At 44.0% G+C, this 72,089-nt stretch overlaps 1 protein-coding gene across 1 annotated transcript in view; it reads right to left on the reverse strand.

Annotated features, from left to right (window-relative positions):
• Nucleotides 1-71,348: 71,348 nt before the first annotated feature.
• Nucleotides 71,349-72,089, reverse strand: part of LOC140128811 (vomeronasal type-2 receptor 26-like) — a 13,606-nt gene continuing 12,865 nt past the window's right edge. Inside the window, exon 2 of the mRNA XM_072150550.1 lies at nt 71,349-72,084. Coding sequence (XP_072006651.1) covers nt 71,349-72,084 — 736 coding nt within the window. The remainder of the gene's footprint in view (nt 72,085-72,089) is intronic.

A 72,089-nucleotide genomic window follows, 5' to 3' on the forward strand; every position in this document is an offset into this window, starting at 1 on the left:
CATGTTGCCTATAGCCTCTGCGAGCACACAGACACACACTGCCTATAACCACTGCTAGCACACAAACACACTGCCTATAACCACTGCTAGCACAAAGACACACAATGCCTATAGCTACTGCTAGCACACAGACACACACTGCCTATAACCACTGCTAGGACAAAGACACACACTGCCTATAGCTAATACTAGCACACAGACACACACTCCCTTTAGCTACTGCTATCACACAGACACTCAATGCCTATAACTACTTCTAGCACACAGACACACACCGCCTATAGCTACTACTAGCACACAGACACACACTGCCTATAGCTACTAATAGCAAACAGACACTTACTGGAGATATAAAAAAAAAAATTTATACGGGGTGCACGAGCTTCTAGAATAGTAACTATAGCTACTGCTTGCACTCAGACATACACTGCCTATAGCTAAAACTAGCACACAGACACAAAATTCCTATAGATACTGCTAGCACACCGACATACACTGCCTATAGCTACTACTAGCACACAGACACACTTTGCCTATAGCTACTACTAGCACACAGACACACACTGCCTATCACTACTACTAGCACACAGACACTCACTGCCTATAGCTACTACTAGCACACAGACACACACTGACTATAGCTACGGCTAGCACACAGACACACACTGCCTATAGCTACTACTAGCACAGACACACTGACTATAGCTACTGCTAGCACACAGACACACACTGCCTATAGCTACTACTAGCACACAAACATACACAGCCTATAACCACTGCTAGCACACAGACACACTCTGCCTATAGCTACTGCTAGCACACAGACACACACTGCCTATAGCTACTACTAGCACACATACACACACTGCCTATAGCAACTACTAGCACATAGACACACCGCTTATAGCTACTACTAGCACACAGACACTCAATGCCTATAGCTACTACTAGCACACAGACACACACTGCCTATAGCTACTACTAGCACACCGACACACACCGCCTATAGCTACTACTAGCACACAGACACACACTGCCTATAGCTACTACTAGCACACAGACACACACCGCCTATAGCTACTACTAACACACAGACACACACTGCCTATAGCTACTGCTAGCACACAGACACACTTTGCCTATAGATACTGCTAGCACACAGACACACTCTGCCTTTAGCTACTGCTAGCAAACAGACACACACACACTGCCTATAGCTACTGCTAGCACACAGACACTCAATGCCTATAGCTACTACTAGCACACAGATATACACCACCTATAGCTACTGCTAGCACACAGACACACACTGCCAATAGCTACTGCTAGCAAACAGACACTTACTGAAAATATATACGGGAAAAACGAGCTACTAGAACAGTAACTATAGCTACTGCTTACACTCAGACACACACTGCCTATAGCTACTACTAGCACAAAGACACTCACTGCCTATAGCTAATATTAGCACACAGACACAAAATTCCTATAGATACTGCTAGCACACCGACATACACTGCCTATAGCTACTACTAGCACACAGACACACTTTGCCTATAGCTACTACTAGCACACAGACACACGCTGCCTATCACTACTACTAGCACACCGACATACACTGCCTATAGCTACTACTAGCACACAGACACACTTTGCCTATAGCTACTACTAGCACACAGACACACACTGCCTATCACTACTACTAGCACACAGACACTCACTGCCTATAGCTACTACTAGCACACAGACACACACTGACTATAGCTACGGCTAGCACACAGACACACACTGCCTATAGCTACTACTAGCACAGACACACTGACTATAGCTACTGCTAGCACACAGACACACACTGCCTATAGCTACTACTAGCACACAAACATACACAGCCTATAACCACTGCTAGCACACAGACACACTCTGCCTATAGCTACTGCTAGCACACAGACACACACTGCCTATAGCTACTAATAGCACACATACACACTGCCTATAGCAACTACTAGCACATAGACACACTGCCTATAGCTACTACTAGCACACAGACACTCAATGCCTATAGCTACTACTAGCACACAGACACACACTGCCTATAGCTACTACTAGCACACCGACACACACCGCCTATAGCTACTACTAGCACACAGACACACACTGCCTATAGCTACTACTAGCACACAGACACACACCGCCTATAGCTACTACTAACACACAGACACACACTGCCTATAGCTACTGCTAGCACACAGACACACTTTGCCTATAGATACTGCTAGCACACAGACACACTCTGCCTTTAGCTACTGCTAGCAAACAGACACACACACACTGCCTATAGCTACTGCTAGCACACAGACACTCAATGCCTATAGCTACTACTAGCACACAGATATACACCACCTATAGCTACTGCTAGCACACAGACACACACTGCCAATAGCTACTGCTAGCAAACAGACACTTACTGAAAATATATACGGGGAAAACGAGCTACTAGAACAGTAACTATAGCTACTGCTTACACTCAGACACACACTGCCTATAGCTACTACTAGCACAAAGACACTCACTGCCTATAGCTAATATTAGCACACAGACACAAAATTCCTATAGATACTGCTAGCACACCGACATACACTGCCTATAGCTACTACTAGCACACAGACACACTTTGCCTATAGCTACTACTAGCACACAGACACACGCTGCCTATCACTACTACTAGCACACAGACACTTACTGCCTATAGCTACTACTAGCACACAGACACACACTGACTATAGCTACGGCTAGCACACAGACACACACTGCCTATAGCTACTACTAGCACAGACACACTGACTATAGCTACTGCTAGCACACAGACACACACTGCCTATAGCTACTACTAGCACACAAACATACACAGCCTATAACCACTGCTAGCACACAGACACACTCTGCCTATAGCTACTGCTAGCACACAGACACACACTGCCTATAGCTACTACTAGCACACATACACACTGCCTATAGCAACTACTAGCACATAGACACACTGCCTATAGCTACTACTAGCACACAGACACTCAATGCCTATAGCTACTACTAGCACACAGACACACACTGCCTATAGCTACTACTAGCACACCGACACACACCGCCAATAGCTACTACTAGCACACAGACACACACTGCCTATAGCTACTACTAGCACACAGACACACACCGCCTATAGCTACTACTAACACACAGACACACACTGCCTATAGCTACTGCTAGCACACAGACACACTTTGCCTATAGATACTGCTAGCACACAGACACACTCTGCCTTTAGCTACTGCTAGCAAACAGACACACACACACTGCCTATAGCTACTGCTAGCACACAGACACTCAATGCCTATAGCTACTACTAGCACACAGATATACACCACCTATAGCTACTGCTAGCACACAGACACACACTGCCAATAGCTACTGCTAGCAAACAGACACTTACTGAAAATATATACGGGGAAAACGAGCTACTAGAACAGTAACTATAGCTACTGCTTACACTCAGACACACACTGCCTATAGCTACTACTAGCACAAAGACACTCACTGCCTATAGCTAATATTAGCACACAGACACAAAATTCCTATAGATACTGCTAGCACACCGGCATACACTACCTATAGCTACTGCTAGCACACAGACACACTTTGCCTATAGATACTGCTAGCACACAGACATACACTGCCTATAGCTACTACTAGCACACAGACACTCATTGCCTATAGCTATTGCAAGCACACAGACACTCACTGCCTATAGCTTCTACTAGCACACAGACATACACTGCCTATAGCTTCTACTAGCACACAGACACTCATTGCCTATAGCTATTGCTAGCACACAGACACTCACTGCCTATAGCTTCTACTAGCATACAGACACACACTGCCTAAATCTACTGCTAGCACACTTACATATACTGCCTATAGCTACTGCTAGCACACAGACACACACTGCCTATGGCTACTGCAAGCACACAGACATGCAGTGCCTATATTTACTACTAGCACACAGACACACACTGCCTATAGCTGCTACTAGCACACAGACACACACTGCCTATAGTTACTACTAGCACACAGACACACACTGCCTATAGCTACTGCAAACACACAGACTTGCACTGCCTATAGCTAATGCTAGCACACAGACACTCACTGCCTATAGCTACTACAAGCACACAGACACACACTGCCTATAGCTACTACTAGCACACAGACACTCACTGCCTATAGCTGCTACTAGCACACAGACACACACTGCCTATAGTTACTACTAGCACACAGACACACACTTCCTATAGCTACTACTAGCACACAGACACACACTGCTTATAGCTATTACTAGCACACAGGCACTCATTGCCTATAGCTACTGCTAACATAGACACACACTGCCTATAGCTACTACCAGCACAGACACATACTGCCTATAGCTACTACTAGCACAGACACACACTGACTATAGCTACTGCTAGCACACAGACTCACAATGCCTATAGCTACTGCAAACACACAGACATGCAATGCCTATAGTTACTACTAGCACACATACACTCACTGCCTATAGCCTCTGTGAGCACTCAGACACACATTGCCTATAGCTACTACTAGCACACAGACACACTGCCTATAGCTACTGCTAGCACACAGACACACACTGCCTATAGCTACTACTAGCACACAGACACACACTGCTTATAGCTATTACTAGCACACAGACACTTACTGCCTATAGCTACTGCTAGCATAGACACACACTTCCTATAGCTACTACCAGCACAGACACACACTGCCTATAGCTACTACTAGCACAGACACACACTGCCTATAGCTTCTACTAGCACAGACACATACTGACTATAGCTTCTACTAGCACAGACACACACTGACTATAGCTACTGCTAGCACACAGACACACAATGCCTATAGTTACTGCTAGCACACAGACACTCACTGCCTATAGCTACTACTATCACACAGACACTCACTGCCTATAACTACTGCTAGCACACAGACACACACTGCCTATAGCTGCTACTAGCACACAGACACACACTGCCTATAGTTACTACTAGCACACAGACACACACTGCCTATAGCCACTGCAAACACACAGACTTGCACTGCCTATAGTTACTTCTAGCACACAGACACTCACTGCCTATAGCTAATGCTAGCAAACAGACACACACTGCCTATAGCTACTACAAGCACACAGACACACACTGCCTATAGCTACTACTAGCACACAGACACTTACTGCCTATAGCTGCTACTAGCACACAGACACACACTGCCTATAGTTACTACTAGCACACAGACACACACTGCCTATAGCTACTACTAGCACACAGGCACTCACTGCCTATAGCTACTGCTAACATAGACACACACTGCCTATAGCTACTACCAGCACAGACACACACTGCCTATAGCTACTACTAGCACAGACACACACTGACTATAGCTACTGCTAGCACACAGACACACAATGCCTATAGCTACTGCAAACACACAGACATGCAATGCCTATAGTTACTACTAGCACACAGACACTCACTGCCTATAGCCTCTGTGAGCACTCAGACACACATTGCCTATAGCTACTACTAGCACACAGACACACTGCCTATAGCTACTGCTAGCACACAGACACACATTGCCTATAGCTACTACTAGCACACAGACACACACTGCTTGTAGCTATTACTAGCACACAGGCACTCACTGCCTATAGCTACTGCTAGCATAGACACACACTTCCTATAGCTACTACCAGCACAGACACACACTGCCTATAGCTACTACTAGCACAGACACACACTGCCTATAGCTACTACTAGCACAGACACACACTGACTATAGCTACTGCTAGCACACAGACACACAATGCCTATAGTTACTACTATCACACAGACACTCACTGCCTATTACTACTGCTAGCACACAGACACACACTGCCTATAGCTACTACTAACACAACAACACTCAATGCTTATAGCTACTACTAGCACACATACACTAACTGCCTATAGCCACTAATAGCACACAGACCCTCACTGCCAATAGCTAGTACTAGCACATAGACACAATCTTCCTATAGCTAGTACTAGGACACAGACGCACACTGCCTATATATCCTGCTAGCACGCAGACACCCACTGCCCATAACCAATACTAACACACAGATGCATACTGTCTATAGCTACTACTAGCACACAGACACACACTGCCTATAGCTACAGCTAGCACACAGACACTCAATGCCTATAGCTACTACTAGCACACAGACACACACTGCCAATAGCTACTGCTAGCACACAGACACACACTGCCTATAGCTACTGCTAGCACACAGACACTCACTGCCTATAGCTACTGCTAGCACACAGACACTCACTGCCTATAGCTACTGCTAGCACACAGACACTCACTGCCTATAGCTACTGCTAGCACACAGACATACACTACCTATAGCTACTACGTGCACAGACACACACTGTCTATAGCTACTGCTAGCTCACAGACATACACTGCCTATAGCTACTGTTGGCACACAGATACTCACTACCTATAGCTACTACTAGCACAGACACACACTGCCTATAGCTACTAGTAGCACACAGACACACACTGAATATAGTTACAGCTAGCTCACAGACACTCACTGCCTATAGCTGCTGCTAGCACACAGACACTCACTGCCTATAGCTTCTGCTAGCACACAGACATACACTGCCTATAGCTACTACTAGCAAACATATACTCACGACCTATATCTACTACTAGCACAGACACACACTGCCTATAGCTACTGCTAGAACACAGACATACACTGCCTATTACTACTGCTAGCACACAGACACTCACTGCCTATAGCTACTACTAGCACACAGACACTCACTGCCTATAGCTACTACTAGCACACAGACACTCACTGCCTATAGCTACTACTAGCACACAGACACTCATTGCCTATAGCTATTGCAAACACACAGACACTCACTGCCTATAGCTTCTACTAGCACACAGACATACACTGCCTATAGCTACTACTAGCACACAGACACTCATTGCCTATAGCTATTGCTAGCACACAGACACTCATTGCCTATAGCTATTGCTAGCACACAGACACACACTGCCTATATCTACTGCTAGCACACTTACACATACTGCCTATAGCTACTGCTAGCACACAGACACACACTGCCTATGGCTACTGCAAGCACACAGACATGCAGTGTCTATATTTACTACTAGCACACAGACACACACTGCCTATAGCTGCTACTAGCACACAGACACACACTGCCTATAGCTACTACTAGCACACAGACACACACTGCCTATAGCTACTGCAAACACACAGACTTGCACTGCCTATAGTTACTTCTAGCACACAGACACTCACTGCCTATTGCTAATGCTAGCACACAGACACACACTGCCTATAGCTACTACAAGCACACAGACACACACTACCTATAGTTACTACTAGCACACAGACACTCACTGCCTATAGCTGCTACTAGCACACAGACACACACTGCCTATAGTTACTACTAGCACACAGACACACACTTCCTATAGCTACTACTAGCACACAGACACACACTGCTTATAGCTATTACTAGCGCACAGGCACTCACTGCCTATAGCTACTGCTAACATAGACACACACTGCCTATAGCTACTACCAGCACAGACACACACTGCCTATAGCTACTACTAGCACAGACACTCACTGACTATAGCTACTGCTAGCACACAGACACACAATGCCTATAGCTACTGCAAACACACAGACATGCAATGCCTATAGTTACTACTAGCACACAGACACTCACTGCCTATAGCCTCTGTGAGCACTCAGACACACATTGCCTATAGCTACTACTAACACACAGACACACTGCCTATAGCTACTGCTAGCACACCGACACACACTGCCTATAGCTACTACTAGCACACAGACACACACTGCTTATAGCTATTACTAGCACACAGACACTCACTGCCTATAGCTACTGCTAGCATAGACACACACTTCCTATAGCTACTACCAGCACAGACGCACACTGCCTATAGCTACTACTAGCACAGACACACACTGCCTATAACTACTACTAGCACAGACACACACTGACTATAGCTACTGCTAGCACACAGACACACAATGCCTATAGTTACTACTATCACACAGACACTCACTGCCTATTACTACTGCTAGCACACAGACACACACTGCCTATAGCTGCTACTAGCACACAGACACACACTGCCTATAGTTACTACTAGCACACAGACACACACTGCCTATAGCTACTGCAAACACACAGACTTGCACTGCCTATAGTTACTTCCAGCACACAGACACTCACTGCCTATAGCTAATGCTAGCACACAGACACACACTGCCTATAGCTACTATAAGCACACAGACACACACTGCCTATAGCTACTACTAGCACACAGACACTCACTGCCTATAGCTGCTACTAGCACACAGACACACACTGCCTATAGTTACTACTAGCACACAGACACACACTGCCTATAGCTACTACTAGCACACAGACACACACTGCTTATAGCTATTACTAGCACACAGGCACTCACTGCCTATAGCTACTGCTAACATAGACACACACTGCCTATAGCTACTACTAGCACAGGCACACACTGACTATAGCTACTGCTAGCACACAGACACACAATGCCTATAGCTACTGCAAACACACAGACATGCAATGCCTATAGTTACTACTAGCACACAGACACTCACTGCCTATAGCCTCTGTGAGCACTCAGACACACATTGCCTATAGCTACTGCTAGCACACAGACACACACTGCCTATAGCTACTACCAGGGTCGGACTGGGGTACCTGGGGCCCACCTGTGAAATTGATTTTGGGGGCCCACCTACTACTACATAGAAATATTCTGGGATAAGGGAATTTCTAAGCACTAGCGGGGGCAGTGAAATAAAGGATAAGCTAATCCCTTTCTCCCTCCCTCTCTGCTAGTGCTCGGCTCTTGGTTTGTGTACAGGGGCTGCAATGGTGACGTTATCTCAGGGCGTTAGTGTTAGGGATAGTATAAGAGTTACCCCTGGTGTCCCGGGCTTTCTGCTGGTGGCTGGGCTGTGGTTAGGGATAGTATAAGAGTTACCCCTGGTTTCCAGTCCTTTCTGCTGGTGGCTGGGCTGTGGTTAGGGATAGTATAAGAGTTACCCCTGGTGTCCCGGGCTTTCTGCTGGTGGCTGGGCTGTGGTTAGGGATAGTATAAGAGTTACCCCTCGTTTTCCGGGCTTCTGCTGGTGGCTGGACTGTGGTTAGGGATAGTATAAGAGTTACCCCTGGTGTCCCGGGCTTTCTGCTGGTGGCTGGGCTGTGGTTAGGGATAGTATAAGAGTTACCCCTGGTTTCCTGGGACTTCTGCTGCTGGCTGTGCTGTGGTTAGGGATAGTATAAGAGTTACCCCTGGTGTCCCGGGCTTCTGCTGGTGGTTGTGCTGTGGTTAGGGATAGTATAAGAGTTACCCCTGGTTTCCAGGACTTCTGCTGGTGGCTGGGCTGTGGTTGGGGATAGTATAAGAGTTACCCCTGGTGTCCCGGGCTTTCTGCTGGTGGCTGGGCTGTGGTTAGGGATGTAAGTGTTTGGACTGTACACCAACCTTCCAATAAAACTGATGACAATAACCCTACTCCGGTGTCTCGCACCACATAGACAAGTCACACCTGGCTCTCTGACCCTATAGATATAACTGTACATAAGCTGAGAACCATCTCACACTAGAAGGTTATTCAGTGACTACAATACTGATCTGACACAGGAAGAAGTAGCATCTTGTACCTCACAGGTGACTTGTCTTCTCCTTCACATAAAAAATTGTCGTAAAATCTGGTTGCAGAATTTTCTGGCAGATGTGTTCAGCTCTGGGAAGCAGATCCCCCGCACTGCGCTCCTAAAAATACCACAGTTACTTACAGTATAATGTCACCTGGATAAAACAATGTCCCACACTGTACTTCTAAAGAATCTACATAAGAAACCCCATTGTGCCCCCAGCATATCAAAAATTACATTGTTACCCCCAAATATATTACTATACTACAGTCCATGAATAAATAATACTGTGACATTAAAAAGTATGTGTGTATTATATAGCCTGCCAGCCCCCTGTAGTATGTAGTCAGGCTATATACTTCTGGGGGCTAGCAGCCTATATACTACTGGGGGCTTGCAGGCTATATACTACTGGGGGCTTGCAGGCTATATACTACTGAAGGCTGGCAGGCTATATACTACTGAAGGCTGGCAGGCTGTATACTACAGGGGGCTGGCTGGCTATATACTACTGGGGGATTGCAGGCTATATACTACTGGGGGCTTGCAGGCTATATACTACTGAAGGCTGGCAGGCTATATACTACTGAAGGCTGGCAGGCTGTATACTACAGGGGGCTGGCAGGCTATATACTACTGGGGGCTGGCAGGCTGTATACTACTGAAGGCTGGCAGGCTATATACTACTGTGGGCTGGCAGGCTGTATACTACTGGGGGCTGGCAGGCTGTATACTACTGGGGGCTGGCATATATGCTATATATATGATGGAGTATGGAGGGGGGCAGTATATACAACCCCTTGTATACATGAAATGGAAGGGGTTGCTGTAATATAATTATATTACAGCAACCCCTTCCATTTCTTATACACTCGGGGTTGTATATACTGCCCCCCTGGGGCTCTTCGTCCTTTTAAAAAAATCCCCCCCCCCCTCCCCGAGGACCCCCTTTGCCCTCAATTCTTTTTCTATATTTTGCTCCTAGGGCCACCATTGCCCTCCATTATTTTTAGAAATTCTACCCCCTCCCCCGGGGGGCCCATTTTCCCCCCATTCTTTGGCGTGGGAGAAAAAAAAAACAACTTACCAAATCAAGGTCGGCGGCGCGTCCTCCTATCTTCAGCTCTTCAGGTCCGGAGTGAAGAGCGGGGATGACGCGATGCGCGGCTGCGTAATGACGTCATTACGCGCCGCACATCCGGGGTCTTGGAGACTGTAAGACGTGCGGTACTTGTAGTACCGCGAGTCTTACAGTGGTGACAGTCCCGGACCAGACATGTTATCTGCGTCTTAGATGACAGGTCTGGGGCCGGCTGTCAGCAGATGCCGCCGGCGTCGGCATCTGTATACTAGTGGCAGGGGCCTCCGTTTGCACCGTTTGCACTTTATGTCGACCGGTTGTCGGTGTCTGGGACCAGGGCCCACCGGGGAATTCCCCGGCCCCCCGGCAACCCAGTCCGACGCTGGCTACTACTAGCACACAGACACACACTGCTTATAGCTATTACTAGCACACAGACACTCACTGCCTATAGCTACTGCTAGCATAGACACACACTTCCTATAGCTACTACCAGCACAGACACACACTGCCTATAGCTACTACTAGCACAGACACACACTGCCTATAGCTACTACTAGCACAGACACACACTGACTATAGCTACTGCTAGCACACAGACACACAATGCCTATAGTTACTACTATCACACAGACACTCACTGCCTATTACTACTGCTAGCACACAGACACACACTGCCTATAGCTACTACTAACACAACGACACTCAATGCTAATAGCTACTACTAGCACACATACACTAACTGCCTATAGCCACTAATAGCACACAGACCCTCACTGCCAATAGCTACTACTAGCACATAGACACAATCTCCCTATAGCTAGTACTAGGACACAGACGCACACTGCCTATATATCCTGCTAGCACGCAGACACCCACTGCCCATAACCACTACTAACACACAGATGCATACTGTCTATAGCTACTACTAGCACACAGACACACACTGCCTATAGCTACTGCTAGCACACAGACACTCAATGCCAATAGCTACTACTAGCACACAGACACACACTGCCTATAGCTACTGCTAGCACACAGACACACACTGCCTATAGCTACTGCTAGCACACAGACACTCACTGCCTATAGCTACTGCTAGCACACAGACACTCACTGCCTATAGCTACTGCTAGCACACAGATACCCACTACCTATAGCTACTACTTGCACAGACACACACTGTCTATAGCTACTGCTAGCTCACAGACATACACTGCCTATAGCTACTGTTAGCACACAGATACTCACTACCTATAGCTACTACTAGCACAGACACACACTGCCTATAGCTACTAGTAGCACACAGACACACACTGCCTATAGTTACTGCTAGCTCACAGACACTCACTGCCTATAGCTACTGCTAGCACACAGACACTCACTGCCTATAGCTACTGCTAGCACACAGACATACACTGCCTATAGCTACTACTAGCAAACAGATACTCACGACCTATATCTACTACTAGCACAGACACACACTGCCTATAGCTACTGCTAGCACACAGACACACACTGCCTATAGTTACTACTAGCACACAGACATACACTGCCTATTACTACTGCTAGCACACAGACACTCACTGCCTATAGCTACTACTAGCACACAGACACTCACTGCCTATAGCTACTACTAGAACACAGACACTCACTGCCTATAGCTACTACGAGCACACAGACACTCACTGCCTATAGCTACTACTAGCACACAGACACACACTGCCTATAGCTACTACTATCACACAGACACTCACTGCCTATAGCTACTGCTAGCACACAAACACTCACTGCCTATAGCTACTACTAGCACACAGACACTCACTGCCTATAGCTACTGCTAGCACACAAACACTCACTGCCTATAGCTATTACTAGCACACAGACACTCACTGCCTATAGCTACTGCTAGCACACATACACTCACTGCCTATAGCTACTACTAGCACACAGACACACACTGCCTATAGCTACTACTAGCACACAGACACACAATGTCTATAGCTACTACTAGCACACAGACACACAATGGGGCAGATTTACTTACCCGGTCCGTTCGCGATCCAGCGGCGCGTTCTCTACACTGGATTCGGGTCCGGCCGGGATTCATCAAAGCAGTTCCTCCGACGTCCACCAGGTGGCGCTGCAGCGCTGAAGTCCGCTGGAATGCCTCGAAATACACCGGCCTATCCAGGATGAAGGTAAGTGAAATTTTCGCGACACAATTTTTTTTTTAAATGCGGCGGTTTTTCGGAATATGTCGGGCTTTCGTTCGGCCACGCCCCCCGATTTCCGTCGCGTGCATACCGGCGCCGATGCGCCAAATTCCGATCGCATGCGCCAAAAACCAGGGGCAATTCACGTACAATCGGCACAAATCAGAAATATTCGGGTAACACGTCGGGAAAACGCGAATCGGGCCCTTAGTAAATGACCCCCAATGTCTATAGCTACTGCTAGCACACAGACATACACTGCCTATAGTTTCTACTAGCACACAGACACTCACTGCCTATAGCTACTTCTAGCACACAGACACTCACTGCCTATAGCTACTGTTAGCATACACACACACTCAAGGTAACAAGGCTTAGCGGTAAGCTAAGCACAAGGAAAAACTTATTAAAGGACTATTTAATATGCAAAAAGTAGTTAAAATGATAACATTACAGACATACATAAAAGCAAACAGTAAAAAAGGGATAAAATAAAGAAGAAACAGACGTCTTACTAATTGGATTGACACAGAGATCCTCGGGGGTGAAACCGATAATTAAATTAAACCAAAATTAATGCATCTCTCACGAACTGACAAGAACTCAATGCTGTTATGTTACTTTTAACTACCCATCTGATCTGCCCCCCTGGGTCATGTGAGAGGGACGTGACTACAACTTAATCACGGTGGAAAGTTGGGGACCTATTTCCAAATTATATAAGATCTGCTCACATGGGTCTCCTGGGAAGTAGTTATACCCACCACATTTTCCAGCATGAATTAACAAACATAACAATACCAGACACCAATATAAAATGTTGGCCCAATGGTCTAATAGATTTTTATTGGTTCCCTTCCTCTGAAATCCTAGGTGCTCGACACCCCAGGATTATTAGAGGATGCTGATCCAGAAATTTAAATATTTGCTTTATGACTGAGTTTTCTTTGAAGTACAATTTTGTCCTGTCCTTATGTAGCCATTTTAAGACACATGACCCACTATGAGACACCAAGTCTGTATCAATTAAAAATTCCATTCAAGTGACACAGGAAACCAATAACACTTCTTTTGATAAGGGGGAATAAGGGGATAAGAGAATAAAGGGAAGCACAAAAGGGGGGTGGGGATCCATTGGCCTATGGACCAGGTGCTATCCCTTTGAACCTATCATAAGAAGGGACCTCATAACCCATATTTTATCACAGTGGGTATCAATGAGACATAACTGGACAGTAGCCATGACTGGGCTGGTACTACAGATGGTTATAGTCTTTTAAGAAATGATCTTAGAAATAAAAAAGGGGGAGGGGTTTGTCTATATGTGAAATCTTGCCTCATGCCTGTCTTGCGAGATGACATTGGTGATGCATATAAAACTGTGGAGTCTCTATGGGTGGAGATAAGGGGAGGAAAAAGGAATAATGAAATTTTACTAGGAGTTTGTTATAAGACTCCAAATATAATGGAGATTGCAGAAGAACGTCTGATAGGTCAAATAGATGTGATCTTGACCAATAGACCTGACAGGGGACAGAATTACAGTTTGAGGGTCAAACAAGTAACAGTGACCACAACATCATTCACTATGAATTATTATTTAATATGACTTTTAGAAGAGGGGCAACAGGAACTCTGAAGTTATAAGGGCACATTTTCAACAGTAAAGGGAGGACCTTGAGGTTATAATCTGGAACAATGTCCTCAAAAATAAAAACACCAAAAATAAATAGAATGTATTTAATGACATATAACATATGGGAATAAGCAAAATAGAAACAGAAAAAACCCAGTGTAGTTAATTAGTACTGTAAAGAGTAATATATGATAAAGATTAGACAAATGAATTACTAAAACAAGAAGGAACCGGTGAGGCATTACAGGATTATAGAGAGAAAAATAAATCCTGTAGAAAAAAAGAAAAAAAAAAACATAATGGCAGCAAAAAAAAATAGACTGAAATAAGTTTTGCCAAGGGGTATAAAAACAACCCCGAATATATAAATAGTAAAAAGCTGAAAACTGAAAGTGTGGACCCTCTGGAATAACCTGGGAATCACCTTCTCAAATGTCTTTACCCAGGAAAATCCCACGGTGGAAGACAAGATGAGGAATAATGTACATTCCCTATTAAATGTTGGGTGCTTAACCCAGAAAGAGGTGATGCACTGCCAAAACAACTAGAAAAGACAAATTACCAGGTACAGATGGCAAACACCCCCAAAGTACTACAGGAATTGTGTACTGTCATAGGTAGACAGTTATTTCTAATATTTGAAGATTCCTTATGGACAGGTTCTGTTCCACAGGACTGGCGCATTAGCAAATGTGGTGTCAGTATATGAAAAAGGAACAAAAAGCAACCTGGAAGTTACAGACCGGTGAGTCTAACATCTGTTGATGTAAAAATATTTTATGCTATCCTGGAGTATTCGGTAGCTATATAAATGAAATAGTTGAACTGGAACTGCAAGTGAATAGAGGACTAGAATACATTCATAGATTACAAAACTTGGGGTTATTCAGCTTAGAAAAAAAAGAGGAGACCTCATTAACCCCTTAACGACCTGCCCTTTTTTGTTTTTTCATTTCCATTTTTCACTCCCCACCTTCAAAAATCTATAACTTTTTTTATTTATACACGTAAAGAGCTCTATAATGGCTTGTTTTCTGCTAAATAAATTGCACTTCATAGTGATGGTATTGAATATTCCATGCCTTGTACTGGGAAAAAAATTCCAAATGCAGTGAAAATGGTGAAAAAACGCATTTGCGGCGTTTTCTTGTTTGGGCTTGGATTTTACGGCTTTTACTGTGCACCCCAAATGACAGGTCTACATTATTCTTTGGGTCGGTGCGATCACGGGGATATTAAATTTGTATAGGTTTTATGTTTTCATACATTTACAAAAATTAAATCCTCCTGTACAATTTTTAATTTTTTTTATTTTGCCATCTTCTGGCACTAATAACTTTTTCATACTTTGGTGTACGTAGCTGTGGGTGGTGTCATTTTTTGCAGCTTTTGATGACGTTTTTAATGCTATCATTTTCAGAACTGCGCGACCGTTTCATCACTTTTACAGAATTTTTTATATTTTTCAAAATGGCAAAAAAGTGCCATTTTCGAATCTGGACGCTATTTTCCGTTACGGGGTTAAACCCAATGAAAAACTGTTATGGGATTTTGATAGATCAGGCATTTTCAGATGCGGCAATACCTAATGTGTTTATGATTTTTACTGTTAATTTATATTTATTTCAGTTCTAGGGAAAGGGGGGTGATTAGAATCTTATGTTTCTTTATACATTTTTTTTAAACGTTTTTTATTTTTACTTTTACTATTTTTACTACTTTAACCCTAGGTTGTCTGTTTGATCCTACCATATACTGCCATACTACAGTATGGCTGCATATGGGGATTTTCTTCCTCATTCATTACAATTATCACATTGTAATGAATGGGTTAAAACGGTCTTCAGAAGACCAAAGGCTGTCATAGCAATGGATTGCCGCTCCCAGATGATGTCATGGGAAGCGCCAATCTTCGGAAAGATGGCGGTGCCCATGTGTCGCCATCTTTTTGAAGCTGCCGGTGGCCGGTGGCGATCAGCGGGATAACACCCGCGATCGGTGCTAGCACTGATCACGAGTGTTACCGGTATGTCTTTGCTGCAAAATTCAGCAAAGACTTACTGGTTATGGAGAGGGCTCAGCTCGTGAGCCCTCTCCATATACCCACATCCGACACGCTCCATACTATTATGGCGCGCGTCGTTGAGGGGTTGAAATGTACAAATACCTGAACTGGCAGTACAAGAATCTCTCCAAAGATCTTTATATACTTTGGCCCATGGCCCGAACAAGATGTCATCCTCTACACCTAGAGAAGAGATACCATCACCATATACAGGGATTCTTTACTGTAAGATCGGTGAGACTATGGAACACTTGTAATTGCAGATAATGTGAACCTGCCTAGAAAGCAATAGTATCACATCTTATGGGAATAAAACTTTTTGTAGGTAGTTTCTGTTGATCCAGAAGTTATTCTGTGATATTTGAGGTCAGCAAGGAATTTTTGCCTACTTTGGGCCGATTGGCATTAGCCATGTAGATATAATTGCCTTCCTATGGATCAACTCGATATAAATATAAAATTAATAGGTTGGACCTGATGGGCAGATGTCTTCTTGTTAGCTTATCTACTGCGATGGTTGAGGTTTATACAAGAGCAACATCAGTTTGGACCGAATAAATTTGGAGCTGAATTGATTCTTAAACAAAAAGCAAAGCTTCAGCACATGGAATCTTGAATGATTCACTCATCTCTAGTAAGCACTTACCTTAACATGTGTTTGATGCCGCCCTCTATTATATTCCATCCGCTTTATTGTGTGTATGACCTTAGTCAGAATATGCACAGATACGTATGTATAATATAAGCTGCTGTCCTTAGATGAGTAGTGTTGTGGCGGAATATAATATGTCTCTGTGCAGTTTCTTGCTGTTAATCCGTAGTACCACTCATAAAGCCCATTTACCCTATTGCTTTTAGCCCTGCATCGAAAGAGAAGAAACCAGATCTCCTCCAGCAGTGGATCATTTGGATGTGATGTTGGATTCACATCATGAATGGATTCAGTAACTTGGGGAATTGTTCTTCTTGGTACCATAAAGACTAAACTGCATTTGGCAAATATCATCTCATCAAGTGTCATTCTATGGAAAACATTAACCCATGACTCGTGAAGGATGAGGGTGATGTCATTTCTTATCTTCTCAGATTTAGTGAAAACTTTAATGCAATCATCAGAGTAAGGGCCGCAGACAACGATAACTTCAACAGATGATTTATCAACCACAGAAATCTCAGTTGTAACATCGTCCTTTTTATTTTGAAGAGTGATACTGAAGTCGAGGCAGATCTCATGCTCGGCCATCAGCTTAGTCAGTTCTCTCACTTCTATATCATTAGCCATAGGAGTAACAATCAGTCCAACCCAATTCCATCCAAAGAACTTCAGCAAGTTGACAATAGCCACGTACTGGGTCCAGATATCAGGAGCAAACAGGTAGGTATTGGAGTGTGGTAAGTGTAAGCTGTGCAGGAAGGGGTCAGTCACACCATAAATAATCTATAGAAAAAGACAGTATGAGCATTTAAAACCTTTTTTTTCAGACTAAAGCGTCAAATGATTATACAAATCTTGCAGCAAAATCTAGAATTTAAAATCTTGAAATAATTTAGACAAACTCATCCCTTGTTCATCTTTATGGTTCACCTCTCGTCCCTCATGTTTTACCACCTTTAAAATTTTTCTATGCTGTCATCACGAACCCGCCTTCACCTCAGAATCCCTACGCCTTATCCTAAAACTGCCCACTCCTTACAAAAAACCTGAACTATTTATATCCCTCCTCCCCAAAATCACATAAACGCTGTTAAAAAAAACCATTTAAAAAAACTAAAATTATAAAATTTTCACATCCGAACAGGATAAACAGGATAAAAAGTGATCAAAAATAACATTTACCCCAACATAAGGGGTGGTTCATACCAGACTCTACACTATTAAATGAGAGGTGAGCTGTCATTTTTCTCACAATTTTGTGCAACTGTTCACACCTCCATTATCCACAGAGATGACACATTTGCATGAACGGATGTTGGACAGTTATCGGTGTATGACATAATCATGATTAGAACTGAAATTTTGTGCAACAATGCACAAAATCCACATAGTGGAAATATGGACATTAAAAAACGTTGGAAAAACTAATAGAACAAGAGACCCGAGTATGGTGGGGCCAAACCACACTCAAAGCATACATTGAAAGAGGTTTTATTCCAAGAGGATTATGCTTGAAGAAAATCCCATCAGTCATTTATGCGGAGGAGTTCACTTTAAACTGGAACACTATACTGTCTGAATGTTCCAATAAACTAATGAATTTCATCATTGAACATGAAGAAAATAAATTACAAGAGTTACAGGTGGACATTAGTAAAGCAAAAGAAAGTCTCAAACAGAATACAACAGAGGAAGAATTTAATATTCAAATGCAAAGAATAGACCAACATATAAATTGTATGGAAGAAGAAATTGCAGAAACTAAGAAGTCCAAGTTACTAAGAGATAAATTCAATTATACTAATCATCAAGTGGTGTAAGGGTTCTGGAGAGGTTCTGTCTTCAGAGAGTCTCTTAGAGCAACCGTATTGATGCTCAAGGGATACAAGAGACAAATAGAGAAACAGGTGCGCTGACCTCGTGAGGTAGTCTTAACTATCGCACTAGAGTAATGAGACAGGTAAAACGCTCACCTGGGGGCATATGCACATGTAAGATGTAGACGATGCACACCGGCAGCCAATGATCCCTTCAAGTCCGCAGGTCCCGTCCCAGTCAACGGAGTTGCAGAGGTTCAAGAGGAAGCACCCAGCACCCAAGATAAGGGATATGCCTGCGCCACGTGGATCCAGGACACTGCACTTGTGTAGTATGATTCAAAGGAACTTTTATTGGAGGTAAAAAGTAAATACATGCTACGCGTTTCAGCTCAGAATGTGAGTCTTCGTCAGGAATCAGAATCAGCACCCCAAAAAATGCCTCTTACTACAAAAAAAAAAAGAAATAAGAAATCCGCAGAAACACTGAAAAAACCGATGGTAAAAACCAAGGAGTCAGAAAAAAAAATAGGGGATTTAGATGTAATTAATTTGTCTAACCATATTCTTTCCAGTAACCAGGTTGAATTGCTGTCATTGGGACTTAATTTTGTTCCGAACAAGGACTTTGACGACCCCTAGTTACAAACGCACCTCTGGATATTGGTAATTTACTATACTTTAGCCTTAGGCTACAATAATCAGCTATAACAGTTATCACAGGTGTCTGTAATGAAGCTTTATTGTTAATTCTGGTTCTTATGACAACCCAACATTTTTAAAATCCAATTGTCACAGAGACCAAAAAATTTTTTGTCTGGAGTTACAATTATAAAATATACAGTTACGACTTACATACAAATTCAACTTAAGAACAAACCTCCAGAACTTATCTTGTACGTAACCCGGGGACTTCCTGTATTCTGCCATATGTGATGTAAACAAATTTATAAGAGATCTGATTGTTAAAATGAGAATCGTAAGACAACCACCACAAGCTCTCAAGTGAGTCATAATGAGTTTGCCTCCTTAAATTTTACAGACCAAGTTACACCTTTGAATTTAATGTCTTTGGACGAGAGTGGGGATATGTTAAAATGCAACAATGTAATCAGTGATTTTAAGGTTAAAAATTCAAGATTTTACCCAGTGAACGCACATACAGACTCCATGGGCTTGTTTCAGGAGAGGATGGAACGTGATTTGAAAATTTTGAAAAAATCTGTGGAAAATCAAAAGCACAATCTCTCTCCTCCCCTTTACGTGAGATCATGGATTGGCAGGACGTTATAGTGAAAATGTCCGATAAAGGAGGTTCAGTTGTTCTGATGGACAAACTTATGTATAGAGAACAAATTCTAGTACTTTTAAGCCATTCATGTACTTACAGGAAACTGAGTGATAATCCCACCAAGACTTTCAGTGATGAATAAGGCAAACTCCTGGAGTTAAGGGTTAAGCATGGGAGCCCTGACCGAAAATTAGGCAGAGCAGATTCTTGTCAGGGAACCAGTGGTGCCGATAATGCAAGCCCTGCCAAAGACACATAAGGGGTGTTCTCCACCCCCTGCGATTATTCCAGGCATTGGATCCCTGAAAAAAAATCTGTGCAGCTGGTTCGATTTGGTATTACAACCAATGGTACGCAGGGCTCCGGGGTATCTACAAGATACAAGAGATTTCCTGGTTTCATTGGAAAATAAATGCTGGCAAGAAAAGTATCATTGGTTAAGCTGCGATGTAGTGTCACTGTACACTTCCATATCACAAGATGTAGCACTAAGGGCATTACATTTTCATCTGGAAAAATACACAGATTACACCTAAATTTTAATTTTTTTATGTTCAATAACACTTTTTATTTACAGATAAAAGGTTTGAGTATGGGAGCAAAATTTTCCCCCTCTCTATCCTACCTTACCATGTCTTGTTGGGAAGAACACACCATTATCTCTTCCAACAATCCATTTTTGAACAACATTGAGTGGCATGGTGGACTTTCTCATTTTTTAGATTTATGACTTAAAGGTCATAATATCATCACCATGACTTATCGGAAACCAATGGCAGGCAATACCATACTACACGCCAACACACAACATCCATTCCACACCATTCAAGCTATCCCTGTGGGGGAACTGACACACATCAGGAGGAACTGTAGTACAGATGACACGTTTTGCACAAAAGCGTCACATGCCTGTGCCAGGTTGAGAAATAGATGGTACCTAGATGCACAACATGCAATTTTGTTAGCAAAAAGAAAAAGTCCTTTATATGCAGCGATGGTCAAAGAGAATTCCCAATCAAAAGTTTCATTAATTGTAACTCAGTAAATGTTATTTACATAATACATTGTACCTCATGTAATCTAATGTATGTCACTCAAAAGTTTAAAGTTAGATTCACCGAACCCTCTTGGTCGCAATCTGTCTGGTGCATCTAAGCACTTTGTACAAATTCATAAAGGAGAGGTCAGATTGCTGAAAACATATGCTATTGAAAAAGTCAGAGGGCAACACTGGAGCTCATTTGGCAAATAGGGAGGCGTTTTGGATACTCTCGTTAGAAACATGTGTCCCATATGGGTTGAACTTGAAGAGAGAGTTAATGAACCATTACTAGGTTTCCACTCTTTCCCGCCCTTTTGTCACATCTCACATGTCGCAAGCAGCAGTAAGCATTTGACTCCATATGCCAAGAGGTTCTTGTATGGTTTCTGTTCCTTTCATTCGTCCATTTATTTTAACCCAATATTTTAACCACTAATTCCAATTGTTTTACTAATTTTTGTATTTTTTGTATTATTCCCCAGATATCTTTCTCCCCACCTTACATTATGGAGGAGTCTCTTTGGCCATGCTACGTGGATCCCCAATTAAAGATATGACAATTAATTTTCGGCGACACACGCAAGTTTGTCATAACTACTATCATTCCTTACCTTGGATCTTCGTTGAGATGCCGATCTGGACTCCTCCATCAGATGGTCCCCGACCCCAGAAAAGAGACTTTACCTTGGAAATCTGATCTGGGGACTATGTTGTCCGGGCACGTGTACATGTTGCTATGCAATGAGACATGATCACGTGGCAATGATCGCATGACTGGATACGATCCATCTTCAGTTGTTTCTTAAAACATGTGCAAATAATGCACGAATGGACACAACATTACCTATTGAATGTTTTTAGATTATAAATCCTTCTGTTACAGAGGCAACTATTCCCCTTCATGCATGTTTAGTGGTACAAGAAAACAGACACCATAGTAACAAGGGACGTGATCTCTTGATTAGGGAAGGAACCAGGGGGTTTATTATAAATGTGAATTTACGGTATTGTGCATTAGCCATGACTAAGGACAGGACCACTGTCCGAAACGCGTAGGCCGTACCAGTCTGTCAGAGTGGATTTATGTATTGTTACTTGAAGCACCAATAAAAGAAATTTCATGCTTGGAGCCAAGCTGGACTGTGAATTCCTTAATCCTAGAGTGTTGCGCCCTTGCAGAGGGGTGGTTTGCGCCGGACTCGACACTATTAAATGAGAGGTGAGCTGGCATTTTTGATACCAAGAAAAAAGCACAGCTGGTCCCACAAAAACCAAGCCCTTAAAAAGCTCTGTAAACAAAAAAATATATAAATGTTATACCCATTAATACATGGTGATGCAAAAATAAACAATGTCTTACAAAATGAGATCTATATTCTGCAACACAAGTTGAACATAAAAAAAATATATATGGGGTATCACTGTAATCATGGTGATCCATAGAATACAGATAACCCCCTAAAATGATATGCCAGAAAAGTGGATCTCATATGAAAAAAAAATCCCCCATATGTCCAAATTACAAAAAAAATAATCATTTTATAGCCTGTAAAATGTGACAATGTAACCTGCTCTGAATGGCGGTCAGTATGGAAGAGAGGGGAGCATTTGGGTTTATTCTTTTAATGATACATAGGGGATAGCTTTACCCATTGAGGGGACTTTACTGTGCAGGGCACAGTGAACAGGAATTAGTGGTGGCCATATGGAGACCACAAGCATTAAATGTGGGTGGCATTATTGCATGTTAGGCCACATTTAGAGATTTTTAAAAAGTTATTAAATATGTGTAACAATAAGGTCTACAAGAGGGAATAATGTAATTTTTGTGTGTTGCTAATATTTTCAGGGTCTCTCACTGTGTAGTACTCTTGCAGTATTTGAGGGGCAGTATCCACTCCTGCTTTTGGCTATCAATCCTGAAGCTTTTTATTCCTTCTGACAGATGAAATGTGTCACGGTTCGTGAGGGGTGAAACCTCTCAGAGTCTCTTTGGGAAGAGTCTCTGGACCACCGTGGGGGATGGTATGAGACCCGCGGTGGCAGCCAAGGTAATAAATGCAGGAAACAGTAACAACCTGAGATGACGCAGAGCAAGAATGCTGAGGAGCACTGATAACGCTGGAAAGGAAAGAAGACACCGCTGGGCTGGAACCCTTGAGGCCTGGTAGAATCTCAGAAAGGCAGCAGGTCACCACTGGGCTGGAACCCTGGACGACACTGCAGGAGCACAGTTGTACAGGAACTGACCACAGGATACAGACCACCGGACACAGACCACAGGATACGGACCACCGGACATGGACCACGGGAAACGGACCACAGGATACGGACCACCGGACATGGACCACAGGATACGGACCACCGGATATGGACCACAGGATACACACAGGAACGGAACCTCGTGATACACACAGGAACGGGACCGTGGGATACACACAGGAACGAGACCTTGGGATACACACAGGAAGGGGACCTTGGGATACACACAGGAATGGGACCTCGGGGTACACACAGGAACAGGACCTCGGAAAACACACCGGAGGCTTTGGGAAGACTTGAAGGAAACCCAGAAGTGACCAGCGCCAATGGGAAAGACGCTGGCCCTTTAAGTTCAGAGAAGTCAGCGCGCACGTGCCCTGGCAGCGGGAGAGCGCGGCCTAGAAGACAGGAGGCGTGCGGCCTGCACGCCGGAACCCGGAGCATGACCAGGAGCCAGGATAGGTAAGTCCGAGTACGGGGATGGGGCAGACACAGGGAAAACCAAACATAGAGGCAACGTCATAGAGTGATGGAGGGTGAAAACAGCATTATGGAAGTCAGAGTGTTCCAGGGAGCCAGCAGTCAGTTGGCAGCAGCATGAGTATGCTGCAGAGTGGCACAATGACAAATTATGGAGGTGGCAGCAACATCGTAGGCCACAGAGGGGCAGAATGAATGAGTGTGAAGGTGGCAGCAGCATCATGAGGTAAAAGAGTGGCACAATGACAAATTCTGGAGCTGGCAGCAATATGGTTGGCCACAGTGTGGAAAAAAGATAGAGGGTGGAGGTGGTGGCAGTAGCATGAGGTCAGAGACTGGCACAATGAAAAATTATGGAGGTGGAAGCAACATGGTAGGCCACAATGTGGCACAATGACATATTCTGGAGGTGGCAGTAGCAGCAGTTGGAGGTCACAGAGTGGCACAATGACAAATTCTGGAGGTGGCAGCAACATGGTAGGCCACAGAGCGGCACAACGACAAAGTGTGGAGTTTGCGGCATCAGCAGGAGGTCAGAGAGTGGCACAATTACAGTGTGGAAGTGCTGGCAGCAGCAAAAGGTCAGGAAGTGGTACAATGACAGAGTGTGGGAGTGGGTGACAATTCCAGTCCCTGGTAAAGATGGCGGGAGGCAGACAGAGCAACTGGCATCAGGCGAGTGACAGCATCAGAATAGTGGCTGAGGAAGGTAGTTAGAATCCAGACACATTTCTCAACGTTTGAGGGAGGCGTCATGGCTCATCTAATCTGATGCATAAGACATTGGTGTGTTGAAATCCTGGCCTGCTTCATCTTGACAAAGGTCAGTCTCTCTACATTATGGATGGACAATCCGGTTCTCCTTGGGGTAACGATGGCCCCGCCACACTGAAAACCCGCTCTGACGCCACACTACTGGCCGGGCAGGACAGCTTCTCTACTGCAAGTTTCCCTGCTCAGTAGTCAAGGGAAACCTCAACCTGGGGTGGTAGAGTACTGTCCAAGCAAGCTACCTGCTGGTGCAGGGTCTGCTCCATGTCCTGCTGCTGTTGCTGGTGGCGGCTACCCTCCACACTAGGCGGGTGAAGAAAGCTGCTCATTAAGGACTCCAGACTTAAGCTGCTGCTGATGGAGCTGCTACTGTTCCTACCCCCCCCCCCCAGCCGTGGTAGAAGTACGTGAGCGATGACTGCCAGGAATCCACCAGTCAGATCTCACATAGGATGGACAATGGCGCACATAGGCAACGGCAAACTGTCTGCACAGTATTTCTCTATAGTACGCCATTTGTTCTTTCCTTTATGCTGCTGGAAAAAAGGCACCCATTTTGGACCGGTAGTGAGGGTCCAAGAGGGTGAAGAGCCAAAAGTCATCCCTATGCCAGATGTTGACTATTTGGCTGTCACAAGTTAGGCAAAGCAGCATACTGCGGGCCATCTGCGTGACTTTGTGGGACTCCAACACTCCATCTGCACTGCATACTGCCACGGTGCTTCTAGGTCATCTGCCTCGTCTTCTACCTCCTCCAGATGCTCCTGCTCCTCCTGTCACCTGAGTAGAAAAAAACACTAATTTCTCCAGACTCTGCTTGTGCTCCAATGTCCTCTTCATTCAGTTCGGCCCCCACTGTGGCCATGAGATGTAGTCACCACTTCTCCAGTGCCCTGACCAGACAGATTTTGCAGCATCTGTTGCAGGACATGAAGCAGTGGAATGACGTTATTCATCCCGTAGTCCTGGCGACTTACGAATAACGTGGCCTCTTCAAAGGGCCTGAGCAAATGGCAGGTGTAACGCATGAGCTGCCAGTGGCTTAACATCAAAGTTATACAGGGGTGTGCTACTGTCCGCTTGCATCATCAAAAAATCATTAATTGCTTTTCTCTGTTCATGCAGGCGGTCTAACATATGGAGGCTGGAATTCCAATAGGTGGAAACATTGCATATCAGCCTATGTTGGGGGAGGCCATTCTGTTGCTGCAACTCAAAGAGGGTGTGCTTGGCTTTGTAAGAATTGATGAAGGGCATGCAGTTTCCTGGCAACTTTTAGAATGTCTTGCAGATGGGTATTGACTTCAGGAAACTTTTGACAACCAGATTGAACACGCGCATTATGCAGGGGGCATGGACCATCCCACCTTGGTGCAGCGCGGATACCATGTTCCTCCCATTTTCTGTCACCATGGTTCAGATTTGCAGTTGTCATGGAGAAAGCCACACATTGATTTCTTCTTGCATGTAGCGGAGCAGTTCCTCTCCTGTGTAACTTAGTTCGCCCAGGCAAACCAGGTGTAGAACTCTATTACACCACTGTGCCCTGCACTTGTTGTATGATGGAGCAGCACTTAGACTTGAGGAGGCTGAGGTGGTGGTGGAGAAGGAGGAGGAGGAGGTGGACATTGGCGCTGGAGCAGAAGTTTGACAACGTGAAGGAGAAAGCGGCGTCTCCTGTTCAAGTTGTTGTTGTGGCTGGACGGGAAGCACATTCATCCAGTGGGCCATAAAGGACATGTACTGGCCCTGACCGTAGTTACAGTTCAACATGTCCGTGCTGCCGTGCACCTTGGAAGAAACCCTTAAGCTCAAGGACTGGCCCACCTTATGTGCTACATATTTGTGAAGATCTGCTTTTGCCTTTTTGTAAAATAAATTACAGCTTGGAACTCTCCACCTCGGTTTGGCAGAAGCCATTAGTTCTCTGAAGGATGCAGAGTCCACGACTTGGAAAGGGAGGGACTGCAGTACCAACAACTTGGACAGGAGCACGGTCAGCTTCTGCACCTTAGTCATACAGTTGTCTCTTTGTAATCACCTCTTTCAATGACTGATGGCACCATGCAAAGCAAGGATCAGGAGCATCTGGATCTGGAGATGATATCAAAGACAAATAGCTCCTTTCGGCAAAGGGGCTGGAGCCTTGACTTGCTGAAATGGCATGTGTTCCATTGGATGCTGCTGCTCCTGCTCGGGCTCCTCTGGAATTTTAACAAAAAATTGCCACACCACCCAGGTGGTGATTTTACCACCAACAATGTGCACTGAGTGACTACTAACGCCACTACCTCCCTGAGCCCCTGTGCCACTGCTTACTTGGACCTGTGAAGCGGGTTTTGTACACAGTAGCGACTTGCTGCCTGCTTCGTTGTCTAATGTGTAAGCTGACACCCTCTTCTCCCAATGATGATGATGAAGCCCTTGCTTCACCCAACTCCAAAGTGCGATCAGGTACATAATCATCGATTTGTGTTTCCCTGCTATTCTCCTCAATGGTCTCAGTATGCACAGCCTGACTACTTGCAAGTACATCATAACCTACTGTGCCACTCTCCACATCTCTACTTTTCAGCCTACTGCACGAAGCAGCGCATGTCCTCCCCACCTCTGCACTACCAAACAGCTGCTGACTGTCCTCAAAGAGTTCGTCCTCGCTGTATAGTAGTCGCTGAATCCAGAGAACCTAGTAGATTACTGGCTGAGGGAAATGAACAGGACAGAGGCTGGATGAGGACAGATGAGGGCCGCTGACCTGCTCCTGGGCCATGCCAACTAAGGGTTGTATCTGACGAACCCACGGGCTCTTGGCTGGGATTGTCAGATGTCATTTGGGAGGAAGTGGATGACCTAGTCAACTGATAGGGAACCTTTGGGTTGTTGATCAACATACTGCCACTAGATGACACCGCCAGAACTGGCCTCAGAGTCACCCCTGCTGCGACATAGCCTTACTGTGCTGCAACTTATGCCTACTCCACCTGCCACCTCTCTGTCTGACATATTGATTAACCAACTTTGTTAATTTGACATGAATTTCTTGATATCAACTTTAGCAACAAAAATAATTGAAATTTGGGGAATACAGAAGTCCCAAAACTGTCACCCCGGACTTTGAGAAAAAATCACTCCCCTAACTATGTGGATTTGAGATGGATTTCTTGATATCAACTTTAGCAACAAAAAATTATTGAAATTTGGGGAATACAGAACCCCAAAAACTGACACCCTGGACTTTGAGAAAAATTCACTCCACCAACTATGTGGATTTGACACGGATTTATTGATATCTACTTTATGACCAAAAAAATCACTAGAGAAACTATGTTGATTTGACACAGATTTTTTTTATATCAACTTTAGCAACAAAAAAGAATTGAAGTACAAACAGCTAGAAGCTAGAGAGAGCACATGCAGTGTGAAATAATGGAATTGCAAATGGCCGTCTGTTTTTATAGGGCTGTAACATCACATAAGCCTGCCAGTCTCTGATTGGCTTACATGTCTGCACATGTGATCAAGGGTGTTCCTTTCTTCTTCACAGAGTTCTCTGTCACACTTTGGGGCTCACTTACTAAGGGTCCACAAACCCCATTTTCGTGTTGTGCTACATTTAACAGGGGTTTTTGGCGCAGACGATCGTATATGCACTCACATACACCTGGAGGAAGAAGGTGAACTCAGGCGGACCTCAGCGGGGAAGCGACACATGCAGGACGCATAATGTTGGTGAATTGGGCCGGACTTCATCTTAGTCGGACCATCCGGATTGGGGATTGCGACAGGACAGGGTAAGTAAATGTGCCCCATTAAGCTCATGGCCATTTTGCTAATAAAGGGGGGGGGGGGAATTTCCCACGAATTACCGTAAACTTTGGATTCGTGCCGAACTGAAGTTTTCCTTAAATTCAAAACAAATTCCACTTCTTTAGAATCGATTTGCCCATCTCTACCAGCCGCTCTTCCTCGGGACAACAAAGAATCTGCCTACATGCCTGTTTCTTCCTTTCAGAAGGTGAGCAATTAACCTCGCTCTATTTAGTACAAGGCAAGCGTATGATAAATATACCCGAAAGAGTTTATAGGGGGGAACTTAAAGAGTAAGAAGCTAGACTTAAAAAACAAAGAGAAACCAAACTAAACAAACTATTAACCCATATTTCAGCTTTAGAGGTGCTGACAAAGCACTCCCAAATGCTGACCCATCAGGAGTGGCCCACGTCCCTGAGAAATGAACTTCTTGACCTCCTTAATGTAAAATGGGCCAAATAATTCCAATATGCTACATTTAAATATTATGCCCACGGGGAAAAGGGAAATAAGCTAATACCACACTAAAGAAAAATAGGGCAGCGACTCACATTGAGTCCATCACATCCACATAGGGAAGCATAGAAGAGAGATGAGGGCGGCACAGTGAAATGGATTCAAATCCAGATGGGTGCAAGCTCTTTTGGCCTGACTCAAGGCACCAGAAGGATCCAAAAGAAATAGCAGGAGAGCAGCACTCCGTGTTGAGTAGTGTTTATTCAAGCACCAGTGGCAGATAAACTGACAACAACTTCTGAAATTGTGGAAGCATTCTGCCTATTTTATAATAATCTCTATAATCTAAAGGAAGAGGAAGCCCACCACACACAAGACCGCGTACAATTAACGAAAACATTTCTACAACAGTTACACCTACCTGCACTGAAGCTGCAGGGAGGGCAACCATAGTTCATCTAGGGTAATACATGCCATTTTTTATGCAACCTTAAAACACACTCCCCTGGTCCTACTCAGCATGGACAACAAAAAGGTGTTCGACCAGGTGGACTGGTTCTTTTTAACAGAAACCCTCTCAGAAGCACTCTCAAGACTTACTTTCCCTTAAAATGGCAAGCAACCAAATTAAAATATTTAAGTGTATACATCACGCAGAAAAGCATTTCACTATACGGCCTACCATATGTTTCATTAATGGGCCACAAGAACCTTCTCAAGACATTCTTTATGCCCAAACTTCTACATCTCATACAGACATTACGCACATCAGTCCCCAAGGACTTCTTCTTAAAACTTAGGACAACCTTTATTTCTTTTTTATGGAAGGGTGGAAAAGCGAGAGTCCTGTTCAAATGTTTAGAACTCAAGAAGCTTTATAAGGCATTGGCCTACCTTTCGCCTATAATTATGATAGGGCTAATCAGATTAAATGATTGATCCAGCTTCAAAACCCAAAACTCAGTACCCGAGGCTTGTTCTAAGGACTGATCTCCCTGAGAGCAAGGCAAAATGTCCAGCTGTGAGACAAACACCTCATGCAACTTCCACAATCGTGTTACCATGGGCACAATACAAGTGATCAGGTTTTCTCAGGACATACTTATCTTAGGACACTCTTCCCCCCTTATGTCTAGTAGTCTAACACCAATACGGCTAAGACCAGATACTATATTAGAGCCTTCATCCATATGGGAGCAAATGGAACGCATCCCTATTAGGAAATTACATAGTTTCCACATGTCTGACTTAGTGAGAGAATTGCGATCACACTGCCCTACACTGAACCTTCTGCAGGAAGAGGAGCTTAAGCTAAACCAACAAGAGCTTAAAAGAAGTTTTCCTTGCTACATGACCCGACTTGGGTAGAAAAGTGGCTTCTAAAAAAGTTATCTAAAGGGAGGTTTCATTTCAGCTATTTATGAGTATATTCTAGCACAGGGTTACTAGGCCAAACTAAAAAGTCCAAACTAAAAAGGCAAAACCTGCCTACATTCTGGGAATCTGCCCTTAACACCACATTCTCTAGCACACAAATCAGAAAGATTCACCAAAGGTCGCACAGGCTCTCCAGATGTGTTAAAATACAAGAAAATTCATATAAATTCATGACTCGGTGGCACAACACAAAGGTCTTATCAGCTCAGAAAAGAATTGTCCTGTTGGACACTTTTTGGAGGTGTAGGAATATTGGGGTTACTCTAGGTCACATGGTCTGTAGATACCCAAAGCGGCACCATTATTGGTCCCAGGTTGAGAAACATATTAGAGAAATTACTTTAAGCTTGAGTCTATACTTCTGTGGCTTACTAACGTTACATGGTCACCATCTAAAAAGACCTAATTACACTTCTTATTCCGGCAGCAAATCTGCATAACTGCTGATTCCTACCAAATGGCTGCAGAAATCCCACCCACCATTGCGGAGTGGCTGGATAGGATTGAAAACTTGTATAAATTAAAGGAATTGGTAAGCAGGTAATTAAGAACCCATGACAAATACAAAAGACTCCGGGCCCCTTGGAAAGTTTTTAAGAGTCGGCAGTCAATTAACTCCTACTAACACTATTACCTGAAGGGTTATCCGAGGTTTTCTGCCCTCACAGATAGAGGCAATAAATAAACTATGTATTGTTTAGGGCCTATCTATACACATATTGGATCAAGGTTTAGAGCAGTGATGGCAAACCTATGACACACGTGTTAGCACTGACACGCGTAGCCATTTTCAGTGACACGCGGACGCCGCACGCTTCGCATTTATTTCCTGTAGTGCGCAGGCTGAGCGGTCTGGTGCACGCTTCAAATAAGGGGAATGTCAGACCGCAGAAAATGTGATACAGCGATCCGTGTCAGCGCTGGAGAGACCCGAAGTTGGGGCTCCGTGGCCAATCAGGCGCAAAATGCTTCCTGTGCTGACTAATCAGAACGCTAGAGGACAGCAAGATAGTGTGGCAGAAGTTCATGGGGAGACTCTTTTGGATTTTTTTCCGCACTGACCTGTGAGGCGTTGAGGCTTTTTCTTCCTACCTGGGAAGAAGGTGCATTTCATTGCCGACCTGCCAGCTGGTAGTGACATGCTGCTGTGCTGTCCTCTGGAGCGGGCTCAGGCAGCGACGAAGACGAGGTGTCTGAAGTAAGTGCTGCCTCTGCGCTGATCTGTCCTATTTTGGGAACTCCCATTAATTAAACTATTAAACACTTTTATCATAGTCTTTACCTCAATTACTGTAAAAAGAAGTGACATTGGCAAGAAGAACTCCTTGAACTGACCTCTTCTGCCAAGTTCAATTTTGTGTTTCTTAAAGGGATTGTCCAGTAGGCTAAGACATTTTAGGAAAGGTGCCATACCACCTGAGTTATGCTTGGTTTTTTTGGCAAATTTTGACACACCAAGCTCAAAAGGTTGCCCATCACTGGTTTAGAGAGACATTATTGTTTACAAAAGGTATCCTTCTGATTGCAGACTGGTCACATGACTGGGAATGATCAGTAATGCTATACTTAGTTTGTAAGAACTTGTTCAGTTTATCTTTTGTTCATCCCCCCCCCCCCGCCATAGAGCACCTTTGTGGCAACCACCCCACACACCTTCTCACCATAACTGTCCTGACTATCATGCGTACCTAAGCAAGGAAAAAAAAAAAAAAGGTTCTGACGTTAGTAACTTTTCCATACTTCGGTGTACAGAGCTGTGTGAGGTATAATTTTTTTTGCGAAATGAGCTGATGTTTTTAATGCTACCATTTTTTTTATTTATTACATTTTCGTTTAATAATTTTTACACTCTTTAGGGTAGAGGACCCCAAACTACGGCCCGTGGCTCATTTCAGATGGTAATTAGATGGCCTCCGCGGCCCGCCTACTATTCGGGAGGGGTGGCGGAGCGACGCAGGTGACAAACTGCAGTTGAGCCGCCCACCAGAAGTGTCTCTGTGTCCACTGTGTCCTGGTCGCACCAGAGCCCTCTAGAGCAGCCAGTCAGGTGTGAAGTGCTGCGCACCTGCAGGTGCTAATGTAATGTAATTTAGCTTTGCAACTTATATCACTTGTTATGGTTAGCAGTAACAAATATGGAAGTGGACATTGACCATCTCTTTAACCAAAAGCAGGTCCATAGGTCCCAAATACTGGTAAGTTTGTGGATTTTAATTAACTTCTTCTTTATTTTACATATTATATTTGTTCCCATTTTGCTTTTATAATGGGCAGTGTGTGTAGGAATATGTTCATATTTTCTTTTTATAGTCCAGCCCTCCACCAGTCTGAGAGAAAGTGGACTGGCCCCCTGTGTAAAAAGTTTGGGGGCCCCTGCTCTTGGGTACTTTAACCCTAATTTTAAAAGATTTATACAAAAAAAGCAGTGTGCAGTGCAGTATGTATTTAATGTTACATCAAACTCTTTTTAAAATTAGAATTATGTGAACTTAAATTTTGTGAATACATCTATTAATAGCGCTATATATACTGTGTGTACTGATTATTTTTAATAACATGCATAGTAAAAAATCATATACCCCATATGAAACTGTTAGTGATTTTTATCTAGGGCCCTTCTACAATTGAGAGAATGAGAGAGTATGACACATACAGTCATAAGCTGTACTCACATCACTGCGTTTATGTCAAGCAGGCAGTCGTGTATATAGAAACAGAAAAAGCTTTGCAGAGAGAGAGAAAAGGTGATAAAATACTGAATGCTATAGGTTAGCTTGAATATACCAGAACCTCCCCTTTAAGCGATTTTCTTAAAATGTTGATGAAATATTGATGAACTATTCACCTTTTCTCCCAGAGACCTTGTTCTCAGAGAAACAGAATGTTTATACTAAACGTCCTTGTGAAGGCACTGCATGAGTCTAAACAAGTGCCAAACATGGTCTTCAGGCAGAGGAGCGGCAGAAAATGACAAGGAAAACAGTAGTGAGGACAAAGAATTTTCTAAACAGTTTACACAAAATGGTCTTGTCTGAATCATGACATGGCTGTGGACAAGATGTCCCCGGCTAAAACAAGATGCCGTCAGGGTAAACAAAATGGCGTCTGGAGAGAAATATGATATCCCTCTCAAAACAAAATTACACTTAATTATAGGCTAGGGTGCTAAACTCACAATGGCAGTGAATAGAATCTGAAAGCACCAAAGTTGTATCTTGTGGTCTGATAAATTTGTTTATCACTTCCCCACCTCTTTCACTGTCAGTCAGTGTTCGGTATACAATTATTTTGGGTATATTGCGATTTTAAGTGGTTAATGTCTCAATGAACAAATTATCAGCAATCACATATAGTTATACCAGTAAATAATGATTCTAAACGCCAAACAGGTACATAACAACAGCGAAAGCAGCCAGGGCCGATTTTAGACAAAGTGGGGCCCTGGGCAAAACTAAAACAGGGGCCACCAAATAAAAAAGTTCTGGAGTGTAATATGATGTATACATATATTGTTGAATGATACTATATACATCAGGGACAGTAACGCCCCGTGTGGGTCCACTCCCGGCCGGCCGTGCTCTATCACGTGGCGCTGAGGTCCTGATAAATATGTGATTAATCGTGATTATCTTGGATAAGAACTGGAGGTGGTACTTTGGTCTTTTTCACTACATTGGATTTACAAGATGATTTATTTAAACCTTAACCTGTTCCCTCAATTGGACTGGAAGTGCAAAAATGTATCAAATTGTGCATCTGTGTAGAAAAATAAATAAAAAAAGATTCATACGATCCGGCACTTGTTTATAGAAAAAAATCTTGCTTCTTCATTAAATCATCATATAAAATGAATCAGAACATTGGTATCCACAAACAGCTACGCGTTTCGAGTACAAAGAGTCTTCATCATGGCTGTCATGTACTACTGGTAATGATGTATTTAAAACAAACTGGAACCAATAAGAGGCTGAATACGTCACAAATGGAAAAAACACATTTATATCCAGTATAAACATAATAATAGCATATAATAGATATTCCCCTAGTAAATATATAATAGATCATCTTTTTTGTTTAGACCAAGGGGAAATCGGGTTTTTAATTTCTTCCAAAAAGCTTCTCGCTCGCCCAGTTACGCCCCTCCTCGGCTATACACCCTTTCAATGCCATAGCAAGAGAACAAATTCACTTGCCTGTTGAGGACTCCAATGAAATGTCTAGCAGCTCCCGATATACCTGTAGTTTTTTTTATCAGTATCAGATAAATACTCTGCTATTCTTGCTTTCATTTTTCGAATGGTGCTGCCGACATATTTCTTGTTGCAGCTTGTACCCTCTATGATATAGACAATATAGCAGATGTCACAACTGATAAAAGACTTGATATTATATGTTTGATCTTCGTTGGTGAAGATTTTTTTCTTTTCTGTGTACATACATTTCTGTGGCATACATTACACCGACTGCAGCCACAAGCATGGAAGCCTTTAGTTGACAGCCAGGTTTTGTTTTGTTTGATAATTTTTATCACTATAATAGCTGGGAGACCAAATGCACCCTAAAGATCTTCCCCTTTTTGCCACACACTGAAAACCTTCACCCGGAATACTTCTGAGGACACTATCTTTATTTAGTATTGGAATATACTTATTTATCGTTTCACAAATATTTTTGTATTCTCTACTATAAGGTGTGGAGAATACCAAAGTACTGCGTGGTTTCCCTGTTTTCTTTAGTTTCCCCAGAATATTTCTCTGAGTTTTATTTTCTGTATAGGATTTAGCCCTTTTTAGCATCTAGTTCCTATAACCTCTCTTTCTTAAATTGTTATCTGTTTTCTCAGATTGTTTAAGAAAGATGTCATTGTTTGTGCAGTTCCTCCTGGCTCTCACATATTCTCCTATGGGTATGGCTTTTATTGTGTTCACTGGGTGACAGCTACTAGCATCCAAAATTGTGTTTCCTGCTATTGGTTTTACATAGGTGTGTGTCTCTATTTTGTAAATATTTTTATATACATATAATGTAAGATCTAAAAAATGTACTTTATTTTGAAACATCTAGCCTGTAAATGGCAAGTTATAGCAGTTATGTTTGATGTAATCCAAAAAGTTTTTGAAGGCAAAACTCATCCCTCCACACCCCACACCCCTTCTACACTTGCCCTATAGAAAAAGAAGACTGTTTAGATCTCACCTAGTAAGTGCTGTAATATAATATGTATAATATGTGTATAATATGCATATCCCGATCCTTGGCGTCTCTGGAGTGGCGTCTTTCTCTACTCACTGTTCATGTGTCCAGACAGGCACTGCCGGATAGTGATGTGTACTGTGCATGCTCCTAGGTGGAGAGTTACTGTTAGATAGTGAGGTCGGCTGTAGATTGAGCTCTGCCAGATCATCACTCCGGATTACTGGGACAGTCTTCAAAATCTTTTATTGCAGAGCTCTGAGACGGGTGTGTGAGAAAGAGCTCCGTCTCTAGGCCTGCTAATGACCAGCACACCAGCAACAAAAAAGCACTCCCAGACTACTAGAGATCACGGCTGAAATTCCCCACACTATGATGACCAGGAAGAGAACAGCAAAAACGGGCCTAAAAAGGCTTACTGACGTGTTCTCAACGAGACCGCATGCCTCCGGCCTCTCCCAAAATGGTGGCGAACATCCATCCTCGATGCTCTCTCAGACAGCAGTGGCAGCTCTCCGTCTTTGCCTGTGGCTCTGGAATGAAGGTCCCCGCCGGAGAGAGGATCGGACGAGAAAATAATCTCGCCCCCTGGATCTGCAGCGTCAGATACAGCCGAAGAGAACGACGCCAGCCGCGTCTTAGAAATAGAAGTTTCACGCTGGTCAACATATATTGCCCGAATTCTGCTCAGGTCCGCTTCCTTAATAGGGTGTTCAGAAAGGTGAGGAGGGCAACTTGATTGTCTGCGGAGATTTTAACCTAATCCGGGATCCAATGATGGATTATTCCAACAAGAGTAGGGTATTTCTCACATCATTAGGCCAATGGTTAACAAAAGAAGGCTTATATGACTGTTTCAGGTGCCTAAACCCAACTATTAGAGAATTTACGTTTTTCTCCCATAGACACAAATCTTTCTCCAGAATAGACTTATTCTTAACAGACAGAAACACTCTTCCATAGGTACATTCATCAGAAGTGGGATTGACTACGTGGTCGGATCACGCCCCAGTATTTTTAGAGGTATCCCTGGTCGGGGCTACTCACCCGGGTGTGGAGAAACACCCCTTTTTTTCACCTTCCCTCCTTTAAAACAAGGTGGAGAAAGATATGAAGGAATATTTCATAACAAATAATGTAGATAGCTTTGGGAAGCCCATAAAATTACAATAAGAGGAACACTGATGCAGATAAGTGCCCAACATAAAAAAAATAGAGAAAAAAATAGAAAGCACTACTGTCACAGTATAAGAAAAGGCTTAATGCCACTAAAGCAACTTACTATTCAGTTTTCAATAAACCAAGCAAACTAATGGCTCGTGAAGTGAAACCACGGAAACCTAAATCTGCCATAGCATTCCTCTATAAGCCTGAAGACCCTTCAGTAAAAGAAACCCACCCCCATAAAATCTCTAACATGTTTAAAGACTATTACGACCAACTTTTTAATTTGAAATATGATAATCAAACCCCCCAACCAACTAAAGCATTGATAGAAGAATATCTAAATAAGGTGCACCTCCCATCGCTCTCAAACTCGCAGCTCAAAGCTCTAAACTCCCCTATCACAGGAGCTAGAAAGCATTTTAAAACTACTCAACCGATTATTACAGGCACATGTTACATATAGATAGGCTGACACACATGTGTCCCATCTATTAATCTGTGTGACCACAGCCCAGGACCCAGGAGTCTTTCTTGAAGGGGTAACTAATCTCTATATGTTGATGTTTACTGAGCACGATTACACCAGCGCCGTGGTGCCGTAATGATTTTTATGATGAAAGAGTAAAATGTTTACCCATTAGTATTTATATGTTTTGCACTTGCACTTTTTTCAGCAATATATTTCCTGGGTTTCAATCGGGCTAGATGGCAATGTAGTCTATTTTGGAGAACCATCACTGATGTTTTTTAATATGTGTGTTATTCATATTTATCTTTATGTCTTTTTTTTTTAATAAAGTATTGATTTAATTGGACCTGAAAGTATTTTAAAACTTGCACAAAAAGATAAAGCACCAGGGCCCGATGGGTTTGGAAACGAGTACTATAAGGCGTTTTTCCATGTCCTAGGCCCACGTATGGTAAGAGCTTTTATCAAGATCATGACAAACGGCACAATGCCCCCGGCAATGTTAGAAGCTACAATAGTCACCTTGCCAAAACCTGGCAAAGATCCCATATTGCCACCTAATTTCCGCCGAATATCGTTATTAAACTGCGACACCAAACTATTTGCGAAAGTGCTACAGAATTCTTAAAATATTGCTGACCTAATCCACGTAGATCAAGTGGGATTCCCTAAAGGCAGCCAGGCCCCAGATGGGACAAGAAGGGTCATAGACTTAATGGGGCAGATTTACTTACCTGGTCCTGTCGCGATCCCGCGGTGCGTTGTCCCACGAGGATTCGGGTCTGCTGTGATTCACTAAGATCATGCGGCCGACCTCCTGCATCCGTCGATTCTGCTCCGAGGTCCGCTGGAGTTCACCTGCTTCTTCCTGGTGCTTGTAAGTGTGTGACAAATTTCTAAATGTTAAATCCTGCACTTAGTCCGAATCCCCGATTTCTGTCGTATGCAAGCCGGTGCCGATGCGCCAAAATAAGATCGCGTGCGCCAAAATCCTTGGGCAATTCGGCGCAAAACGGAAAATGCGCTTAGTAAAGTGGACCCTTAGTAAATGAGCCACAATCTCTACCATGGAGGCCTCTCGGATGCCTTCTCTGCTTCTAACTTTGGATACGGAGAAGGCAATCGACAGCATCCATTGGCAATTTGTTTTGTCCACTTTGGAAAATTTTGGTTTTAGAGGCCCCATAATTAACGCCATTAAAGCATTATATACAGCGCCTTCAGCCAGAGTTATGGCTAACGGCTTTATTTCTGACCCATTTAATATTACAAATGACACTCGCTGGGGGTGTCCTCTCTCCCCTCTTATTTTTGTCATGGTAATAGAATACCATTGGAGGCACCCTGATATAGAGGGTATACATTGTGGATTGAGACAACACAAAATAGGTCTGTTCACAGATGACGTGGTTTTAGCACTACCAAAGCCTATTAAATCACTACGTAACACAATAAAAGCCCTGGAGGACTTTGGAAAAATCTCCTATTGTAAGGTAAACGCCAATAGATCACTTTTACAGGGTTGTAAAGTAGATCACAAATTGAAGATAGCAATAACCAAGGAGTTCCCTTTTAAGTGAGAGAAAGAATGTGTCCCCTATCTTGGTATAAAATCTGCATACCCCTAAAAAAGATGCTTACATTCAACTTTATCCCGCTACCCCACAAACTACAAGAGGAATTGAAAGCCTTAAGCTAAATGGAACATTCATGGTTAGGTAAAATTACGATATATAAGATGATGATTTTGCCAAAAATTATATAATCCTTTAGAACCATGGCTATCCCAATCCCCAAATATGTAATTAATAAATTCCAAAAGCAGATGATAAAGTATATATGGAATGGGCACAAACCAAGAGTGAACACAAAAACATTACAAACACCAAAATCGGAGGGAGGGATGGGAGTCCCCAACCTATATATGTACTACAAGACTTTCCTATTCCAACAAGTTGAAGAATGGTGCCATGAGCATCATAATTCCGCATGGCATCTATCAGGTAGAAGATCTCTCCAGAATCTACTCATAGCCCACTCTGAGTGGAGCAAACTCTCCTTACCCCCCCACTCAGTACCAACAGTACGGGCCTCAGTGGAAGTGTGGAAACAGATATGCTCCGCCGTCCTCACTCTATCCCCCAGAACAAAACTTATAGACATACCCCTTGCAGCGTTAAAAATTGTCAACCCAAATCTACTGATTCAACATTGGTTACAGAAATGTATTCAAACGGTAAGCGAAATATGGAAGGAAAATTCAATCGCTCCATTCAGCCAACTAAGAGACAAATTCTTTTTAAACAAAACTGACTTTCTCCTATTTGCACAGATCAAACCTATCGTTAACAAGCTTAAAGGCCCAACAATTCCTATATCAATGAGCCTGGCCAATTATTTAGAAGGTGCTCCTTGTAAATCCTTAAAGGGGTTGTCCGAGTTTAAAAAAAAAAATATATGTGGCTGGGAGCGGGCTGACTAAAACAATAAAGCTGTACTTACCTCCCGGTGCCCTCCCGTATCCAGCGCTGCTGTCGCTCCGGTCCGGGGGCCATGTAAACAAACATGGCCGCCGGAGCAGCGCTGCATTCAGCTTCCGGCCGGATGCGACAACCTTCCGGTCCCCATACACAATGCTGTGTATAGGGACGGATAGGCGTACCCGGCCACGGCCGGCCGGAAGCTGAGTCCAGCGCTGCTCCGGCGGCCATGTTTGTTTACATGGCCCCCGGACCGGAGCGACAGCAGCGCTGGATACGGGAGGGCAACGGGAGGTAAGTACAGCTTTATTGTTTTAGTCAGCCCGCTCCCGGCCACATATTTTTTTTTTTTTAAACTCGGACAACCCCTTTAAAGAAAACAAAAGCAATATGAGAAACTTTAAGAAGTGCCCAATTCCCAAGACAAATATCCTCACTGTCCAAATGGGAAAGGGACTTGGGAAAATCCATCTCCAATGGAGAATGGAAACAGGTTAACTACTGGACATCTAAAGCCTCCAAATCGCCTAACCTTATCGAAGTACACCATTAACTGGTCACCAGATGGTATATGGTGCCGAGCAAACTAGCTAAACTGTTTTCAGGCTACAAAAGAGATTGCTGGAGGGAATGTGGTAGAGAAGGAATCACATTTTTGGGGGATGTAAGGTAATTAGTTCCTTTTGGAAAGACGTGTTCGATCTATGTTCAAAATTGACATCAACTAAGACCTTTTCAAGACCTGCCCTAGCCCTCCTAAGTATAGGAATTGGTAAAATACATGCAAAATTTAGAAAACTGCCAAGCTGATAGTAATTGGAAGAAATCCACCCGACCGGATATTAATGCACTACTGGCAGAACACTTTTCACTTGAAAAACTATTGGCCATAAGGAGAAACTCACTCCCAGAGTTCCATGGTATGTGGAACCCATGGTTAAAAGCATATCCTCAACTAGACCCAGGCTTACCGGGCCTTTCAGAATAAAGAAAGTCAGAAAAAATTTACATTATCCCAGATAACTGGAATATCCTAACGGGAATACACATTGGTACCTAGAGGATGACAGACTGATTGACTTCCTAGTCAGGAGTAATCTAGTAATTTCCCCCTCCCTCGGGAAGGAGCTGGCTATTTGAACTGGCCCTTTGTTCAGTTTAAAGGGGTTGTCCGAGTTTAAAAAAAAATATATATGTGGCCGGGAGCGGGCTGACTAAAACAATAAAGCTGTACTTACCTCCCGGTGCCCTCCCGTATCCAGCGCTGCTGTCGCTCCGGTCCGCGGGCCATGTAAACAAACATGGCCGCCGGAGCAGCACTGCATTCAGCTTCCGGCCGGATGCGACAACCTTCCGGTCCCCATACACAATGCTGTGTATAGGGACGGTTAGGCGTACCCGTCCACGGCCGGCCGGAAGCTGAATGCAGCGGTGCTCCGGCGGCCATGTTTGTTTACATGGCCCCCGGACCGGAGCGACAGCAGCGCTGGATACGGGAGGGCACCGGGAGGTAAGTACAGCTTTATTGTTTTAGTCAGCCCGCTCCCGGCCACATATATATTTTTTTTTTTAAACTCGGACAACCCCTTTAAATTGTTGGTTAAGGTTTTGGTTAACATACAAATCTAGGTCTAAGAGAAAAGTTGGGCAGGATGATGATGAAAAAAGCGCTAGTTCCAATTAGCAAAGAACTAGAAAATCACATGAGATTACCAAGATTAAGCTCGGGACTTAAGCGAAGCAGATTAATATGGATAAACAGAATGTCGGTATTACTCTATTATCACAATGGTATTATTGCTTTCCCCAGAGCTGGATAGAAACTATGATATCTTTAAAATGTATGTATCAACTTGCTGTAGTCCAACAATGTAAAATGTAATTTTGTTGTTTTATTAAAATGTTCAATAAAAATGTATTTACAAAAAAAAAAAAAAAACTTTTATTACGTAACTTCTTCCTCATGGTACAACATGAACTTCTGGGGATTAAGGAAGTCTTGTTGTACCTTATTCATCAACTACATATAATGGAATTATTTATCTGGCTGCATTTCTAAGCTGCCTGGCTCCTTCCTCAGCAGTAGACATGAGCGGACCTGACATTCCCATTTGGGTTCAGCGTTCAGGTTCGGCCATGTGACCCCGAAATAATGCTGGATTGCCAGACCTCACTATCTCCCAGTAACTGTTGTCCCAGGAGCCTACACGGTATAGCTCACTACTTGGCAGCTCATTATTTGACAGGAAATTTCCATCTGGCAGCAATACTATCCGGCAGTGCCGATCTGGGCACATGTGCAGTCTGTAGTGGAGGACGCCACTTATTCTTTGACTTCAATAAAAATATACAGATGTCCCTTACCTGCGTGTTCTCATACAGGCTGGATAATGGCAGCATGGCTTGCATGGCATAACTATTAGAATCTACCACAAAGGCGGCCAGCTCCGCATGATGACTGCAGGAATAATTAGGAACCTCATTTCTTCTCCCGGACAGGATTTGATAGAAAGATTTAGTGGTTTTCTTTGCATCTCCACAAGTGTCCAGTATATGATATCCCAGAGTGATGTTAGGGAGGACGTAAGGATTCCGATTAATCTCCTCCACAGCAAAGATGAAGGACAGGATGCTTCTATAGATATCAATACCAATGCTGGAAAGATATAAAGTATAAGAAATAATAAATAACACAAAGTGGCAAAACACAAGTAAACAATTACAAGAATGTATTCAGAAATTTTACCTATAGGGAAAATGTCATAGTGATATGGGGCACTCAACCACCCACAGGTGTCCCGAGGTGTCACCTTGTATTTATCCTGTAAACTTGTGAAGAAAGGTGTTCCTCTTCACTCAGGGAATTGGGTCTACGAGTATCTAACTGCACAACCTCAGTGTGTCAAACTAGGAAATTCTTTCTCGAACAAACAGTACTGCAGCAGCGGGGTAGCACAGGGGGCAGTCCTAGCACCTTTTCTGTTTGGTGTCTACACGGCTGACATAAGGCACGATAGCAGGGAATGCTTTCTGCAGAAATTTAGTGACGATACACTTCTGGTAGGTTGCATCCGTGATAAGGATGAGTCAGTGTATCGTAGTACAATGAACTGTTATACAAGATGGTGGAAGGAAAATGGGCTACTGCTTGATATTGGGAAAACTAAAAAGACCTTTCTGTTTCAAGCTGTTAAATCTAATTGTTAGTCATGGCCATGACTAAGAGCTACATATAAAAGTCCCGGAGATGTGCATGAGAGGTTCGAATCAAGGTAGAGATTAATCTAACATTACTGGCAGATGGAGGGTTATTATTTTATACTGTGTTCTGAATGAGACTGGAGGCACAGACTGTCACCCCTGTTCCCCCTCCCCTTTCCTCCCCCTGCTTATGTCTGTGTAATATAGTAAAGCATTGCTAGTGTCTGTGATTTACCTGCTGACATGCTCTGTCCCCCATACATATGTGAGAGACACAGACATCAGCTACACAAGTACCTGGCATGTTCTGCTATACACATGTGAGAGACACAGACATCAGCTACACAAGTACCTGACATGTACTGCTATACACATGGGAGAGACACAGACATCAGCTACACAAGTACCTGACATGTTCTGATATACATATGTTTGAGACACAGACATCAGCTACACAAGTACCTGACATGTTCTGCTATACACATGTGTGAGACACAGACATCAGCTACACAAGTACCTAACATGTAGGAGTATCTCATACATACAGGCTGCAGGGGGCATGGCCACCAGCACCAGGAAGCACATGGAGGAGCCATTAAACCATTATACCTCACATCATTATACAGGCTGTCAGTCATGTGTATAGGAGTATCTCATACACACAGGCTGCAGGGGGCGCCAGCACCAGGAAGCACATGGAAGAGCCGTATAACATTATACCTTCATTCATTATACAGGCTGTCAGTCAAGCACTGTGGGGTGTGGTTGTGCCTCCCACTCATGAATAAGCTGGACAGCTTGAATATGATAATGACCCATTGGACATCTCACAGGTCATTTGCATACTACTTTAGGACCTCATTGCTTAAGTTTACAGGCATTTAGACGGACGATGAAGGGATAGAGGCAATGCTTTCTAATGGCAGTTTATGAAAATATATTTAGTTCAGGAGGTTATTTTGCCTGATGGGATCTATTTAAAGAAGCATGTTGGAAATGACAGCGCATTTCTCCACAAATGTTAGCAGATTATTATTATGTTATAACTACAATTATGCTGCTGTAAGGGAACAGCCTTGGATTGACTTAAACCACTTTCCAATCTATCCCTACCTAATTGTCCAGCCTCTCCTAAGTGGAAGGTGAGAACTGGTACAAGTTTCTTTCTTGTGACAAAGTGCAAACACACAGATAAAGACGGGACTATACACAACACAAAAGAGTTGTCCACGAATGCGCACCAGAACGCACCATTTATGTGCTCAGTACTGTAACATGGTGTATATAGCACAGCCGTGACACATACTGGCGGAAACTCTACAGAAATGCATGTGCAACCAGATTGCTGATGTGTTTTTGCGCAGTCTGCACCAGAATACCGGGCCGGCTGCTTAGTAAATGTGGGTCGTGGTCTCTTATCTCCCTGCCCTGCAGACGTCGCCTTCCTCTCCTCTCTCCCTTTATGGGCAGTAGGATACACATGTAATAAATCGTGCACTTTTATAAAATATACAACAATGGTGACGAAAATCACCTGCGCTGCTGCTTTATGAAACAAAAAACAAAATTTTTAAGTTCTGTTTTCCCTTAAAATTGCTTTTTAAATAAAGAAACAGAACACCATAGTATAAACGGCAGAGCTACAATATTCAGATACAACCGTAACTCGCTCCCCCTCCGCTCTTATGGGTGCTGTGCTTTGTGTGGACTATAGAGCTCGTGGTGGTGCAGTAACTTTATCATATATATTGTTCTGTATGTTTATATCCAGCAATCTCAGTCCGGTTATAGGGGCTTCCCGGGATTACAGGGATTCTTTATACTGTGATTAGTGTACAATAAAGATTAATGGATTATGTTTAGTGGTTGAGAATCACAATCTCTTTTCTTTGTTGGATTTATTATTTTGATGTCCCCTCCCCCCATTGTATATGCACTCACATAATTTATTTTTTTTATTTAATGAAATGACAATTTACAAATACAGTAAAAAATGGTGATGGAGGGAGATGTACTTACTATTCACAGTGTAATTCTAAACTATCTTTGCTTTCATACTCCATGAAACGTTCAGTTCTATGGTGAGCGGCGATCAGTCCTCCTATAATGACATCTCCCTCCTGGTAATACTCATAGTCTATCACTGGTGTGATTCCAGGCATAGAGCATCCAGCATCATGTCCCAGACATATTACAGGTAATAGAAATACATAACAGGCAGTAAGAAGAGGAGAGCAGCTCATGACAGGGACAAGGTCTTCTCCTCCAGCACAGCGTCCCCCGGCTCTGCAGATCCTCAGCACAGGAGAGGCACAGGCCGTCACTCTGCAGCCGCTTATATACACAACCGGGGACAGATTTACACTCAGCAAAATGAGAAAATGAAGACGTCCATAGATAATTTCATCCATTTAGGAATGAAACTAAAATTTTGTGTTCAGAATTTAACTCTACTTTTTATTAGCAGTGATTTAAAATGTTTCGCTTATCATCAGGAGCAAAATAAGCTCCATCCAATATCCTATGGTTTTTAGGATATAATAAAAACGGGAGAAGATACAGAAGCAAAGGATCTGAAGTGAAGAAAACCCTCATTGATTTAACAGGAACTTAGAGGGTGACATAGCAGTGAGGGGCTGGTAATCCAAAAGCCCTTGAATAATTGATCATCAATAAGGGCTATTTCATCTCTACCCCAGCAGGAACGACTCTGCATCTTGGCCAAGATATAGCAGCTGCTTGCAGGGATTATTACCAGTCACTGTACAACCTAGAGCAGCCGATATCCCAACGATCTAGGGAGGAGCTCATACGAAAGATAAAATCTTATATCAGAGAATCAGGCTTACCCGCTCTAGTGGACGAGGAGGCAGAAGCCCTTGAAGCCCCTATAACAGAGTTAGAGTTTAGGAATGCCCTAAAAGAGACACAGACTGGTAAAGCCCCTGGCTCGGACGGCTTTACACTGCTTTACTACAAGGTACTGGCAAAACAACTTGAACCCCACTGGTTGGCAGCTTTCAATCCAGTGGCTGCTGGCGCTCCCCTTCCAAGTGAAGCGTTACACTCCACAATTACTGTCATACCTGAACCAGTTAAGGACGCCACTCTGTGCTCCAGCTACCGACCGATCTCATTATTGAACCAAGATCTCAAACTATTAAGGTTTTGGCGACAAGACTGGCCCCTTTACTGAAACGGACTATCCACTCGGATCAGGCTGGATTATGTGCTCAGTACTGTAACATGGTGTATATAGCACAGCCGTGACACATACTGGCGGAAACTCTACAGAAATGCATGTGCAACCAGATTGCTGATGTGTTTTTGCGCAGTCTGCACCAGAATACCGGGCCGGCTGCTTAGTAAATGTGGGTCGTGGTCTCTTATCTCCCTGCCCTGCAGACGTCGCCTTCCTCTCCTCTCTCCCTTTATGGGCAGTAGGATACACATGTAATAAATCGTGCACTTTTATAAAATATACAACAATGGTGACGAAAATCACCTGCGCTGCTGCTTCATGAAACAAAAAACAAAATTTTTAAGTTCTGTTTTCCCTTAAAATTGCTTTTTAAATAAAGAAACAGAACACCATAGTATAAACTGCGAAGCTACAATATTCAGATACAACCGTAACTCGCTCCCCCTCCGCTCTTATGGGTGCTGTGCTTTGTGTGGACTATAGAGCTCGTGGTGGTGCAGTAACTTTATCATATATATTGTTCTGTATGTTTATATCCAGCAATCTCAGTCCGGTTATAGGGGCTTCCCGGGATTACAGGGATTCTTTATACTGTGATTAGTGTACAATAAAGATTAATGGATTATGTTTAGTGGTTGAGAATCACAATCTCTTTTCTTTGTTGGATTTATTATTTTGATGTCCCCTCCCCCCATTGTATATGCACTCACATAATTTATTTTTTTTATTTAATGAAATGACAATTTACAAATACAGTAAAAAATGGTGATGGAGGGAGATGTACTTACTATTCACAGTGTAAATGTTTCGCTTATCATCAGGAGCAAAATAAGCTCCATCCAATATCCTATGGTTTTTAGGATATAATAAAAACGGGAGAAGATGCAGAAGCAAAGGATCTGAAGTGAAGAAAACCCTCATTGATTTAACAGGAACTTAGAGGGTGACATAGCAGTGAGGGGCTGGTAATCCAAAAGCCCTTGAATAATTGATCATCAATAAGGGCTATTTCATCTCTACCCCAGCAGGAATGACTCTGCATCTTGGCCAAGATATAGCAGCTGCTTGCAGGGATTATTACCAGTCACTGTACAACCTAGAGCAGCCGATATCCCAACGATCTAGGGAGGAGCTCATACGAAAGATAAAATCTTATATCAGAGAATCAGGCTTACCCGCTCTAGTGGACGAGGAGGCAGAAGCCCTTGAAGCCCCTATAACAGAGTTAGAGTTTAGGAATGCCCTAAAAGAGACACAGACTGGTAAAGCCTCTGGCTCGGACGGCTTTACACTGCTTTACTACAAGGTACTGGCAAAACAACTTGAACCCCACTGGTTGGCAGCTTTCAATCCAGTGGCTGCTGGCGCTCCCCTTCCAAGTGAAGCGTTACACTCCACAATTACTGTCATACCCGAACCAGTTAAGGACGCCACTCTGTGCTCCAGCTACCGACCGATCTCATTATTGAACCAAGATCTCAAACTATTAAGGTTTTGGCGACAAGACTGGCCCCTTTACTGAAACGGACTATCCAGGCTGGATTTATATTAGGTAGAGAGGCCAGGGTCAACACTACAAAGGCAATAAATCTGATACACGAGGCACGGCAGGAGTAACTTCCTCTTATGCTTCTCTCCACGGATGCTGAGAAAGCGTTCGATAGAGTCATTTGGTCCTTCATGACTTCAAGCTTCCGTATCCGAAACGGCGCGCAACAGGGCTGCCCTCTCTCCCCTTTACTGTTCGTACTGACTCGTAAAAGCAAGGATGTTTCGGGTACTAGAGGGTCCACGCACAAAATTGCAGCTCATGCAGATGACCTGCTCTTTTTCATCTCAAGTCCGCAGGTTTCCTTACCCAACTTCGTACAAGTGTTAGTGGAGGATTTATTATATCCTCTTTTAGTGTGCATTGGTTGTGTGTTTCTAATTAATAAAGCATATTGTAAGGAATGACTCAGACAACTGCTGATTCAAGTCTCACTCATGCTTTTGCCCTGGGCAAATCAGCACTGCACAAGTTTATTTGGTTTCACAAGTCTATATAGAAAAGCAGGAAAAAAGTAGAAAAGGTGGAGCATACAAAGCATAACATATCTTCTTTTTCTGCTGTATCATGCTGGCGTCACCATAGGGCATTCCTGAAATTCCTCAGCCTCAAAGTTTTAAATGCGGTCCACGATGCCGTCACCATCTTAAAAATGTATTCTCTGTTACAGTACTTTTAAAAAAATAAGTAGAAATGACAGGATTTGATCTATTAGCTAGGTTTACCTTAACAGTCCCCCCTAAATTCTGGAATTTCTCTCAGCAACTCTTAGTCTAGAACAGCGGTTCTCAACCTGTGGGTCGTGATTCTTTTATGTTTTTGCCGCGATTCGCGGCAAAAACGGAATAGATCATGTGCAATGATCACTCACTGCTTGAGGACCTGTGGCTGCTGTGTACAGGGGAAGCAGGAGGACCTGTGGTGATGTCATCATCACATGACCCTCCAGCTTCTCCTCTATACAGACTCCCGCGGAACAGGACTGCAGTCACAGTGAGTAGAAACTAGAACATAAAGCAGAAGGGGAGGGGGACACCAAAACTGGGGGCAGGAAGGGGGGAACTAGAACTGGGGGCAGGAGCGGGGGACACCAAAACTGGGGGCAGAAAGCGGGGAACTAGAACTGGGGGCAGGAGGGGGGACACCAAAACTGGGGGCAGGAAGGGGGGAACTAGAACTGGGGGCAGGAAAGGGGGACACCAAAACTCAGGGCAGGAAGGGGGAACTAGAACTGGGGGCAGGAGGGGGGGACACCAAAACTGGGGGCAGGAAGGGGGGAACTAGAACTGGGGGCTGGAGGGGGGGGGACACCAAAACTGGGGGCAGGAGGGGGATACTAAAACTGGGGGCAGGAGGGGGGCACTACAACTGGGGGCAGGAAGGGGGGACACCAAAACTGGGGGCAGGAGGGGGGGATACTAAAACTGGGGGCAGGAGGGGGGCACTACAACTGGGGCAGCAAATGGAGGAACCAAAACCGGGGGCAGGAGGGGTGAACTGGAACTGGGGGAAGCAGAGGGGGGGGAATAGAACTGGGGGCAGGAGGGGGGGGGACCAAAACTGGGGGCAATAGGGGGGGGGATAGAACTGGGGGCAGGAGGGGGGATCCAAAACTAAGGGCAGGAGGGGAGAGCCAAAACTGTGGGCAGGAGGGGGGATAAAAAGTGGGGGCAGGAGGGGGATGAAAAATGGGTGAAGGAGGGGGAACTAGAACTGGGGGCAGGATGGGGGGACTAGAACTGGGGGAAGCAGGGGAGGGCAAGAACTGGGGGCAGGAGTGAGGGGGAACTAAAACTTGGGGGCAGTATTATAGTAGATATATACTTGTACATAGGGGGCAGTATTATAGTAGTTATATTCTTGTACATAGGGGACAGTCTTATAGTAGTTATATTCCTGTACATAGGGGCAGTATTATTGTAGTTATATTCTTGTACATAGGGGGCAGTATTATAGTAATTATATTCTTGTACATAGGGGGCAGGATTATAGTAGTTATATTCTTGTATATAGGGGGTAGTATTATAGTAGTTATATTCTTGTACATAGGGGCAGTATTATAGTAGTTATATTCTTGTACATAGGGGCCAGTATTATAGTAGTTATACTCTTGTACATAGGGGGCAGTATTATAGTTATATTCTTGTACATAGGGGGCAGTATTATAGTAGTTATATTCTTGTACATAGGGGGCAGTATTAAAGTAGTTATATTCTTGTACATAGGGGGCAGTATTATAGTATTTATATTCGTGTACATAGGGGGCAGTATTATAGTAGTTATATTCTTGTACATAGGGAGCAGTATTATAGTAGTTATATTCTTGTACATAGGGAGCAGTATTATAGTAGTTATATTCGTGTACATAGGGCGCAGTATTATAGTATTTATATTCTTGTACATAGGGGGCAGTATTATAGTAGTTATATTCTTGTACATAGGGGGCAGTATTATAGTAGTTATATTCTTGTACAAAGGCGGCAGTATTATAGTAGTTATATTCATGTACATAGGGGGCAGTATTATTGTAGTTATATTCTTGTACATAGGGGCAGTATTATAGTAGTTATATTCTTGTACATAGGGGGCAGTATTATAGTAGTTATATTCTTGTACATAGGGGACAGTATTATAGTAGTTATATTCTTGTACATAGGGGGCAGTATTAAAGTAGTTATATTCTTGTACATAGGGGGCAGTATTATAGTATTTATATTCGTGTACATAGGGGGCAGTATTATAGTTATATTCTTGTACATAGGGGCAGTATTATAGTAGTTATATTCTTGTACATAGGGAGCAGTATTATAGTAGTTATATTCGTGTACATAGGGCGCAGTATTATAGTATTTATATTCTTGTACATAGGGGGCAGTATTATAGTAGTTATATTCTTGTACATAGGGGGCAGTATTATAGTAGTTATATTCTTGTACAAAGGCGGCAGTATTATAGTAGTTATATTCATGTACATAGGGGGCAGTATTATAGTAGTTATATTCTTGTACATAGGGGCAGTATTATAGTAGTTATATTCTTGTACATAGGGGGCAGTATTATAGTAGTTATATTCTTGTACATAGGGGGCAGTATTATAGTAGTTATATTCTTGTACATAGGGGGCAGTATTAAAGTAGTTATATTCTTGTACCTAGGGGGCAGTATTATAGTATTTATATTCGTGTACATAGGGGGCAGTATTATAGTTATATTCTTGTACATAGGGGGCAGTATTATAGTAGTTATATTCTTGTACATAGGGAGCAGTATTATAGTAGTTATATTCGTGTACATAGGGCGCAGTATTATAGTATTTATATTCTTGTACATAGGCGGCAGTATTATAGTAGTTATATTCTTGTACATAGGGGCAGTATTATAGTAGTTATATTCTTGTACATAGGGGGCAGTATTATAGTAGTTATATTCTTGTACATAGGGGGCAGTATTATAGTAGTTATATTCTTGTACATAGGGGGCAGTATTATAGTAGTTATATTCTTGTACAAAGGCGGCAGTATTATAGTAGTTATATTCATGTACATAGGGGGCAGTATTATAGTAGTTATATTCTTGTACATAGGGGCAGTATTATAGTAGTTATATTCTTGTACATAGGGGGCAGTATTATAGTAGTTATATTCTTGTACATAGGGGACAGTATTATAGTAGTTATATTCTTGTACATAGGGGGCAGTATTAAAGTAGTTATATTCTTGTACCTAGGGGGCAGTATTATAGTATTTATATTCGTGTACATAGGGGGCAGTATTATAGTTATATTCTTGTACATAGGGGGCAGTATTATAGTAGTTATATTCTTGTACATAGGGAGCAGTATTATAGTAGTTATATTCGTGTACATAGGGCGCAGTATTATAGTATTTATATTCTTGTACATTGGGGGCAGTATTATAGTAGTTATATTCTTGTACATAGGGGGCAGTATTATAGTAGTTATATTCTTGTACAAAGGCGGCAGTATTATAGTAGTTATATTCATGTACATAGGGGCAGTATTATAGTAGTTATATTCTTGTACATAGGGGGCAGTATTATAGTAGTTATATTCTTGTACATAGGGGCAGTATTATAGTAGTTATATTCTTGTACATAGGGGGCAGTATTATAGTAGTTATATTCTTGTACATAGGGGGCAGTATTATAGTAGTTATATTCTTGTACATAGGCGGCAGTATTATAGTAGTTATATTCTTGTACATAGGGGCAGTATTATAGTAGTTATATTCTTGTACATAGGGGGCAGTATTATAGTAGTTATATTCTTGTACATAGGGGGCAGTATTATAGTAGTTATATTCTTGTACATAGGGGGCAGTATTATAGTAGTTATATTCTTGTACATAGTCGGCAGTATTATAGTAGTTATATTCTTGTACATAGGGGCCAGTGTTATAGTAGTTATATTCTTGTACATAGGGAGCAGTATTATAGTTATATTCTTGTACATAGGGGGCAGTATTATAGTAGTTATATTCTTGTACATAGGAGGCAGTATTAAAGTAGTTATATTCTTGTACATAGGGGGCAGTATTATAGTATTTATATTCGTGTACATAGGGGGCAGTATTATAGTTATATTCTTGTACATAGGGGGCAGTATTATAGTAGTTATATTCTTGTACATAGGGAGCAGTATTATAGTAGTTATATTTGTGTACATAGGGCGCAGTATTATAGTATTTATATTCTTGTACATAGGGGGCAGTATTATAGTAGTTATATTCTTGTACATAGGGGGCAGTATTATAGTAGTTATATTCTTGTACAAAGGCGGCAGTATTATAGTAGTTATATTCATGTTCATAGGGGCAGTATTATAGTAGTTATATTCTTGTACAAAGGCGGCAGTATTATAGTAGTTATATTCATGTTCATAGGGGCAGTATTATAGTAGTTATATTCTTGTACATAGGGGGCAGTATTATAGTAGTTATATTCTTGTACATAGGGGCAGTATTATATTAGTTATATTCTTGTACATAGGGGGCAGTATTATAGTAGTTATATTCTTGTACATAGGGGGCAGTATTATAGTAGTTATATTCTTGTACATAGGGGGCAGTATTATAGTAGTTATATTCTTGTACTTAGGGGGCAGTATTATAGGAGTTATATTCTTGTACATAGGGCGCAGTATTATAGTAGTTATATTCTTGTACATAGGGGGCAGTATTATAGTAGTTATATTCTTGTACATAGGGGGCGGTATTATAGTAGTTATATTCTTGTACATAGGAGGAAGTATTATAGTAGTTATATTCTTGTACTTAGGGGGCAGTATTATAGGAGTTATATTCTTGTACATAGGGCGCAGTATTATAGTAGTTATATTCTTGTACATAGGGGGCAGTATTATAGTTGTTATATTCTTGTACATGGTTTGAGGTCACCGCAACATGTGGAATTATATTGCGGAGTCATAGCGTTAGAAAGGTTGAGAACCACTGGTCTCAAAGGACCTACAGATCTGCCATATGTGCATCGTTCTCTTCTTCACCAGTTAGATGACAGCATACCCCTGTTGGGTATGCTCCCATTTAGTGGACATTCACATATAGGAATCAAATATCTACTCTATCTTTCCCTACTCCAGGGGGATGTTTAATATGTTTCAGGGGTGGTTGATCTCAGAGGGATACCTTCATTATGCAAATTTAGGTAACTTGAGTAAGGGGTCTTTGGCTTGTCTAACTCCTGATACCCATGATAATTGGTGGACTTGATGATAGGGACCACACAACACGCAATAAGTGACAAGAGCAAAATCACAACCCCCAATATCATCCCCACTTAAAGACAATCCGTGCAATCCCCCAACCACAAAGTGAAGGATAAAGTGTCCACTCCTGAGTTTCTCTTGAGTTGCCTGGACAGTCCTCCAGGGTAATGCATGGGTAATGGATCCATAGGGGGTGATGTCATCTGGGATGTACATGCAACAAGCAAGGATCATGTCCAAAGCCATGCGGTTCTGGAAAGTATCTCGGATATAATTCACAATAGTCTGTTGATTACAATAATAACAGTTAACCCAATCAACATTTTTGCTCATAGCTATCTGGGGAATAATGGACTCTAGACCTGCCCATATCTGATTGTGACCCCCTTGGTATTCCCACTGTATTTATTGTGGGAGATTTGGCCCAGTAGAGACCGTGGTAGCGGGGTGCTGTGATACAGTTCAAGACAGTGACACCAAGGTACAGTCCAAAACAGGTCTCGCCTGTGTTTATTGCAGCAGGAACAAAATAAAACAGCCTTCACATTCAGGCATCAAAAACAAATAATATCCTACCCGTCAGGGTGCTAACTATACAGTGATTCTCTAACTCACCACTTAACAAAACACTTTCTCTGTTTCAGGCACAGAGGTCAGGGCTGTTCTCCAGTCTCCTGTCAGAGACCACACTCTCAGCTCTTCCCAGCAGCTTTATGCAGGCTGATTAGGCTGCTCCCACCACCTGCGTCCAAGGTGCTGGACAACACAACCTTAGCACTAAGGCCTTGCATTATAGGAAAACCTAGGGGAAACATACCGCCCATCCAAGGTTAACCCCTTCAGTGTCTCACATACCCTCCCCCTCTGTTTGACCCTGTGGGGGCGAACACTTTTGGCCATCAGACAGTGGGTACGAGACAGGGCATCAGCATTCCCATGCAGCTTTCCTGCTCGATGTTCTACCGTGAACTTGAAATTCTGCAACATTAGGAACCACCTTGTGACCCTGGCGTTCCTCTCTTTGGCCTGACTCATCCAGGTGAGGGGAGAGTGATCGGTCACTAGTGTAAACTGTCGCCCTATCAAGTAATATCTCAGGGATTCCAGAGCCCATTTAATCGCCAAGCACTCCCTCTCAACTATACTATAGTTCTTCTCAGGAGGTGGAGCTTGCGGCTCAGGAATGTCACGGGATGTTTCTCACCCTCCACTACTTGGGACAGGACAGCCCCTAAGCCCACGTCAGAAGCGTCAGTCTGCACAATAAAGGTCTTGGTGAAGTTAGGGGTGATCAGTACCGGTCCCTCGCACAAAACCGTCTTAAGTCGCTGAAACGCCCCCTCAGCCTCTTCATTCCACTTTACCATTACCGACCTGCTTGGTCAGGTCAGTCAGGGGTGCTGCTATTGTCGCAAAATCGGGAATAAATCGGCGATAATAGCCCACTATGCCTAGGAAAGCCCTCACTTGCTTCTTGCTCATAGGTCGTGGCCACTGCTGTATCGCCTCCACTTTATTTACTTGGGGTTTGATGACACCTCGCCCAATACGGTACCCCAGGTAACGGGCCTCTTCCAGACCCAGTGCACATTTTTGGGGGTTCGCTGTCAACCCTGCTGCCCTCAGGGAGTCTACCACTGCTTGTACCTTGGCTAGATGACTCTCCCAATCGTTACTATAGACTATGATGTCATCCAGGTAGGCCGAGGCATTTCTCCGGTGAGGTTTTAGCACGAGATCCATTAACCTCTGGAATGTGGCGGGAGCCCCATGTAGCCCAAAGGGGAGTACCACATACTGAAAAAGCCCATCAGGGGTAACAAAAGCCGTCTTCTCTTTAGCCCTGTCAGTAAGGGGTACCTGCCAATACCCTTTCGTCAGGTCAAGGGTGGAGAAGAACCTAGCCTGTCCAAGTCGTTCTATCAACTCGTCAACTCTGGGCATAGGATAAGAATCAAATTTGGATACCTCGTTCAACTTCCTAAAGTCATTACAGAACCATAGGGAACCATCAGGCTTGGGAATCAACACAATAGGACTCGACCAGTCACTTTTAGACTCCTCAATAACCCCCAGGTCTAACATCTGCCTGATTTCTTCGGATATGGCTTGGCGGCGCGCTTCAGGGACCCGGTAGGGTTTTTGGTGTACCCGGATGTGGGGTTCGGTTATGATGTCATGCTTGATGACTGAAGTACGACCCGGTAACTTAGAGAACACATCAACGTTTCGGAGCACAAACTCCTTTGCTTCCTGAATCTGGGCCCTGGAGAGGGACTCCGAGATCCGTACTTCAGGCACCTTGGCATCGGGTACACCTACCTCCGGTGTCACCTTCTTGGGGACAGACGCTTTTCCTACTCCCATGGCTATCAGGGACTCTCTTTCCCTCCATGGCTTTAGGAGGTTCATGTGGTATATCTGTTCGGGTTTCCTCCTCCCCGGCTGATATACCTTGTAGTTAACCTCCCCCACTTTCTCCATGACCTCATATGGACCTTGCCATTTTGCCAAGAACTTACTCTCAATGGTGGGCACCAGAACTAGCACTCTGTCGCCTGGGTTAAAGGTCCTGAGTCTGGCTGATCTATTGTAGACCCTAGACTGGGCCTCTTGTGCCCTTGTCATGTGCTCCTTTACAAGGGGCATTACTGCCGCTATGCGGTCCTGCATAAGGGAGACGTGTTCAATCACACTACGGTGGGGGGTTCTTTCCTGTTCCCAGGTCTCCTTAGCTACATCCAAAAGCCCACGTGGGGAACGGCCATATAACAGCTCAAAGGGTGAGAAACCCGTGGAGGACTGGGGAACTTCACGTATGGCAAACATCAAATAAGGCAACAAACAATCCCAGCCCTCCCAATCTTTGCTGACCACCCTCTTTAGCATCCCCTTCAAGGTCTTGTTAAACCTCTCGACCAGGCCATCTGTCTGATGATGATATACAGAGGTGCGGAGCTGTTTAACCTGCAGTAATTTACACATCTCCTTCATTACTCTAGACATGAATGGGGTTCCCTGGTCAGTCAAGATTTCCTTGGGGAGGCCTGTGCGGGAGAATACCTGGAACAGCTCCCTAGCAATGTTTTTGGAGGAGGTGTTCCTTAACGGGATTGTCTCTGGATACCGCATAGCGTAGTCCAGGATAACCAGGATGTACTGGTGCCCCCTTGTGGACTTGACTATGGGGCCAACCAAATCCATTGTAATCCGTTCAAACGGCACCTCTATAATTGGTAACGGTACCAGAGGACTCCTGAAGTGGGACACCGGGGCAGTAAGTTGGCACTCAGGGCAGGAGCTACAATACCGGTTTACCTCCTCCCACACCCCGGGCCAGAAAAATCTCTGCAGGATCCTCTCTCGGGTCTTCTCAGCACCTAAGTGCCCTCCCAGCACATGTTTATGTGCCAAATCTAGCACCAGCCTACGGTGAGATAGGGGTACTACAAGTTGCTCAACCTCCTCACCCCGTACCTGGTCAACCCTGTACAACAGTTCCCCAACAATCACCATTCGGGGGTATATTTTGTCAGCCCCTGGTATTTGGAGTACCCCATTTATCACTTTAACATTCTCCGGTGCTTTAAATAAGGTAGGGTCCTGTAGCTGTGCAGCCCCAAAATTTTCACGGGAAATCTCAAGGTCCGGCATGTCGGCCACCTCCTCGTGGCCCTCGACCTCACCAGCTAGGACCTCTAGGGGAGAGAATTCATCACATGCGGTCACCCCTACTGCTGGTGTGGGTACATTGGCCTCAAAGGGTTCAGGGGCCAAGGCCGGACATACCTGATGTCCATTATCTGCAACAGCACCTGAGGTGGGTCTTCGTCTCCAGAGGTCCCAAAACACCAGTAAGTCTCTGCCGATAATAGCCTCATGAAACAGGGTCCCCACCACCAAACCAAAGGTCCCCGCACCAGGGTGACCAGACTCCCTGAGTCTAGCAAGGCTTCCACCGTGTGACCCCTGATTGTGACCATACACACTTGGGGTTCCGCATCCGTGACCGATTCGGCTTCCAGAACCGGCCGGGCAAACAGTGACACTCGCCGGGTCTGGTTGCAGTCCATTGGCTCCACTGACAGTGGACAGTTGGCAGCAATATGGCCCATTTTGATGCATTGCCAGCACTGGATACGGCTATGACCTCTGTCACGAGCGTCACTGGGTTTCTGTGTATCCACGCCCCCCAACGAATCCCCTCCCAACCTGACCTGTCTCCCCTTTTCCGCAGTAGCAGTCTTGCCGGATGGTTTGGTGACCCTGTCACTGGCACTGCTTCGTGTTGGAGAGGTAAGTAGAAGATCCTCCGTAGCCCGATATCTCTCTACTAGGGACACGAGTTCCTCAGCTTTTGTGGGACCGGCCTGTCCAACCCACCGCTGGAGCCGAGAGGGCAGAGAACGGGTGAACTTGTCAAGAACCACTCTCTCTACCATCTGTGCTGGGGTGCAGTCCTCTAGTTGTAGCCACTTCCGGACAAGATGGACCAGGTCATGCATTTGGGAGCGTGGGGGTAGTTTTTCTGAGTAAGCCCACTGGTGGACCCGGCAGGAACGAACTTGAACGGTGACCCCAAGATGAGCCAGAATCTCTGCCTTTAGCTGGGGGTACTCACGGGCCTCCGTTTCACTCAGTTCATAGTAAGCCTTCTGCGATTCGCCTGTCAGGAACGGTGCCAGGACATCAGCCCACTGCTCAGCTGGTAACTCCTCTCGCTCAGCTACTCGCTCGAACACAGTGAGATACGCCTCCACGTCGTCGGTCGCCATCATTTTTTGTAAAGCCTTTTGTACTGCAGCCCGTGCGGAACGCTGGACAACCGGGTACCCTTGCAAACCAGTATGGGGCCCCTCAGTAGTCGTCGCTTGCGGTGCTGCCATAAAGCCAGAAAACTTTTCCATTATCAGCTGGAACATGGCTCGGGACTCTTCCTGCTGTTGCTGGAGCATGGCTTGCTGCAGCTGCCGATCAGCCCGGGACTCTTCCTGCTGCTGGCGGGACCTCTCCTCCTGTTGCTGAAACATGGCTTGCTGCAGCTGCTGATTAGCTCTGGCCTCCTCTTGCAGGTATTTAATAAAGTCCTCCATCTTGTCTGTATCCTGCAATTTGCCTGCTGCTTTCACCCAGGCCATGCAATGTTGCAGGATGTAGCGAGCCTTTCAGGCGTGTGTCTTTTTGAACTGCCCGCATCCTCCACCATATGTGGGAGATTTGGCCCAGTAGAGACCGTGGTAGCGGGGTGCTGTGATGCAGTTCAAGACAGTGACACCAAGGTACAGTCCAAAACAGGTCTAGCCTGTGTTTATTGCAGCAGGAACAAAATAAAACAGCCTTCACATTCAGGCATCAAAAACAAATAATATCCTACCTGTCAGGGAGCTAACACTTTCGCTGTTTCAGGCACAGAGGTGAGGGCTGTGTGCTCTCCAGCCTCCTGTCAGAGACCACACTCTCAGCTCTGCCCAGCAGCTTTATGCAGGCTGATTAGGCTGCTCCCACCACCTGTGTCCAAGGTGCTGGACAACACAACCTCAGCACTAAGGCCTTGCATAATAGGAAAACCTAGGGGAAACATACCGCCCATCCACAGTTAACCCCTTCAGTGTCTCAAATTATATAAACGTTGTCATCTAGGTGCTTCTCTCTTTGACCTCCAGAATCCATTAGGATTCTCTACCTTTTCTTTATGTGTCTGATCAAACTTATCTTTGGGGATCACAAGGGAAGGAATGCACAAATTTTATCACTGCACACTCACCTTCCCAGCCTCTAGGAAGGCTTGACCTGACTCTTCTATCCCCACAAATCCAATACACATTATACACTACCAATACATGGTTACCTGTGCTGTCAATGTTAAAGAAGGTCATTGTCTTGTTGCACCAACTGTAGGTAAAGTTTCCTACCTGGGGGCATCCTGGTCAGCCCTATGGATACAGTAATAGTCATGGTTGGGTTGTCCTTGATCACACAATCAGTCAGAAGAGACCAGCTAGCAAGAAGAATAAGTAAAGTTTGCAATAGAAAACATGGAAGCATGCTGGCTTCCCTCTAGCTTCACAGACGTGGTCAGCAGGACTTGGAAAGGACCGTCATAGCGAGGCTCCAGACTCTCTCTCTGGTGTGTCTCTTTACCACCACGTAGTCTCCAGGATTCAAGGTATGAATCCTGAAGTCTCTGTCTGGATCTGAAAAGGAATCATAAACACTTTTGCGGACCTTTTCCAAGGGCTGGCTCAACTGTATGGCATATTCCACCTGGTTTCCTGCCATCAGCTTTAGGTTCTGTGAGAAGTAGAGGCCTAGGCTAGGTGCACAGCCAAAAAGTACTTCAAAGGGGGCAATACCATCTTTCCGTTGGGGGTGGTCCTAACTGAATAGAGGGCAGCAGGAAGGCACTTGGGCCATGGTTTTCCCTGTTTCTTCCATGGCCTCCTGGAACTCTAACTTAAGAGTTCCATTTTGTCTCTCAACCCTACCACTAGCCTGGGAAGAGTAAGGGGTGTGTAAGGCCTGCTCTACACCCAGGAGGGACAAGGTTTCAGTCTTACCTGTCCAGTAAAGTGGGTTGTGTGACCGGACTCTATGGTCTCTGGGAGTCCAAAACCTGCAGAAAATCTCACTCACCAACTTCTTGGCTTCAGCTCTGGCAGTAGCCTTGGTCGTGGGAAAAGCTTCTGGCCACCCTGGAAAGAGACCACTTTTTGGTAGCTGGATAAAATCCATCTGCAGTCTCTAGGGATACAGTGGCTTGGGTGTCACCTTCTGTGGGGTCTTTACCACCGTACCTGGGTTATGGCGGGCACAGACTATACAGGCTTTCACTAGTCTAGTGACAGGGGTAGTAATGCCCGGGGCAACCACTGGCGGTTTATGAGCACTAGCATGGCCATTTTGGATATGTGTGTGTGTCCTTGGGCTACTTGACTTACTGTCGAGTGCAGGGCTCTGGGCAGGCACACCCTCTCTCCCAGCATCCAGATCCCATCGGCATCTGGGCTCTAGCTGTCCTCCACACTTCCTTTTCTTCTGATGACACTCAGGCCACCAGGGACTGAAACACCTGTGGATCAAACTTTGTAACTCAGAACTCCCTGTTGAGACTACCGGGCAGTCTCTGGGTTCCATCTGCGCAGCTGCCTTCACCACTCTGTCAGCCAAATCCTTGCCATTGGCTTGTGGAGTTACCAATTGTGTGTGCTTTTACTTTTACTATCCCCACCTCTTGTGGAAGTAAGAGATCATCCATGAGCTCTTTAATCAGTGTGCCATGCTTAGAGGGGGTCCCTGCAGAGGTGAGGAAATCTCTAGCCTTCCATACGGGTTCATAGTCGTGTTTAGACCCCAGAACTATGTCTTGAGTATAGATGTTTGCCCTTTTACCTTCCTCCAGCTATAGTGCTTCCATGAGTGCCGTCACTCCACCTCCTGTGCTGACCTGTGTGGAGGGAGTGGTTCTGCTTGTACTACCTCATGTGCGCCACTGACCACTATATATCCAGTGTAGAAACATCTGTCTTCTCCTGCAGACCTGGAGCCATCTACAAGAAAAACTCAACATCTGGGTTAATCACTCTTCTCTCTTCCCCCCTCAGAATCCTTTAAGACTGGTGACAGAACGGCAGGATTCAGAGTTTTACACCTTGTCAGCGTGACATTCTGGGGCATCAGGAGTCTGAGCTGTCTCAAATGCTTGGGCTACATGTGAAGAGGCTTAGGGCCTCAGGGAAGGGGCATATTCTGGATTGCCAGCTTTATTCCTCTGTCAGGTATCTGCCTGTGGCTGAGAAGCGGTGGCCTAGGGAGACCACCTTCTCCTAGCAGAACTGGAGTTTGTCTCCGGAAACTTTGCAACGCTTCTGGAACAGAAAACACATAAGGTCAATAGATGCATCCTGGCAAACCTGAAAAATAGAGGCACAAAAACAGTAGGCCATTCACATACTGTAAAGGACATTATCCAGTAAGGAGCTAGTCTGCCAGTCTACTCCCTGTAGGGCCGTGGAGTACTGGTTGGGGGAGTCCCCCCTCTTTGTGGGAATCTGCACCAGGTGACTGGAATACTAAACTGGTAAAGGCAAATAGGTACTGGCAATCTCCATGTAGGGGCCCAGAGAGGAAAACATTTGCTAAATCAATAATAGTGAAGAAAGTGGCACTCTCAGGGATGGCTGCCAGTGAGGTGTGTGGCTTAGGAACCACTGGTAATAGCTTCAGTACACTCATTGGCAGCTTGGAGGTCATGGCCCATCCTACTTGTATCCGGCTGTTCTTTAAGGGTCTTTTTCTTGACCAGGAATGGGTTAAATCATCACTGGGCCACATCAGTTTTATAATGGACGTAGCTAACTGTCTTGGGGAGGGTGTACTTGCTGACGTCCTCATCCGTTACCAACCCCCTAGTCCTGTCCTGTCGGGGGCGTCTCCGTTTCCTAGAATGTGGCCACTCACTTCAGTCACTTCAGTAATGTCTCCTCCCTGTAGTTGAAGCACGCCCACTTGGGTCTATCAGCTGGTACTTCCGGAACTGTTGTCAGTGTCACTTTGGCAGTGGTCTGTGAAACTAGTCTCTGTTTTCCCCTGGCTCTCAGTCACAGTCTTATCAGTCGCTCTGTACACAAGTCTGGCAGAGATGTTCCTAGTCCGTTCTAACTGCTTACATCTGTTCGTGGAGTACACAGGGGGACATCACGTGGCATACAGGGCATACTGCATTACCACTGTCTGTGAGCTACAAGATAATAAAACACAGCATTCCAAGAAGCTCAATATGGAGAAATTCTGCTTTATCTGCACTTCAAGGTCATTTGCCTGTCAGTTCTGAGCATAACAAAACGCAGATTCATTCCTCTCGATCTCCCTTGTTTTACCCATTAAACTCCAGAAAGCAGGTACCAAAGACATTGCAACACTTTTTTAGTAATTTTTCTATAATCGTCAGGATCAAATAAGTTTTAACCATAATAAACCAACCAACCTCCCACTCCAAGAATTATCTTAGCAGAAATCTGGAATTAGTGAAATATCAATTCAGCCGGCTTATTCCAGACATCTGTCAAGAATCTCCAAGTGTGCTCAGCTGCTAAACTACAACAAAAACCAGTTGTTTTCTACAACTATTATCCTCAACTAGCCTTTATGGCTGCCAACAGAGTAGAGTCATAGGCAATTAACTTCAGGGACTTAAACTGTTCTAAGATGGCCGCCACTGAAGATTGGTAGGGCGTGTCATCTTCTCTAACCACCAGATACAGGGGTGGAGTCTAAGAGGGTGCTGGTCTGGATCCTAAACGCCATCTTTGTTCCTATTTCCAGGGAGGAAAATATAATAAAATCTCTTTTTCTCAAATTATCTCCACATCAAAAACTTTGAAATGTCCCTTATCGCCTGTCTTTTTCTTCAATGGGCACTCTGAAGGATTCTTGTCACTCTGTCCTGGTCTGTCCGTCAAAGCCAGAGGCTTTAAGTGTCTGTTTGCAAATCTGATCAAGTTTTCTCACTTGTACATTCAAGAGATCATCCAAGATATCCCCAAACCTTCAAACCTTCACTCCTACTTTTCTTTTTATCACAATGCTACCAGCCCTTATGTTCCATTAAATCAACTTTGCACTTTTCCATCAGTCCTACTGTACTCAACAACCAACTGTCTACTTACATCTAGCCAACCTTCTGTCTGTGCATCTTTCCCTTCCCTGCACTGAACTATCGCTAGCACACCAGTAGCTCCCTCCAGGAGGATGTTCTTTCTCTTCCAAAACCGCAGCATAATTTGTCCGAGACCCTTACCAGTGCAGCTGCTCACCGGCCTAAGAGCTGACCTTCAAACTCACCAATCACCGGTTACAGAGACCTAGCTCACCGCGTGTCAGTTAAAGAGTCTCATCAGAAGGCCCCCCTTTAGTATCTCCCTCTTCTCCTAACTCCTGTCAAAATCCCAGACACCTGTCCTTTTTTATGTTCCACTATTCTGGCGGTCTGTGTCTAATGCCTAGACACTAGAGATGAGCAAGTATACTCGTCTGAGTATACTGCTTGATCGAGTATTAGCATACTCGGACCGGCTCGTTACTCGGATGAGTATTTCCCCTGCTCGCGATCGAGCATTAAATTGGTCGAAATCTGAAGCCCTTAACGTTTCTATACCTGCCTCTCTTGAGGAGACACTGCAAGTCTCCTTTAACTTTAAAGTATAAAGTATTTTGGTATTAATCTCCCAGCTGAGCTGTCCAAACTATATGTATTGAACTTTCCACCTAGCCTCCAGAATATCCAAAGGGATTGCTCCAGATGATCCAAGGGACTCTTTTCATGGTTTGGGAAATGTGCCATTTTCAAAATGAATATACTTCCACGCTTGTTGTATCTGTTTCAAGCTATCCCCAAACATCTGCCTGTGTCCTTCTTCCGTTCCTTGAACACGCTTCAACACATATTTGTGTGGGCAGGCAAGCCAGCAAGAATTAGTCATTCCACACTTTTTAGATATAAAAGGTCGGGTGGACTGGGACTCCCTGACCTTTGTAATTATTACAATGCTGCACACATGGTGAGAGTCCTAGATTGGTGCTGTAACCAAGCTTCTTAACCATGGACCTATCTCAAGTAATCCTTTACACGGGTACCATTACAAGTCCTGCCCTTGCTGAAGCCCTCTAAAATGACAATTCTGAAATGCTATCCTACACTACCCTACACTGGCGATATGTCAAACAAAATTAGTACGGGACAGACTTCTGCTACTGTAGTCTCCCTACACCCTGATCCTGTCCAGACTTTACCCCTGGATTTGAGGACCTAGTCTTCAAGCAGTGGAGGGAAGCCGGGAGGTTCGCAGAAGAACACTTTACTAAAGACGTGACTTGGATGACGACCCAAGACTTGACAGCACTGACTGAGCCCTGACCCCTGGGAGCTTGGAGAACTAGCCAGCTGCGACATTATCTGACTTCATTATCCCCCTGTGAGCAATATGCGTTGGAAAAGATTACTTTTGAATGTCTATGTGGCAACGTAGACGGCTTGAAACATACCCTGTCACTAACCTACTCCTGCCTCCTGTCATTCCCAGACGACCCAGGCACTCTGTATCTCAGACAGTGGAAAGAGGACCTGAACATCTCCTTGACCCCGGAACAAAAGGATAGGATTTTTGAACTTTGTCACTACGCGACCATTAGCTCACGATACCAGGAGGCGGGCTACTAATTAATGGCATAGTGGTACAGAGTCCTCACCAGACTACACACCATTTTTCCACAAGTACCCAGTACATGTCATGGACATCCACGTCCAATCCTCATTGTAAACTTGAGGAAGCTGACTGACCTGACTAGCAGTTCTGGTGGAAGTTGACAACTGGCAGTCTACAATCGCTCTGTGCTGCTGGTAAACTCTGGATAACATGGTTAATGTCGAATTCCACCTCGTGGGCACGTTGCACAACAGTCGGTGAGCGGGCAGTTGGAGGCGGCGCTGCGCTGCCCTGAGAGTGGCAGCATCTATGGTTGACTTTCTAAAATGCGCACAGATGCGGCGCACCTTCGTGAGCAAATCAGACAGATTGGGGTATGTCTTGAGGAACCGCTGAACTATGAGATTTAACACATGGGCCAGGCATGGCACATGTGTCAGTCTGCCGAGTTGCAGAGCCGCCACCAGGTTACGGCCATTGTCACACACAACCATGCATGGCTTCAGGTTCAGCGGTGCCAGCCACAGGTTGGTCTGCGCCATGATGCCCTGTAATAGCTCTTGGGCGGAGTGCCTTTTATCGCCTAGGCTCAGCACCGCTTAGCGAAGGCACTGCTGCTGCGCCTAGAGCTACCGACTGATGGCGCCATGCCCACGGGTGGTAATTCGGACCTTGTAAGAAACGGCGTTGATCAGGGCACGGATGATGTTGTCTGACACGTGCTGGTGCAGGGCTGGGACGTCACATCGGGAAAAGTAGTGGCGGCTGGGGACCGAATACTGAGGGGTGGCCGCCACCATGAGGTTGTGCAAGGCCTTGGACTCTACCAGCCTATAGGGCAGCATCTCCAGGCTCAGTAATTTGGAGATGTGGACGTTGAGGGCTTGGGCGTGTGGGTGGGTGGAACTGTATTTCCTCTTGCATTTCAGCGTCTGGGGTATAGACAGCTGAACGCTGCGCATGGAGACATTGGTGGACTCTGTGGAGGTGTTTGTGCCGGGTTCCTGGGTAGGGGGCTGACTAGCAGAGGCAGCAAATGACACAGGGGAAGGAGCAGTGGTGGGCCCGGCCGGAGGTGAACGACCTTGGTTCCATTGAGTGGGGTGTTTAGCACTCATATGCCTGCGCATACTGGTGGTGGTTAAGCTAGTAGTGGTGGAACCCCTGCTTGGTTTGGCACAGGTTGCACACCACAGTCCGTCGGTCATCCGCTGTTTCTTTAAAGAACCTCCAGCCTTCAGAAAATCTATCCCTCGCCACGGGAGCTTCACTAGGTGAAACATTTTGCACTGATGCACCAGCTCTGGCCCTGCCTCTCCGTCTGGCCCCACCACTGCCTCTTCCAACCTGTTCTGGTATAGGACTCGCCTCCGTCTCAGAAGCACTGTCTTCACCCGGCCTATCAACCCAGCTTGGGTCTGTCACCTCATCATCCTCCAATCCCTCAGTCTGCTCCCCCCTCGGACTTCCTGCCCTGACAACAACTACACCACTGTCTGACAACTGTGTATCCTCATCATCACCCAAAGACTGCGACCGGTGGAAAACCTGGGCATCGGGAAAGTGCTCAGCTGCAACCAGAGAAGTGGTTTTTGACTCTGGGAAGGGTCCAGAAAGCAGTTCCTCAGAGTAAGCTGGATGAAATTCCAAATTTTCCTTGGAGGGGGCAAACTGGGGGGAAGGAGGCTGAGGTGAAGGAGCTGGAGAAGTGCTCACTTGGGTAACATGGGTGGACTGCGTTGAAGACTGACTGGTGGACAAATGGGTAGAAACATTGTCCGCAATCCACGACGTCACCTGTTTGCATTGTTCTGGCCTCAACACTGCTCTACTACGAGTCCCAGTGAGTTGAGACATGAAGCTAGGGAATGTAGTTCTCACCCCGCCCAGGACCACGGCCTCTGACCCCTGCAGTAATTGGATGCCCACACCCTCCTCCTCTACCCTTATCTCTCGGGTTCAACATTTTGCAAATAAAATTGTCTTTTATAGACAAAAGAGAAATATAAAGTGTAAACATTTTTTTGTTTTTTTATTATTTTTTTGTATTTATTTATTCATTTTTATTTATTTATTTTTTTTTTTGTTTTATAGAACAAAACGTGCAGAAGAAATCAGACAGCACAGCCACCTCAGAAGATGATTGCTATGGCTAGTTTCTAACCAACACTGACAGCACACAAAAGGATTTTGTGCTGTGACTTTCACTTTGGGGAAAAAAAATAAAAATCGGCAGACTGTGCCTAATTCAATCAAACCCCCAATAAATTGTCCCACTTAGCTGTTTAATATGTGTGTCACTAAGAGCCAAAATTAACATTCGCAAGTCTCCCTGCAAAAATAATGCAGTAGCTGCACTACTAGTGCCCGCAAGCCCAGCCACAAGCAAATAAAAAAAAAGCAATTGTAGCCCTAACAAGGGCTGTTGGGTTCTTGTAGAATCACTCCTGCCTAACAGTAATCTAAGGCCCCTTTCACAGTTGCGTTTTTCATGCGCGTTTTCTGCGCGTGCTTTTGATGCTCAGAACTTGCATTGCACTCTGACCCATGGTAACCAATAGGTCTTTTCAGACTTGCATTTTTTTTCACGCACACACGCGTGTTTTTTTTAACGCGCGTTTAAATCTCGACATGCTCTACTTTTGCAAGTCATGCGCGTGAAAAACTCACCATACAAGTCTATGGAGACGCATCAAAAACCCATTGCAATCTGAGACACTTGCAAGTGCAATGCAAGTGCAATGCGTTTTTCACGCATCAATTGCCATAGAAAAGATAGAGCTCAGTCCTGAGTCCATTTCACGTGCATTTTCTGCATGTGAAAAACGCATTGAAATTGCATTGAAATTGCATTGAAAACGCGCGTGAAAAACTGAGACACTGAACAAACTCTGACTGAATACTGATTGCACTCTGATGCAAAATGTGCGTTTTTCACTGACCAAACCCTGATGGCACCCTGATCAAACTCTGACGTGATCTGCAACGCAAGTGTGAAAGGGGCCTAATAGAACACCCAAGAACATGTGCACAGTGGAAATGTAAGAACTAGCCCAACACTTTGCACTTACTGGCATATGGGAGGTGTACCTGTGGATGGGCAGCGCTGGAGCCATTTGCATGTAAATTTGTAGAAGGGGCGCAGGGGGTTGCTGCTGAAATCAGAATTATATATATTCAGAGTATCTGAGGGTTGCTGCTATATTCTGCATTAATTATTGAGGCACTGCTGCTGAACTACAATAATTGGGAGGGGGAGCTGATGAAAAGTCTTTGATTTTTGAACTGCAAATAGTACTCACATTGGCCCTTTATAATATTACTCTATGTTGCTGGAACTGCAAATACTACATGCAGAGGTCCTTTAAGATATTGCTGTATGAAGCTGGGAATGCAAATTGAATTAAAACTGCCCTTTACTAGAGCAGCATATGAGTAGCAACATGCAGTTATTTATAGTGCCCTAAAAAGGACAATTATTTCAGATTTCTACCTGTCCCTCATCACAGCATTATCCTCTGCCTGCCTAAATGCCCTGAAAAGGGTAATTATACATTTTTGCTAATTCCCTGCATGTCTGACTCACTCAAAATCAAAAGCAACAACCTTTTCTAATCTTTGTCTCCTCTGTAATGGTGCCTGGACATGTGACCCTACACTTATATAGCAGCATCACCTGTCCTGCCTGGCCAATCATAGCCATGATAAATGTGGGCATGGTTGTGGTTCATAATGGGCAGCAAGATGGTTGATTGTTTCCTCAGTAGTCAATCAATGAGCTTGCCACATTTTCCCTGAACACAAAGTGATGAAATGTAAGGCTTATGATCACTTTGGTAAGATACTATGGAGCTCTCTATTTAGAGTATTTAAGGGAATGTCGACTTGGTGATCAATTACTTTGAAAAGAGATAACAAAATTGGGACTACCGTGAAGTTGTCCTCCAGTGCAAATTGGATAGGGAAGAAGGTGTATGCTACAGGTAGGTACAAATAATATTGTAACATTTGTGCCAAAAATTTGGTAAGTGGTTAATTTATCCTTTCTTTGTGCAAACATCCAGCAGTTGTAGCAGTAGATGCAGTAGAAGAAGCCTGCATATGTTTTGTTATCTTCATACATTTCTTATTTGTAGCTTTGGCATGTATCTGTTAATTTTTGCACGCTGAATTGAATCTGAATTTTTTCCCCTTTAGTCCTCCACACATTGTTAGCTTTTTACAATTTTTTAAAATTAGTGTTAGTATTCATGTTAGGGTTGGGATTAAACCTTTCCCTAATCCTAACCCTCTCTGTGACCGTAACTCTTACCCCAACACTAATAAAAAAAAATTCTAAAAAATTGATGAAACAAGTATCTAGAGGTGGTTATACCAATTTCCAAAACAATTGGAGTAACATTGGTTTGGACCTATTTGATTCGGAAACCAAAATGAATCTTTTTAAAAAGCTTCAGTAAATCAAAGCTTGAATAATTCAATAATCTATAATTCCAACAAATGTCACACATCATGGGACACATCATCACAGTCATCTATATAACATAGAATTACTGCAAGTTTACTTAGCTGATTTAAGATGTTGAGGTTTTTACTATAGGAGGTTTTATCTGCTTGGCTTTTCTACACACATAGCATATAATAGATATAATGGACACAATCTACACTTCTGTACAATCTGGGTAATTTGTTCCCTTCTTTAGTTATTACTTTTCAAATACTGGAGACATAAAGTATCTGTTTCAAGACTGTCAAAACAAAGAATAGGTGCAGGCTACCCACAACCTCTGTCCCTGCCTACTTACCAGGCCCTGTGCTAAACCACAGGTGGCAACTGGTCGATGTTCTGTAATCTAAGTATACGCTCAGAACAATTGACGATGAAGACAAAATACAGTTGCAGCACTGGTTAACATGACTCAAAGTGAGTTATCTCATTTAGTTATCACAGAAAATGGGCATTTCTTTTATTCAGTAACACTACAGACTGAGTTATCACTTTGGTTAGTGGGTTAAGTCAATTATGTTATCAAGTGTTACATCTATAAGACAAACAGACACAAACCTAGACAGGATAATTGATGAAAAACAAAAAACCAAGATAACAACAATATACTGAATCATTAGAAAAAGATTAGTCAAGAATGTATCAAGGGTCAGAATACACAGAAAATGAACTATGGTTTAGGTATTCATGGAGTGCCTGGAAATTACCCTGGATGCTGATTGGACCAGCTGTCCATTACTCAAACCACACCAACTACACCACTCAGCTCCAGGATGAGCAAGGGCATGGTATTTTTATTACCCACACCTAAATCAAGTCTAACACATATAGTGTATAATATTTGCAGATAATGCAAGAAACCACAAATATACTCTATATTACATTGACTATTATGAAATTTATTGACAAAAGTATTATTTTTGTACTTTTTCAACTAATATGGAGATAGATATCCTTCTTCAGTTTTATAATTCAGATATCTTTAATACAGTATTTCTTAGCTGTTATTTCTAAAACTTGGCAACATCTGTATTGTTTCTTTTTTTAAGGTATTTGTTTCACATCAAACCAATAGCAGTGGAGAAAGCACCAAAATGCTGATGATAGGTTGAAGGAATTAAAATTACATTAGTAACTTCATTAAAATGTTTAAGACTTTGTGTATCTATTCTTCTGTCATTCTCTGTCGGTGGATTACAGCTGAGGATGCGCTGACTACTCGCCTGCCTTTCAATTTTACACTACATCTACATACTACATACTACATCTTTTAGTTCTCACCAGTATTTGGTAACAATCCTTTTCTATTTAATAATGTCCTTTAATTATATAGCGTACACAGATTACGCAGTGCTACACTAAGCTTGCCAAATCGGTCCCTGTCCCCAAAGGGGCTCACAATCTGATCGATTTGTATTCTCTTCTATTTTTCTCTGTGTTTGCAATTTGGAGCAAGAAGGGAACATCCACCAGTTGTCATCTAAAACCTAGAGTAGGTCAGGCAATCATGCAGGCATAGCTGGGAAGGGGACTTAGGCTCAGGTCCCCACTGTCCTTTTCTGTTTCACCAGTTTGTTGCAAAAACTGGCATATGTGATTGTGTATTTCTTTGTAACATATACATTTTATTAACTCCATGATGTAATGTCCAGCCTGTTACATGTTTGAATTTGAAATAATCATGTAGGATATATAGATGTGATATACATTATCTACGATTAGCTTTTCTCCAGTATGATATTTCTTGAGTTCAGTTCTGGCTTCAAAATTAGTATGTGCAATTTAGGGAAAAATATACAACCAACAACCCCAGCACATGAGGTCAGGATGGCGAATATCTCCACAGCCACCATGTATTTCCCTCTGGTGCTCAGATAAGCCGGGATCATGGCGATCCAGACACTGCAGACCAGCAGCATGCTGAAGGTGATGTACTTGGCCTCATTAAAACTGTCCGGTAATGTCCTCACCATGAAAGCCAGAACAAAGCTCACAGCCGCCAGGAGCCCCATATAACCCAACATGGAGTAGAAGCAGATATCTGACCCCTCATTACACTGAATGATGATCTTCCCAGGATACGTGTGATGGTTATACTCTACATAAGGAGGAGACACCAACAGCCAAATAACACAAATGAAAACCTGTATAGAGGAACACACCAAGACGACATAGCTTGATGCTTTCAGTGAGACCCATTTCTTCCAGGAACTTCCCGGTTTGGTGGCTTTGAATGCGGTGTAGACTGTGATAGTTTTGGCCAGAATAGAAGATATAACAATGATAAAGAAGATCCCAAATGATACTTGTCTTAGTAAGCAGGTTATGTCCACTGGACGACCAAGGAAGAAGAAGACACAGAGGAAGCTCAGCAAGATGGAGACCAGGAGGATGAAGCTCACAGTCCGGTTATTGGCTCTAACTATTGGAGTGTCCCAGTAAGAAATGAAAGTTCTTAA

The sequence above is a fragment of the Engystomops pustulosus genome, chromosome 1 (genome assembly GCF_040894005.1).
Source record: "Engystomops pustulosus chromosome 1, aEngPut4.maternal, whole genome shotgun sequence".
Taxonomy (NCBI): Eukaryota; Metazoa; Chordata; class Amphibia; order Anura; family Leptodactylidae; genus Engystomops; species Engystomops pustulosus.